The sequence below is a fragment of the Apodemus sylvaticus genome, chromosome 15, assembly GCF_947179515.1.
Source record: "Apodemus sylvaticus chromosome 15, mApoSyl1.1, whole genome shotgun sequence".
Taxonomy (NCBI): domain Eukaryota; kingdom Metazoa; phylum Chordata; class Mammalia; order Rodentia; family Muridae; genus Apodemus; species Apodemus sylvaticus.
This window is the reverse complement of record NC_067486.1, coordinates 8973994-9046082: the sequence shown is the minus strand read 5'-3', so window position 1 is coordinate 9046082 and position 72089 is coordinate 8973994. Positions and strand designations below refer to the sequence as shown.

At 37.8% G+C, this 72089-nt stretch overlaps 10 protein-coding genes and 1 pseudogene across 10 annotated transcripts; all 11 read left to right on the top strand.

Moving 5' to 3' along the window:
- The first annotated feature begins 2073 nt into the window (after positions 1-2073).
- On the top strand, positions 2074-2244 carry LOC127665948 (keratin-associated protein 20-2-like). The gene has a single exon (XM_052158581.1). It carries the CDS (start codon positions 2074-2076, stop codon positions 2242-2244), a length of 171 nt encoding a protein of 56 aa, XP_052014541.1.
- Positions 2245-14726: 12482 nt separating this feature from the next.
- LOC127665946 (keratin-associated protein 20-2-like) lies at positions 14727-14900 on the top strand. The gene has a single exon (XM_052158579.1). It carries the CDS (start codon positions 14727-14729, stop codon positions 14898-14900), a length of 174 nt encoding a protein of 57 aa, XP_052014539.1.
- A 462-nt stretch (positions 14901-15362) lies between these two features.
- On the top strand, positions 15363-22626 carry LOC127665935 (uncharacterized). Its single transcript, XM_052158565.1, has 2 exons — positions 15363-15738; positions 20132-22626. The coding sequence occupies exon 2, from the start codon at positions 20220-20222 to the stop codon at positions 21840-21842; it is 1623 nt and encodes a 540-aa protein (XP_052014525.1). The 5' UTR covers positions 15363-15738; positions 20132-20219; the 3' UTR covers positions 21843-22626.
- A 10935-nt stretch (positions 22627-33561) lies between these two features.
- On the top strand, positions 33562-33722 carry LOC127665959 (keratin-associated protein 20-2-like; annotated as a pseudogene).
- Positions 33723-38560: 4838 nt separating this feature from the next.
- Positions 38561-38722, top strand: LOC127665958 (keratin-associated protein 20-2-like). Its single transcript, XM_052158591.1, has one exon. The coding sequence runs from the start codon at positions 38561-38563 to the stop codon at positions 38720-38722; it is 162 nt and encodes a 53-aa protein (XP_052014551.1).
- Positions 38723-44642: 5920 nt separating this feature from the next.
- LOC127665950 (keratin-associated protein 20-2-like) lies at positions 44643-44810 on the top strand. Its single transcript, XM_052158584.1, has one exon. The coding sequence runs from the start codon at positions 44643-44645 to the stop codon at positions 44808-44810; it is 168 nt and encodes a 55-aa protein (XP_052014544.1).
- Positions 44811-50035: 5225 nt separating this feature from the next.
- LOC127665945 (keratin-associated protein 20-2-like) lies at positions 50036-50209 on the top strand. The gene has a single exon (XM_052158578.1). The coding sequence runs from the start codon at positions 50036-50038 to the stop codon at positions 50207-50209; it is 174 nt and encodes a 57-aa protein (XP_052014538.1).
- A 4864-nt stretch (positions 50210-55073) lies between these two features.
- On the top strand, positions 55074-55235 carry LOC127665956 (keratin-associated protein 20-2-like). Its single transcript, XM_052158590.1, has one exon. The coding sequence runs from the start codon at positions 55074-55076 to the stop codon at positions 55233-55235; it is 162 nt and encodes a 53-aa protein (XP_052014550.1).
- A 5877-nt stretch (positions 55236-61112) lies between these two features.
- Positions 61113-61301, top strand: LOC127665941 (keratin-associated protein 20-2-like). The gene has a single exon (XM_052158573.1). It carries the CDS (start codon positions 61113-61115, stop codon positions 61299-61301), a length of 189 nt encoding a protein of 62 aa, XP_052014533.1.
- Positions 61302-66589: 5288 nt separating this feature from the next.
- LOC127665944 (keratin-associated protein 20-2-like) lies at positions 66590-66763 on the top strand. Its single transcript, XM_052158577.1, has one exon. The coding sequence runs from the start codon at positions 66590-66592 to the stop codon at positions 66761-66763; it is 174 nt and encodes a 57-aa protein (XP_052014537.1).
- Positions 66764-71608: 4845 nt separating this feature from the next.
- LOC127665947 (keratin-associated protein 20-2-like) lies at positions 71609-71779 on the top strand. Its single transcript, XM_052158580.1, has one exon. The coding sequence runs from the start codon at positions 71609-71611 to the stop codon at positions 71777-71779; it is 171 nt and encodes a 56-aa protein (XP_052014540.1).
- The last annotated feature ends 310 nt before the right edge of the window (positions 71780-72089 follow it).

Below are 72089 nucleotides of genomic sequence, written 5' to 3'. Positions count from 1 at the left end.
AATAGCCAGAAGCTGGAAAGAACCCAGATGTCCCTCAGTGGAGGAATGGATACAGAAAATGTGGTATATATACACAATGGAATACTATTCAGCCATTAGAAACAAGGAATTCATGAAATTCTTCAACAAATGGATGGAACTGGAGAACATCATCCTATGTGAGGTAACCCAGTCTCAAAAGAACATTCATTGTATGCACTCACTGATAAAAGGATATTAGCCTAGAAGCTTGAAATACCTGAGACACAATTTACATATGAAATGATGCCCAAGAAGAAGGAAGGAGTGGCCCCTGGTCCTGGAAGGGCTCAGTGCAGCAATGCAGGGAAATACCAGGACAGGGAAGTGGGAAGGGGTAGATTGGGGGAGAGGGGGAGCTAATAGGGCTTAGGGGACTTTCAGGGAGGGGGTATCCAGGAAAGGGAAAATCACTTGAAATGAAAATAAAGAATATATGTAATAAAAAAAAAGTTTTTTTTCTAAAACCTGGTCTATTTATCAGAATACTAGTAGTAGAATTACCCTTAAAGATAATTTGCAAATTTTAGTCCAAATTATGGCAACCATGTTGGATTGTATCTCTCTTGCAAACTTAAATTCAATCAGAAAGGGGTAGATTACTCCTAAGCTGCTCATGTTCCTATTATAGCTCTGCACATGTATTAACACTTCAGTCATCTCTTTAGCTCATAGAGTTCACAGGTTTCTAAAAAGGATCATTCATTTTATCTTCCATTAATGTGCATACTACCATTCAGCACATGAAAGTTACACAGTGGGTGTGAGACCTTGATGTCAGGAAAGGCTTGAATTATTCCATGTTCCCTGACTCAGTTGAGTCTTCAACAGTGTTTGGTAGTCATGTACTAGAGTACACAACAGCATTGGCAACACCCTGTAATATTTAGAGGTCTCTTGGCTAAAAAGATGAGTGGAGTGTTAATATGTGTGCCCAGCTGTTTATGTAGACACCTATGTATTATGTATGTGTGTTTGCATTTTGTGTCATATATGTATGTTGTGTAAGCATAAATATACATCAAAGATGATGGATGTGTGTAAATGCCCAATGAACATGTTGTGTCATGTAACGTTTTCTGTGAATCAATTTGGTTCCTACTAGATTGGCTATCTCATGAACATGGAGGCAGACTGACAATCATTAAGTTATTGTACTCCTCTTGTATCTAAGTCAAATAACATTGGAGTGTAAGAATATGAATATACGCACACTACCTAATAGTTTCTTAGAATTTTTAATGAATTCTCATACTTGCACAAGTACTCATCAACTTCACCGTTAAACTCATAAAGTTATATGTGTAACATTTTCTGCATAGCTAAATTTAACGCGATGTAAAGAAAGTGCATAAATACTTGACTTGGTTTGTCCACTCAGCCATAATGCCATTCAGAGTCTCACCTACAAGACTTCACATAGTCTTTCACAGGGAAACACATAGACTGTATGCATATAAAGGGTCTTATATTTTCTACCGATTTTAAAAGAAAGATGTAATGCAGAAAGTGCTTAGGAACAAGCACAAACATATTACTATAAGATGCCAATTATATCAAGGAACAAATAGCATAACCAATAATTAGTTTGGTGTTCATGAGAAAGACCTAAGAAGCATAATACTCAAGATTCATTGAAAATAACAAAAAAGAGGACAAAAATGTCTGTATTTCACAGAAGTAATCAAAACACAACATATGTATATGGGGAAAAAACTATGCAATAATTTATATCATCTGACAAAAGTATGTGAGATTTAGTCAATAAAATATGTGAAAATGACCTGGAGACCTGGAAATTGTATCAGATCCATTATTTTGACCCTGAGATCCTGAGGAAGGAGCACAAATATCTCAGCTATGCAGCTTTGTCTGTCCAGTAAATCACAACACTCATGATGTTTTCTGTAGCACAGTGCAGAGACCTGTGACACTATAATACCTGTGGTTTTCCCAACAACAACCTGGGTGTAAAAAAGGCCCTTGGGCGATGATGACATCCAGACTCAAGGAATCTATTGCCTGTCTTCCTCTCAACACTCCACTCCTGACACCATGTGTTTCTATGGCAGCTACTATGGAGGCCTGGGCTATGGCTATGGTGGCCTAGGCTATGGCTATGGCTATGGCTGTGGTTATGGCTGTGGCTGTGGCTATGGTAGCTATGGTTATGGCTGCTGCCGCCCACTGTGCTGTAGAAGATACTGGTCCTGTGGCTTCTATTGAGGACATTCAGCAGCTGCTCAATCTGTCTTTCTTCACTTCAGATGTTCTTACATACCTTCATACACTCCAACTTTAACTTAATAATCTCTGAGGAATAAGACATGAAATACAACATGCTCACACATTTCCCCTTCTTTAATTTGGTTGCATGAAGTTTTGCTCCAAAGCTCTTTATTATTGTAATAATGACTTGCAAAATATGATCTACTTGCATTTAAAGAATATATAATATGCTTTAAAATAAAGTGTTTCCTTTTATATACTTTTCTTATTGTTTTACTAAATGTGAGATGGATGTTTTGTGACTTTATATATGTTTGGGTACAAATGCATGCTTCTGAACAAATGTGACTGGTAAAGGGATAAGGATTGAGAGCAAGATGGTAGAGAGAAAGAAACATCTGTTTAAATTTCTTCTATTAGTAGACAATTTTATAATCTTCATAATCTTTTTGACTACAACTAAATTTGCGGAAATAATACAAGTTAGTTCTCTAAATATCTTGCAGACTCTCCATTACCTCCTATGCTGCATGTGTTCTCTAACACCAAATTTCCTTCTAATATCCATTTTATTAAAAAATATATGGAACAGTATCAATGACTTACAATTTTGGAAATTCATCATTGGTCTTCTGTAGATTTTCTTTAGGATAATATTTATGATGATTCTCTAATCATTTTATTGTCAGTTAATATTTATGCTATTTATTTGAAGATATTTCCATAAACTTTGGTTTTTGACTTCCTATTTATATAAAATACTGTGTGTTTTGTCCTCTATGCAGAACATTTTGGATGCATACCATCATGCTTTCTTATTTTCTGTATTTTGTGTGAGCTTTTGAATTCACATCCAATTAATTATGATGATATACAAAAGAAATTTGTAAGCCAGGCAGTGGTGGCACATGCCTGCAATCCCAGAATTTGGAAGGCAAAGGCAGACAGATTTCTGAGTTTGGGGCCAGCCTGGTCTTCAGAGTTAGTTCCAGGACAACCAGGGCTATAAAAAAAAAAAAAACCCTGTCTCAAAAAAACACACAAAAAAAAAAAAAAAAGAAAGAAAGAAAAGAAAAGAAAACTCATACTAGAAATTATTTTTCTTGCTAGTTATTAGAGAATATTTCAATATATTTAAATAAAATTCATGTATTTTACCTTCTTTTCTCAGACTCACCCACCACCATGTCAAATGCCCTTTATGTCCGTTTTTTTTTTCCTGAAAATCATAACAGTCAATCTACAATGCCTATATTCTTTGCAGTGATTTGTGATCATCTGAAAGTATAGCTGACCTATCCATAGCTAATCCCCTAAAGAAGCCTCTCTACACATCTAAATAGCCATCAAATGGCAATGGCTACTTAGCTAAAAGTAGGAATGCGGGCCCATCTCTGGACACCACGCTGGAAAATTTCTGGTGTGAGCTTGCATGTGCTGTCACAACTTCTGTGAGCTCATAACAACAGCTGCCTATATTGGAAAAGTATTGTTTCCTTTTACTCATACATTCTGTCCTGAAGTAGAGCTGAGAAAGACATCAGTTTAGGATCTTTATGATAACCACCATCTACTACAATAAGGGATCCATCTGCTCAAAGTTGAAAGGTTCACAAATCTAACGATATAACAATATCTCTTTACGAGTTTATCTAAAATAGGCCTATTTGACAGAATACTAATAGTATAATCTATCTTAGCTTCTGTTTGTATGTTCTTGTCCAAATTTGGCTCTGGCTTGGTTTACATCTGTCTTGTGAACTTAAATTCATTAAGAAATGGATAGACTGGCGGCGGCGGCGGCGGCGGTAGCAGTGGCTGCTCCAGCTGAAGGGCCATCAGCAGTGGAACCAAGGCGACACAGGGTCCAGTTAGGCCCTGCGCCCACGACCACTGACCTTCGCTGACCAGCCGGGCGGCAAGCAACTGCGGTTCTGCGGAGCCTTTCGCTGCACGGAAGCCACTTCAGAACTCGGCTGCCCGCCAGTCAGGAGAGACTCACCGCCATCTTGATCCCGGGCTCCAGAGATCGGTCAGACTGAGGTACACAAACATAATCCTAGGCCCAACACCGCAGGGGTCTGAGCCAGACGGGCGTTGGCCTGCACCCAGGCCCTGGGCTGTTCGAGTGGCCATCGGGGCGCCAACCCAGCCAGGAGTTTTTTTTTTTTGCCCCGGCCGGTGCACGCGCCGCCATTTTGCCTACAGGAGCCAGAGTGCTCGGGAGGGCAGAGACTGCTAACAAGCGTAGCCTGAGGCTAACAAAACGGGGGTCTAGGCCCCAAAAGGCACAGGACTGACCCCAAGAACTGGGCGGCTTGGTGGGCCATCTGTGTGTCAACCAGCCCAGGAGGTTATTAGCACAACAGACTCTCCCGGTGCTTTCGCGGAGCGCGGACGCGCACGCCCGCCATCCGGGTCACCTGGCGGACCCAAATAACAGACATAGCCCTAGGGGAACTTTGCTCGGACCTTGGCCTCCCAGGCGTTTGCCTGGACTCAGGGCCCAGGCGACAAGGCTAACCTAGTGTGCGCCAGCCCGGTTGGGGAAATCGGCTGCCCAGCGGAGTGAGCGGAGCACAGGGGAGGTCACAGCAACATTCACCTTCGGAGCTCCCTGGGGGTGCACACGGGTTCCACCTGGTCCACAGACACAATCTGGGGCAAGGCCTCAGGCAGAAGCCCCCAGCTCAACTCTCTCCGCTTCAGATCAGCCTGGGTGGCCGCCACATCTCCAGGTCCCTCAAGAGGCTAGTGGGGGCTTCCGGGCGGCCAGCTGGGAGAAGTCGGTGTGCTCCAATAAATCCTGCGGGCCCCAGCGGGAGCCTTCAGGTGCCTGCTTCGGGATCTGAACAGCCTGGACAACAGCACCCTGTCTATAGGCAGTGCAGAGTGTAAGCTGTGCACCAGAGGCCAACGGGGAAGGGGCAGCTTGCACTGGTGCACTGACAAGACCAAGTAACACCAGTGAGAGCTAGATGGCAAAAGGCAAACGCAGAAACGTCACTAACAGAAATCAAGGCAATATGGCAACATCTGAACCAAATTCTCCTCTACCAGCAAGTCCTGGATACCCCATCACACCAGTAAAACAAGATTTGGATTTAAAATCACTGGTCATGATGCTGGTACAGGAACACATGAAGGACATTGAGGAGAAAATGGATCAAAAGTTAGAAGCCCTTGCAAGGGAAACACAAAAATCATTGAAAGAAATCCAGGAGAATACAAAAGCCAACAAGGAGGAAATGCAAAAAACACTTAAAGAAATACAGGAGAACTTTGCTCAACAGGCTGAGGTCATGAAAGACGAAACACAAAAATCTCTTAAAGAAATACAGGAGAACTTTGGTCAACAGGCTGAGCTCATGAAAGAGGAAACACAAAAATCTCTTAAAGAATTACAGGAAAACACAAACATGCAAGGGAAGGAGCTAAGCAAAACCATCCAGAATCTAAAATCAGAAGTAGAAACAACTAAGAAAACTCAAAGGGAGACAACTTTGGAGATAGAAAGCCTTGGGAAGAAATCAGGGGACAGAGATGCAAATATCAACAACAGAATACAAGAGATAGAAGAAAGAATCTCAGATGCTGAAGATTCCATAGAAACCATGGACTCAACAGTTAAAGAAAATGCAAAGTGCAAAAAGCTTGTAACCCAAAATATCCAGGAAATCCAGGACACAATGAGAAGACCAAACCTAAGGATTATAGGCATAGATGAGAGTGAAGATTTACAACTTAAAGGGCCAGCAAATATCTTCAATAAAATTATGGAAGAAAACTTCCCTAACCTAAAGAGAGAGATGCCCATGAATATACAAGAAGCCTACAGAACTCCAAACAGACTGGACCAGAACAGAAATACTTCCCGTCACATAATAATCAAAACACCAAATGTTCTAAACAAAGAAAGAATACTAAAGGCAGTAAGAGAAAAAGGCCAAGTAACATATAAAGGAAGACCTATCAGAATCACAGCAGACTTTTCACCTGAGACTATGAAGGCTAGAAGGTCCTGGGCAGATCTCATGCAGACTCTAAGAGAACACAAATGCCAACCAAAACTACTATATCCAGCAAAACTCTCAATCACCATAGATGGAGAAACTAAGATATTTCACGACAAAACCAAGTTCACCCAATATCTATCCACAAACCCAGCCCTAAAAAGGATAATAGGAGGACAACACCAATACAAGGAGGGAAACTCCACCCTGAAAAAAGCAAGATAGTAACCTTTCATCAAACCCAAATAAGTTAAGCAATCAAATTTAAAAAATAACGTCAAAAATGATAGGAAGTAACAATCACTATTACTTAATATCTCTTAACATCAATGGACTCAATGCCCCAATAAAAAGACACAGACTAACTGACTGGATACGTAAACAGGACCCTACATTTTGCTGCTTACAGGAAACACACCTCAGGGTCAAAGACAAACACTACCTTAGAGTAAAAGGCTGGAAGACAATTTTACAAGCAAATGGTCTCAGGAAACAAGCTGGAGTAGCCATTTTAATATCAGATAAAATTGACTTTCAACCCAAAGTCATCAAAAGAGACTCTGAGAGACACTTCTTGCTGGTCAAAGGAAAAATACAACAAGAAGAACTCTCAATCCTGAACATCTATGCTCCAAATGCAAGGGCACCCTCTTTTATAAAAGAAACTTTATTAAAACTCAAAGCACACATTGCACCTAACACAATAATTGTGGGTGACTTCAACACTGCACTTTCCTCAATGGACCGATCAGGAAAACAGAAACTAAACAAGGACACAATGAAACTAATTGAAGCTTTGGACCAATTAGATTTAACTGATATATATAGAACATTCTATCCTAAAACAAAAGAATATACCTTTTTTTCAGCACCTCATGGTACCTTCTCCAAAATCGACCATATAATTGGTCACAAGACAGACCTCAACAAATATAAAAAGATAGAACTAATCCCATGCCTCCTATCTGATCACTATGGAATAAAAGTGGTCTTCAATAGCAACAGAAACAACAGAAAACCCACAAACACGTGGAGATTGAACAATACTCTACTCAATGACACCTTGGTCAAGGAAGAAATAAAGAAAGAAATTAAAGACTTTTTAGAACACAATGAAAATGAAAACACAACATACCCAAATCTATGGGACACAATGAAAGCAGTGCTAAGAGGAAAACTCATAGCCCTGAGTGCCTCCAAAAAGAAAATGGAGAGAGCATACATTACCAACTTAATGACACACCTGAAAGCCCTAGAACAAAAAGAAGCTATTTCACCCAGGAGGAGTAGAAGGCAGGAAATCATCAAACTCAGGGCCGAAATCAATCAAGTAGAAACAAAGAGAACCATACAAAAAATCAACAAAACTAGGAGCTGGTTCTTTGAGAAAATCAACAAGATAGATAAACCCTTAGCCAGACTGACCAAAGGGCACAGAGAAAGTATCCAAATTAACAAACTTAGAAATGAAAAGGGAGACATAACAACGGAAACTGAGGAAATCCAAAAAATCATCAGATCCTACTACAAGAGCCTGTACTCAACACAACTGGAGAATCTGGAGGAAATGGACAATTTCCTTGACAGATACCAAATACCAAAATTAAATCAGGATCAACTAGACCATCTAAACAGTCCCATAAAGCCTAAAGAAATAGAAGGAGTCATAGAAAGTCTTCCAACCAAAAAAAGCACAGGACCAGATGGTTTCAGTGCAGAATTCTACCAGACCTTCAAAGAAGAGTTAACACCAATACTCTTCAAACTATTCCACAAAATAGAAACAGAAGGAACACTACCCAATTCCTTCTACGAAGCCACAATTACGCTGATACCAAAGCCACACAAAGATCCAACAAAGAAAGAGAACTTCAGACCAATTTCCCTTATGAACATCGATGCAAAAATACTCAACAAAATTCTTGCCAACCGAATCCAAGAACACATCAAAACGATCATCCACCATGATCAAGTAGGCTTTATCCCGGGAATGCAGGGTTGGTTCAATATACGGAAATCCATCAATACAATCCACTACATAAACAAACTCAAAGAACAAAACCACATGGTCATTTCATTGGATGCTGAAAAAGCATTTGACAAAATTCAGCATCCTTTCATGCTTAAAGTCTTGGAGAGAACAGGAATTCAAGGCCCATACCTAAACATAGTAAAAGCAATATACAGCAAACCGGTAGCCAGCATCAAACTAAACGGAGAGAAACTTGAAGCAATCCCACTGAAATCAGGGACCAGACAAGGCTGCCCCCTTTCTCCTTATCTTTTCAATATTGTACTTGAGGTACTAGCTCGGGCAATTCGACAACATAAGGAGGTCAAAGGGATACAAATTGGAAAGGAGGAAGTCAAACTATCATTATTTGCAGACGACATGATCGTCTACCTAAGTGACCCAAAGAACTCCACTAGAGAGCTCCTACAGCTGATAAACAACTTCAGCAAAGTGGCAGGTTACAAAATCAACTCAAGCAAATCAGTGGCCTTCCTATACTCAAAGGATAAGCAGGCTGAGAAAGAAATTAGGGAAATGACCCCCTTCACAATAGCCACAAACAGTATAAAGTATCTTGGGGTGACTCTTACCAAACATGCGAAAGATCTGTATGGCAAGAACTTCAAGACTCTGAAGAAGGAAATGGAAGAAGACCTCAAAAAATGGGAAAACCTCCCATGCTCATGGATCGGTAGAATCAATATAGTTAAAATGGCCATTTTGCCTAAAGCACTATACAGATTCAATGCAATACCCATCAAAATCCCAACTCAATTCTTCACAGAGTTAGAAAGAGCAATTATCAAATTCATCTGGAACAACAAAAAACCCAGGATAGCTAAAACTATTCTCAGCAACAAAAGAAAATCTGGGGGAATCAGTATCCCTGACCTCAAGCAATACTACAGAGCAATAGTGTTAAAAACTGCATGGTATTGGTACAGTGACAGGCAGGAGGATCAATGGAACAGGATTGAAGATCCAGAAATGAACCCACACACCTATGGCCACTTGATCCTCGACAAAGAGGCTGAAAACATCCAATGGAAAAAAGATAGCCTTTTCAACAAATGGTGCTGGTTCAACTGGAGGTCTGCATGCAGAAGAATGCGAATTGATCCATCCTTGTCTCCTTGTACTAAGCTCAAATCCAAATGGATCAAGGACCTCCACATAAAGCCAGACACTCTGAAGCTAATAGAAAAGAAACTGGGGAAGACCCTTGAGGACATCGGTACAGGGAGAAAGTTTCTGAACAGAACACCAATAGCGTATGCTCTAAGAGCAAGAATTGACAAATGGGACCTCATAAGGTTACAGAGTTTCTGTAAGGCAAAGGACACCATCAAGAGGACAGATCGGCAACCAACAAATTGGGAAAAGATCTTCACCAATCCTACATCAGATAGAGGGCTAATATCCAATATATATAAAGAACTCAAGAAGTTAGACTCCAGAAAACCGAACAACCCTATTAAAAAATGGGGTACAGAGTTAAACAAAGAATTCTCACCTGAAGAACTTCGGATGGCGGAGAAGCATCTTAAAAAATGCTCCACTTCATTAGTCATTAGGGAAATGCAAATCAAAACAACCCTAAGATTTCATCTTACACCAGTCAGAATGGCTAAGATTAAAAATTCAGGAGACAGCAGGTGTTGGAGAGGGTGCGGAGAAAGAGGAACACTCCTCCACTGCTGGTGGGGTTGCAAATTGGTACAACCACTCTGGAAAGCAGTCTGGCGGTTCCTCCGAAAACTGGGCACCTCACTTCCAGAAGATCCTGCTATACCACTCCTGGGCATATACCCAGAGGATTCCCCACCATGTAATAAGGATACATGCTCTACTATGTTCATAGCAGCCCTATTTATAATTGCCAGATGCTGGAAAGAACCCAGGTATCCCTCAACAGAAGAGTGGATACAAAAAATGTGGTATACCTACACAATGGAGTACTATTCAGCCATTAGAAACAATGAATTCATGAAATTCTTAGGCAAATGGATGGAGCTAGAGAACATCATACTAAGTGAGGTAACCCAGACTCAAAAGGTGAATCATGGTATGCACTCACTAATAAGTGGTTATTAACCTAGAAAACTGGAATACCCAAAACATAATCCATACAAGAAGAAAGCAGGAGTGGTCCCTGGTTCTGGAAAGACTCAGTGAAACAGTATTTGGCAAAACCAGAACGGGGAACTGGGAAGGGGTGGGAGGGAGGACAGGCGAAGAGAAGGGGGCTTACGGGACTTTCGGGGAGTGGGGGGGGCTAGAAAAGGGGAAATCATTTGAAATGTAAATAAATTATATCAAATAAAAAAAAAAGACAAAAAAAAAACTGCAAAAAAAAAAAAAAAAAAAAAAAAAGAAATGGATAGACTACAACCAAGGTGTTCATGTGCCTACTATAACTGTGCACATGTATTAACAGTGCAGTCCATATTTAAGCTCACAGGTAAAATGATCATTTTACCTCACATTTTAGCTCACATTTAAAAATGATCATGCATTTTATCTTCCAGTATTGTCCATACTACAATTCAGCGCTATGACAGCTACACAATGAGAGGAGTGAGGCGGAGGCTTTGAGGTTAGGACAAGATTGAATTCTTGATGTTCTGTACATGTTTTGTGCCTCAACTAATTCTTCAACAGGATCTTGCAATCTTGTTCTGGAAGTAAACAATAGAATGGCACCTACCTGTAATATTTAGAGGTTTATGGGCCTGATGTTCCAGAACTCCAAACAGGGGAACCTATTTCTGACAGTGGCTTGGGTCATGGTGTCTGAGATTGGCCTTGGTCATGGTGTCTCTTCACAGAAATGGAAACCCTAAGGCAGCTAATATGCAAAATACATAAAGAACTCAAGATGTTAGACAACAACAACCCAAAAAAACTCATTTTAAAAAATGGGATACAGACCTAATAGAATTCTCAGCAAAGGAATCTTGATTGGCTAAGAAGAATTAGAAGAAGTGTTCAACATTTTTAGCCATCAGAGAAATGCAAACCAAATTGACTCTGAAATTCCATCTTATCCTGGTTAGAATGGCAAAAATAAAAAACTGAAGTAATAGCACATGCTGGTGAGGACACGGAGCAAGGAGAGCACTTCACCATTGCTAGTCAGAGTGTAAACGTGTACAACAACTTTGGAAATCAATTTGGTGTTTTTTTAGAAAACTGGGAATAGATCTACCTCAAGACTCAGCTATACAATTTCTGGGTATATTCTCAAAATATGTCCTACTGGACCACAAAAAACTTGCCCAAGTATGTTCATAGCAGCTCTATTCATAATACCCCAAAACTGGAAATAGCCTATCTGTCCCTCTTTTGAGGAATGGAATAAAAAACATGGTACATCTACACAATGGAATACTAAACAGCTAAAGGATATTAGCCATAAAATACAGGCTACCAAAACTACATTCCACAGATCCAAAGAAGCTAAATAAGAAGGAAGGCACAAGCAACAATGCTTGAATCTCATTTAGAAAGAAAAATAGTCACAGGATGTAGATGGAGTGACCTATCTACGTTTGAGAAGGGATGGGAAGAGAAATGGAACTTTCAGGATCAGGTGTATGAACAGTCAGGGAAGATGGCCAGAGAATCATGAGAATGAATGCAAATCTGCAACTGTTGGGGCTGGGTGACTGGGGAAATCTTGAGAACATGGAAAAGACCTGGAGTGTGGGAGGCTCACAAGAATCAATGGTAGTGATCTTAGCTGAGATCTCTCAGCATTGGGGATATACAACCTGATGAGGCCACCTCCTGTAGTCAGGTAGGAACCTCTTTGGACCAATAGGGAAATGATTGTAGACACAAAAATTTCAACCTAAAATTTATCATGCCTACAAAAAAATGCAGGAATAGGAAATGGAGCAGAGGCTGTAGAAATGGCTAACCAATGACGAGTCCAACTTGAGATTTATCCCATGGGCAAGCACCAATCCCTGACACCATTACTGATACTGTTATGCTTGCAGACAGAAACCTAGAGTGACTGCCCTTTGAGTAACTCCACCCAGTAGCTGACTCACACAAAAACCTATAGCCAAACATGGCATAGAGCTTGGGGACTCTTATGGAAGAGTTTGAGGAAGAATTGAGAGCCCTGAAGGGGAAAGGAACTTCTCAAGAAGACCAACAGAGTCAACTAACCTAGACACTTGAGGGCTCTCAGAAACTTAACCACCATCTAAAGAGTATATAAAAGCTGTGCTTAGCCACGCCACCACCACCACGAATGTAGCAGAGGTACAGCTCATTCTTCATATGGGTCCTGAACAACTGCAGAACAATAGGCAGAAGGGGTTGTCCCTAACACTCCTGCCTGACTGTGGAATTCATTCCCCTAGCTTGGATGTCTTATATGGTCTAAATAAAAGAATAAGGACCTAGTCCTGCAGAGACTTGATGTGCCAGGGTTGGGAGTGATGTGAGGGGGAGTACTCTACTCTCTCAGAGGAGGAGAGATGGAATGGGGTTAGGGGAGACTGGGAGGAGAACATTGATTTGGACACAAAGTAAATAAAAATGTGTGTGTGTGTGTGTGTGTGTGTGTTTGTGTGTGTGTGTGTTTTACTAAGATTTCCATGTACCCTGAAACTGCCTGATCTCTTCTTTCTTCATATTTCTATACACAAAACTGGTTTATGTGCCAGACAACCCTTTAATTCCACCAGTGGAGAGGTTGAAGCAGGTAGAACTCTGTGAGTTTGAGGCTTGCCTAACCTATAAAGCTAGTTACAAGACAACTAGGGCTCTGTTACACATAGAAACTCTGTTTCCAAAATCCAAGAGAGAATGACAGACACAGATCGTCAACAGACAGACAGAAAGACAGAGGAAAAGAGAAATGACTGGGATTTTTTTTAGCTAATAACCACAAAATTATACCACTGACAGTATTTGCAGGCCCAATGAACATCAAATTGGACACTGCAAAATCAGAAGTAAATCTTCATAAAATTGTTCAAAAAGTACATTTACCATGTCACCTCATTTATATACACTTGATGCTTTGTAAAACTCCAAATTAAATGAAAACTACAAATATTTTTATGTTACACAACATATATTGTGATAAATTTGCAAAAAGTTTGAAATTTAAGTTTGTCAGTGATGCTTTTCACCCTTCATAGCAATACTCTCTCCATCAGCAACAAATGGAGAAACAGTTCATGTACCTGACTTGGACTTTTTCAAAGAGACTATACAATTTGTTTTCTTTATACTCTACTTTTGTTTTTGAGGGAAGTACACTGATAATTCCATCTAATTTTTGTGCAAGCTATGTATGCATACACTGAAGCATATACTGGCAAATGTCCATAGGATTTATACGAGTATGTATGTGCATGTACTTTGTATGTACATATAGATGTATACATGTATTTCTGCATAATATGTGTGGTATAAGCACACATGTGTTTGAGTAAATTAATGGATATGTACATTGACTGAATGAACCCACTGTATTTTGTTCAATTTGCTAGGTTAATAATAAGCAAGTCATAGTGATCCTTTTGTACTCTACCATGTAGCATTATGATATATAAATCCACCCAAAATTTTACTTGGGTTCTAGTGATTTTTAACTATGTCCTCACGCATGTACAGCAAGTAATCTTATCCACTGACCTATTACCCCTACCATTGTACAAACTCAGAAGATTTCACATTTATCATATCTCTGCAAAGCTAACTTGACCATAATTTTAACAGGTTATACATCCTTGCCTTGGTTCAACCACACAATCATAATGCCTTAAAAACTTACAGCTACAAAACTTTCCCATGGCCCTTCAAAGGGAAACATATAGTTTATGAATATAAATGGTCTTACATTTTCAGTTATTTTAAAATCAAGGTGTAATAAAATAAAAGTTCTTAGAAACATATACAAACACATTAACATAGGATGACAATTATCTACCAAGGAACAAATAACACAATGAACGATTAGCTTATTGGTCCTGAGAAAGACTCAATAAGCATAATCCTCAAGATATGATTCATTTAAAATAACAAAATAGAAGAGAAAACACTGAATATTTTTTATTGGGGGAATGAAAACACAGCATGTAGAAAGAAATGAAGGAAACTATGTAATGCTTTATACAGTCTGACAGAATCATGAGCTGTATTTAATAAACTATATGAAGAATTTCCTAGAGACCTAAAAATTATATCCAATCCATTACTTGACCCTGAGATCCTGAGGAAGGAGCACAAATATCTCAACTATGCAGCACTGTGTATCCAGTAACTCGTGATGTTTTCTGTAGCACAGTGGAGAGATGTGTGACACTATAATACCTGTGGTTTTCCCAACAACAACCTGGGTGTATAAAAGGCCCTTGGGAGATAGGGACACCCAGACTCAAGGAATATACTGCCTGTCTTCCTCTCTACACTCCACTCCTGACACCATGTGTTACTACGGCAGCTACTATGGTGGCCTAGGCTATGGCTATGGTGGCCTAGGCTATGGCTATGGTGGCCTAGGCTATGGCTATGGCTGTGGCTGTGGCTATGGTAGCTATGGTTATGGTTGTTGCCGCCCACTCTGCTGTAGAAGGTTCTGGTCCTGTGGATTCTACTGAAGAGATTCAGCAGCTGCTAACTCCAAATTTCTGTATTTCAGAGGTTCTTAAATATCTTCATAAATTACCACCTTAATTTAAAATCTTTGATATAGGGGAACCATAACGTGCCCACCCCACTCTTCCTCTTTAATCAGATTAAATGAATATTTGTAGCAAAGCACTTTATTCTCATCATAATGACTTATAAAATGTGAGAAGCTTGTATTTCTCATATATGTGCTTTAAATAAAGTAATTTGTATAAAATAATTGTTTCTCATTGTTTTACTAAATGTGAGATGTATATTTCTGAATTTATATTGATTTGATTATACATATGAGATTTTTCTGTGTACAAATGTAAATGTATAAAAGGGAAAGGAAAGAGAACAAGAGTTCAGTTAGGATAGCTCTGTCCTCAAGAGTGGGTAGCTGTCCACTGAGGTTTAGTGTGAGGGGCTGCCTATTGTTCCTACAAACGCCATTACAAGATGGCGCCGAGGAGTGCAGTAAACATCTCATTTTGGCCTTTGTCCCAGCACAAGTCTGCCCGGCAACAGCAAGCAGCCTATCCCAGCTTGACTAGCTTATCTATAGTAGAAACATCCTGTCCTGCCTATATATGCCGCTCCCTTTCCTTCTCCCTCGCCTCTCATCTTCAGCTCTCCATTAATCCATCGGTACTCCAATAAAAGTGTGATAAGAGAAGAATCCTCGTGTCGGTGGTCTTCTTCCCTGCCGGTCAGGGGGGCTCGCCACAGCTGGTGCCGAAACCCGGGAAGTAGGTCCAGTGGACACGTCTGAGGGGCCCAAGAAGGATTCAGAACTCTACACATGGAGTGAGTAAGTCTCCCCAAGTAAGTAGTATGTGGCTCGACTACCCTGCTGACCCTTTGATGTTTGCTGGATTTTTTTCTCTGTGCAGTCGTGGTGATTCTTCTGTGCTGTTTTTGGCTTCATTGCCATAAACCTGGCGAGGAGTGCCTTTGTTGGATTTAAAAAACGAAAGTAAGACCGCTGTAAATATAGATAAAGTGGCGTTTCTCGCTGTACTGTAAGTCCCTCGTAGATAAGTGGGCAGTGTGGGCAACAACTTGGGGGCTGGACCTGGCACCTGTGACTTTGCAGCCCTTATACAGGGTCTGCTAAAGCAGAGAGGACTGAAGATATCACCGCGCACAGTAGAAACTATAGTGAAGGATATTGATAAGGCAGCGCCGTGGTTCGCTGTTTCGGGCGATTTTAACCTCGACTGCTGGGAAAAGTTAGGAGAAGACCTTGAAAGAGCAAAACAGGAGGATAGAATTGGCCGAGGATCAATTCCTTTATGGAAGCTGGTCCATTCGTGCCTCAAGGATAGTAAGAACATGGAGCTGATTAAGCAGGGGCGCAAAGTTTTGGCTTCGCAACAGGATAGTCTCTTGGAAGCGGAGTCAAAAGGGGAGGAAGACAGGCCTGCAAAATACAACAGAAATAAAAGGGAAAAGAAAAGAAAAATAAAACAAGGGGAAAGTAAAAAGGAACCCCTATATCCAGTTCTGGAAGAGTTTGCAAACTTAGAAATTTCAGATGATTCGGTAGTAGAAGGATTGTCGGAGGAGGACAAGGAGGAGCTTGAAGAAACTGCTGCAGAGTATGAGAGCAATCGTTATGGGCGGTAGCCAATTTTGAACAAAGCCAGAGTAGGCGCGGGACCAGTGGCCCGTATCGCCCTTCGGGTGGTTTATTCGATATAATTTATTTACATTTCAAATGATTTCCCCTTTTCTAGCCCCCTTCTCTTCCCCTGTCCTCCTTTTAAAAGCAGCTTTTTGCTAGCCTGCGCGGTTATTTGGGAAAGCAAGAGCTTGCTTTAAGTATAGCCCTCTTAAAGGAGCTCCACGGAGAGCTAGATCACACCTGAGGAATTTATGCAGCCTATTCGAGCTAAATTCTCTAGAAGAAAAAAAAAACTTATTCTTTAAAAGTCAGAGACAGTTAAAACGGCCGGACAAAGAAAATCCTGGGCTCTCCCCCCCTCCTACCTCTCTCTACAAGGTCACTGTGTTTTTCTCTACAAGGTCACTGTGTTTTTCTTCCCTTCTCTGGCAGAACTCCCAGAAGAAAAGAAGATAAGAGGTTAACTCTTAAACAAGAGAAAAAGCAGGTTTCTGAAAAGCAGTTTTTTCATGTATAAGACATGGTATTAAAAGTATAATAATAATAATAATAATAATAATAACGGTTAAAAGCTAACTTTAAAACTTTCCAGGAAACAGAAGAAAATGGGAGACGTCCTATTTTCTCTCTGAATCCTAATGGAGATATTCTTAGTTCTGGTTAAAATATTTGGATCTTTTTGGGGACATTAAGTTCCATTTCTGTCTGTTGCGTATTTTTGGTGCACCAAAAACTTGTCTATATGTGTGTCAATTTATGTTGTCTATTGTTTGAGTGGCTGAATGATTGTTGTGTTTATGTTATGTGTTAAAAAGAAAACATAAAATGGTAAAAAGGGGGTGTTATTTACTGGCAGTCCTGTCAGTCTGCAATTTACACAGAAGAAGATGATTAAAGGAGCTTCACATTCTTAACTATGAGTTAAACACAGCTGGAGAAAAAGGCTACTTTTTAAGAGACCAACAGTCTCAAACTTAATGGTTAATTCTCCTGAAAAAATTTCTACCATGGTGATGGTTGGGTTCAAGGTGTTTTATTCCCCTAAAATTACAGCTAGAAAAATATATATGTACTTGGTTTAAATTAATGAGATTTGTGTAATTGCTTCATCCTTATTTCTAATTGGTCATAAAGGTATAAATGTTTTACATGCCTTGATTATAGAGTATTGACTCATAAGTTATTGGACATGATTCAAAAGAAAATACAATGGTAACAAAAGGTAAGTTTAAAACTGATAATTTAGGGTTAAAGCTATCTTAAGCAACACGTGACATGACAGAAGCCAATAATATTAGGTCTTTAAGGTATTCCTAAATTGACATAATGTTTTATATGATTCTTATCCTAGAACTCAGACTTATAAAAATAAGATTTAAAGTAATGTCTCTTCAATAAGTTACACTGTCATACAATCAAAAACACAAGTTGATAGACAAACTTTGCAATATGAAAATAGTGTGTTTGCTATTATTTTAAGGAGAAACCTTCATACAGTGGGGTCTAGTTACAGACTATTCCTTGCAAGATTGATGGGTGTAAGTCTGGCCTTATCTTACAAGCTTCACATAGAGAGTTTTGGCAAAAAGAATATTTTTAACAGATTCACACAGATATGGTTCAAAATAAAGTTTCAAACTTAGATCTATAAAACATTAATAAGGCTATGTAGAGATTGTGTAGGCATTAGAATTTGGCCTTGGATTCACCCCAAATGTTGACACAAGAGGCTAGAGTAGCCCTCAACAGAGTAAAACAAGGCTTACAAGATACAGTGTTGTTTCGCTTCAAAGAAAAGGAGAAAATTGCTTTATGCATTTTGTCTACCTTTTTGCAGCCTACAGGCCTGCTATGGCAAGAAGGTCCCTTGTTGTGGGTGCATCCTAGAGCCTCACCAGCAAAATCTATTGATCATTACTCTACTGCAATTACAAAATTGACCCTTCTAGAGATACAACAATGCCTACAGTTTTTTGAGAAGAATCTTACATCACTGATTATTTTCTATATTGCCTCTCAGGTGCAGATTTTGTGCAGAACAATTAATGATTGGGTCATATTGCACTGCTGTTTTGATGGATTAATAGATAATCATTATCCCAGATATCCTTTGCTTTCATTTTTTAAGGAACATCCTGCGGTGTTTCCAAAAGTAACTGCACAAGCACCCTTACCAGGTGCCCCCAATATATTTACAGATGGATCAAAAATAGGCTGTGGAGCTTGTATGATCGAGCACAATGAGCCGGTTTTGTGCCAATATCAGCCTGGCTCCTCACAGGTGGTTAAATTACAAATTATGTTAAAAGTTTTCAAATAATGCTCCTTTCAAGTTCAAATTTTGGCAGCTACAGCCAATGATTGGGCGATTTTAGTTACCTCCTTTGCTGGACAGATTAACAATCATTATCCAAAGCATCCAATTTTGCAGTTTGCCCTGAGTCAGGCTGTAGTATTTCCACGAGTGACATCCAGAAATTCACTCCCAGATGGAATCATGGTATATACTGATGGATCAAAAACTGGTATAGGTGCTTATGTAGTTAATTGCAAGGTAGTATCTAAACAATATAATAAAATCTCACCTCAAACATTGTGGAATGTTTAGTAGTACTAGAGGTTCTTGAGACCTTCCCAGGACCGCTTAATATTGTGTCTGATTCTTCTTATGTAGTTAATGCAGTTAACCTTCTTGAGACAGCTGGGGTAATAAAGTCCTCCAGTAGAGTTGCTAATATTTTTCAACAAATACAATTTGTGTTAGTGAATAGAAGATTCCCTGTTTATGTTACTCATGTCAGAGCACACTCGGGCCTCCTTGGTCCTATGTCACTAGGAAATGAATTGGCGGATAAAGCCACCAAGATCGTGGCTATTGCACTGTTTTCCTAGACAGAAGCTGCAAAAGAATTTCATAAGTGCTTTCATGTGATGGCTGAAACCTTACGTCACCGTTTTTCATTGATTAGAAAAAGAAGCTGGAGAAATAGTTATCCAATGTCAAAATTGTTGTCAATTTTGCCTGTGCCTCACATGGGAATTAACCCACGGGGAATTCGACCACTAATACTTCAATATTTGCATGTTTCTATTGATACATACTCTGGCATTATGTATGCTATACCTCTAACAGGAGAAAAGGCCTCACATGTAATTCAACATTGCCTCGAGGCATAGAGTGCTTCAGGCAAACCCAGACTCCTCAAGACAGACAATGGACCAGCATATACTTTTCAAAAATTTCGACAGTTTTGCAGTCAAATGGATGTGATTCATTTAACTGGCCTCCCATATAATCCCCAAGGGCAAGGTATTGTGAAACGCGCCCACCACACTCTTAAATCTTACTTAATTAAACAAAAAGGGGGAATAGCTGAACATGCTACCCCACGAGAAAGAATATCTCTAGCTCTCTTTACACTTAATTTCTTAAATCTTAAAGAGTCCAATACAACTGCCGCCGACAGGCACGTAAATTCAGTTCTATCTCCTTGCATGCACGTCATGTGGAAGGATGTGCTGGACAATAACTGGTATGGACCGGATCCTGTGATTCAGAGATCCAGGGGAGCTGTTTGTGTTTTTCCACAGGACCGAGCTGATCCGATCTGGGTTCCAGAGAGGCTGACTTGCCGAGTTGAAAGCCCAAGAGAGGAGGATTCGAATCCCAGTGACAAAGATGTGGAGAAGAATAATGATGCTGTGGTGGCTGACTCACCTGACGATCGCCAGTGAAAGTTATTTTTGGTCTTTTTCTCACACGTGGCCAATACCAGTGCCCGTGCATAATGAATCCAATGTTTTTCCTCAATTTTACTCCACCCGATGCCATTATGGGGTACCTTGTAAATCTAAAGATCAGTCTGAATTGAAGGTGCAAAGTTTTAATCAGACTCGGGTTCCATTGGCAGGAACACTTTGTTTTTCCAATTCTTTTCAGTCACAATGTATTCAAATTCAGAACCAAACGCTGGCAGCTTTTGATGATCCACTTAGATATCTACGACCAGGTCTTCCGGTCGAGATGCTGACTGAGGCATTAATTAAAGTCAGCGCAGGCCAACAGTCAGGCTCGGGCGATGGTAGTAATGACTTGGACACAGTTAATACTCATACCTTTTGGATGAACATGACATTATTGATACCCATGATCTCTAAGGACAATAGTAGCAGGATATACAACGGGTCTAAGCCTACTTATCTTTGTCCAAATGTCCTTCCTGACTACCCACCTGAGTTTTTACACTGCAGGGGACAATTTGATAGAGTGTTTCCCATTTCACCTGGTTTCTGGTTTACAATTGATCTAGACAGATACAAGTATCGTAACAATTCCACAAAGAAAGGATGGCCTTTATCAACCTGGACCCTTATTAACTCTAAGGGTGCAGTCTGTGATCTATCGCCTATAGTCAATTTGGAAAATAGTAAGGTAGATCTGTTCAATGTTTCTGGAGTCCTAAACTCCACTACTAATAGGCTTGTAGTTAATAGTCTTCATAAGCAACATAATATGACATTCTCTAGAGGTCGCATGTGTGTAGATCCTCCATTTTTGTTTTTGCTGTTTAATTATTCCTCTCCAGTAGTGGATTGCAAGAACCAAAGTTGTTACATCAGTCAGTGCTGGGGCAACAGAAAATATGACTCAGCTTTAGTAATGCGCATGCCTACCCTAGTACCTATCCCCGTTAGGGTCGATCCAAGTGAATTTCCTTTGGTTACCTTGTTTAGACAGAAAAGAGATTTTGGCATCACTGCCGCAATAGTCACTGCAATTGCGGTTTCTGCAGCTGCAGCGGTCACTGCAGGAGTTGCCATGGCTAATCAGGTACAAACAGTTACTCAAATTAATGAAATAGTACAGAAGACTTCTACTGCTCTTTCCTCACAAGAGAAAATGAATGCTCATTTTGCATCAGGAATCTTAATGCTCAATAAGAGAATAGACCTCTTAGAGGTAGCCTTACAAGATTTATTTGATGTCATCTCTACAAGCTGTGTAGACAGAACTCCCCACATCTGTGTAACACCCTACTCTGCGACCCTCAATGAGTCTAAGCAGTTGTCTAATATTCTGAGTGGAAATTGGTCCAGAGAATTTGAGCAATTACAAGCTAATTTCAGTTATCACATTCATGTGCTTAACAGCACCAAGGTAGAATTGGTCACTATAGGACAATTTTCAGATTGGATGGTAAAAACCTTTTCCTATTTTAAAGAGTGGATAGGAGTTGGCATGTTTGGCGCGTTTTGTCTGGCAGGACTATTTCTAACTCTATTCCTTTTCTGCAAATTGTGAGCAGCTCGGAACAGGGAAAAGGTTGTCATTGCTCGAGCCTTGACAGCTCTGGAAGCCGGCCAATCTCCTCAAGCCTGGATCAGCCTCTACAAAGATCTCTGAGGCTTTATTACTCAGGCATTTGCAGCCCTGGAATTATGCTCAAGCATTTAGACAGCTGACCGGACAGCTCTTGCACGCCCGGAACTCAGGTTCATTACACTGGGCAGAGTGTCCAACTCAGCACCCAAGGAGGGTTGTTGAACAAGGTATCGCACAGAGGGCCACTATCCCCCTGAGAGACATGTCATTCCGCATAAGGGTTGCCTGCCCAAGTTTCCCTTTCCCAGAAAAACGGCAGAGGACAGGTCGAGAGTATCTCGGGCTCCAGAATAGGCTTAGAGATTACTCCCGTACATGGTCTGATAAAAGGGTGGGAGGTACGACCACTGTCTCTACCCTCTCATTTGGGAGATCTATTTGCTGCATAATAAAACAAAAGGAGGGAGATGTGAGGGGCTGCCTATTGTTCCTGCAAACGCCATTACAAGATGGTGCCGAGGAGTGCAGTAAACATCTCATTTTGGCCTTTGTCCCAGCACAAGTCTGCCCGGCAACAGCAAGCAGCCTATCCCAGCTTGACTAGCTTATCTATAGTAGAAACATCCTGTCCTGCCTATATATGCCGCTCCCTTTCCTTCTCCCTCGCCTCTCATCTTCAGCTCTCCATTAATCCATCGGTACTCCAATAAAAGTGTGATAAGAGAAGAATCCTCGTGTCGGTGGTCTTCTTCCCTGCCGGTCAGGGGGGCTTGCCACAGTTTAGTTTAACTACCCAGTGCCACACCCCTAGAGAAACCGATTTTCCACCTACTAACAGCTACCAAATAGCAACAGACCCTTATGTAAAAGTAAGATTGTAGGGGGACTTCCGGCGGCAGCGGCAGCGGCAGCAGCGGCGACAGTGCAGCAGTGCTGGTCCAGCTGAAGGGCCATCAGCAGTGGAACCAAGGCGACACAGGGACCAGTTAGGCCCTGCGCCCACGACCACTGACCTTCGCTGACCAGCCGAGCAGCAAGCAGCTGCAGTCGTGCGGCGCCTTTCCTGCACGGAAGCCACTTCAGAACTCGGCCTCCCACCAGTCAGGAGAGGTGCATCCATCTTGGGTTCGGACTCCAGGGATCGGACAGACTGAGATCAGCCTGGGCGGCAGCACCACATCTCCAAGTCCTGCAAGAGGCTAGCTGGGCTTCCGGGCGGCCAGCTGGGAAAAGTCAGTGTGCTCCAGTGAATCCAGTGGGCCCCAGCGGGAGCCTTCGGGTGCCTGCTTTGGGATCTGAACAGCCTGGGCAGCAGCACCCTGTCTACAAGCAGTGCAGGAGGTAAGCTGTGCACCAGAGGCCAACTGGGAAGGGGCAGCTTGCACTGGTGAGTCCAGCACTGACAAGACAAACTAACACCAGTGAGAACTAGATGGCAAAAGGCAAACGCAGGAACATCACTAACAGAACTCAAGGCAATATGGCAACATCTGAACCCAATTCTCCTCTACCAACATGTCCTGGATACCCCATCACACCAGTAAAACAAGATTCGGATTTAAAATCACTGGTCATGATGCTGGTACAGGAACACATGAAGGATATACTTAAAGAAATTCAGAAGAAAATGGATCAAAAGTTAGAAGCCCTTGCAAGGGAAACACAAAAATCATTGAAAGAAATCCAGGAGAATACAAAAGCCAACGACGAGGAAATGCAAAAAACACTTAAAGAAATACAGGAGAACTTTGGTCAACAGGCTGAGGTCATGAAAGAGGAAATACAAAAATCTCTTAAAGAAATACAGGAGAACTTTGATCAACAGGCTGAGGTCATGAAAGAGGAAACACAAAAATCTCTTAAAGAATTACAGGAAAGCACAAACAAGCAAGTGAAGGAGCTAAGCAAAACCATCCAGGATCTAAAATCAGAAGTAGAAACAACTAAGAAAACTCAAAGGGGGACAACTTTGGAGATAGAAAGCCTTGGGAAGAAATCAGGGGACAGAGATGCAAATATCAACAACAGAATACAAGAGATAGAAGAAAGAATCTCAGATGCTGAAGATTCCATAGAAACCATGGACTCAACAGTTAAAGAAAATGCAAAATGCAAAAAGCTTGTAACCCAAAATATCCAGGAAATCCAGGACAAAATGAGAAGACCAAACCTAAGGATTATAGGCATAGATGAGAGTGAAGATTTACAACTTAAAGGGCCAACATATATCTTCAATAAAATTATGGAAGAAAACTTCCCTAACCTAAAGAGAGAGATGCCCATGAATATACAAGAAGCCTACAGAACTCCAAACAGACTGGACCAGAACAGAAATACTTCCCGTCACATAATAATCAAAACACCAAATGTTCTAAACAAAGAAAGAATACTAAAGGCAGTAAGAGAAAAAGGCCAAGTAACGTATAAAGGAAAACCTATCAGAATCACAGCAGACTTTTCACCGGAGACTATGAAGGCTAGAAGGTCCTGGGCAGATCTCATGCAGACTCTAAGAGAACACAAATGCCAACCAAAACTACTATATCCAGCAAAACTCTCAATCACCATAGATGGAGAAACTAAGATATTTCATCACAAAACCAAGTTTACCCAATATCTATCCACAAACCCAGCCCTAAAAAGGATAATAGGAGGACAACACCAATACAAGGAGGGAAATTTCACCCTGGAAAAAGCAAGATAGTAACCTTTCATCAAACCCAAAAGAAGTTAAGCATTCAAATTTAAAAAATAACGTCAAAAATGATAGGAAGTAACAATCACTATTCCTTAATATCTCTTAACATCAATGGACTTAATGCCCCAATAAAAAGACACAGACTAACTGAATGGATACGTAAACAGGACCCTACATTTTGCTGCTTATAGGAAACACACCTCAGGGTCAAAGACAAACACTACCTTAGAGTAAAAGGCTGGAAGACAATTTTACAAGCAAATGGTCTCAGGAAACAAGCTGGAGTAGCCATTTTAATATCAGATAAAATTGACTTTCAACCCAAAGTCATCAAAAGAGACCCTGAGGGACACGTCTTGCTGGTCAAAGGAAAAATACAACAAGAAGAACTCTCAATCCTGAACATCTATGCCCCAAATGCAAGGGCACCTTCTTTCGTAAAAGAAACTTTATTAAAATTAAAAGCACACATTGCACCTAACACAATAATTGTGGGTGACTTCAACACTGCACTTTCCTCAATGGACCGATCAGGAAAACAGAAACTAAACAGGGACACAATGAAACTAATTGAAGCTTTGGACCAATTAGATTTAACAGACATATATAGAACATTCTATCCTAAAACAAAAGAATATACCTTTTTCTCAGCACCTCATGGTACCTTCTCCAAAATCGACCATATAATTGGTCACAAGACAGACCTCAACAAATGTAAGAAGATAGAACTAATCCCATGCCTCCTATCTGATCACTATGGAGTAAAAGTGGTCTTCAATAGCAACAGAAACAACAGAAAACCCACATACACGTGGAAACTGAACAATACTCTACTCAATGATACCTTGGTCAAGGAAGACATAAAGAAAGAAATTAAAGACTTTTTAGAACACAATGAAAATGAAAACACAACATACCCAAATCTATGGGACACAATGAAAGCAGTGCTAAGAGGAAAACTCATAGCCCTGAGTGCCTCCAAAAAGAAAATGGAGAGAGCATACATTACCAGCTTAATGACACAACTGAAAGCCCTAGAACAAAAAGAAGCTATTTCGCCCAGGAGGAGTAGAAGGCAGGAAATCATCAAACTCAGGGCCGAAATCAATCAAGTAGAAACAAAGAGAACCATCCAAAAAATCAACAAAACCAGGAGCTGGTTCTTTGAGAAAATCAACAAGATAGATAAACCCTTAGCCAGACTGACCAAAGGGCACAGAGATAGTATCCAAATTAACAAACTTAGAAATGAAAAGGGAGATATAACAACGGAAACTGAGGAAATCCAAAAAATCATCAGATCCTACTACAAGAGCCTGTACTCAACACAAGAAACTGGAGGAAATGGACAATTTCCTTGAAAGATACCAAATACCAAAATTAAATCAGGGCCAACTAGACCATCTAAACAGTCCCATAATGCCTAAAGAAATAGAAGGAGTCATAGAAAGTCTTCCAACCAAAAAAAGCACAGGACCAGATGGCTTCAGTGCAGAATTCTACCAGACCTTCAAAGAAGAGTTAACACCAATACTCTTCAAACTATTCCACAAAATAGAAACAGAAGGAACACTACCCAATTCCTTCTACGAAGCCACACTTACGCTGATACCAAAGCCACAAAAAGATCCAACAAAGAAAGAGAACTTCAGACCAATTTCCCTTATGAACATCGATGCAAAAATACTCAATAAAATTCTTGCCAACCGAATCCAAGAAGACATCAAAACGATCATCCACCATGATCAAGTAGGCTTTATCCCGGGAATGCAGGGTTGGTTCAATATACGGAAATCCATCAATACAATCCACTACATAAACAAACTCAAAGAACAAAACCACATGGTCATTTCATTGGATGCTGAAAAAGCATTTGACAAAATTCAGCATCCTTTCATGCTTAAAGTCTTGGGGAGAACAGGAATTCAAGGCCCATACCTAAACATAGTAAAAGCAATATACAGCAAACCGGTAGCCAGCATCAAACTAAATGGAGAGAAACTTGAAGCAATCCCACTGAAATCAGGGACCAGATAAGGCTGCCCCCTTTCTCCTTATCTTTTCAATATTGTACTTGAGGTACTAGCTCAGGCAATTCGACAACATAAGGAGGTCAAAGGGATACAAATTGGAATGGAAAAAGTCAAACTATCATTATTTGCAGACGACATGATCGTCTACCTAAGTGACCCAAAGAACTCCACTAGAGAGCTCCTACAGCTGATAAACAACTTCAGCAAAGTGGCAGGTTATAAAATCAACTCAAGCAAATCAGTGGCCTTCCTATACTCAAAGGATAAGCATGCTGAGAAAGAAATTAGGGAAATGACCCCCTTCACAATAGCCACAAACAGTATAAAGTATCTTGGGGTGACTCTTACCAAACATGTGAAAGATCTGTATGACAAGAACTTCAAGACTCTGAAGAAGGAAATGGAAGAAGACCTCAAAAAATGGGAAAACCTCCCATGCTCATGGATCGGTAGAATCAATATAGTTAAAATGGCCATTTTGCCTAAAGCACTATACAGATTCAATGCAATACCCATCAAAATCCCAACTCAATTCTTCACAGAGTTAGAAAGAGCAATTATCAAATTCATCTGGAACAACAAAAAACCCAGGATAGCTAAAACTATTCTCAGCAACAAAAGAAAATCTGGGGGAATCAGTATCCATGAGCTCAAGCAATACTACAGAGCAATAGTGTTAAAAACTGCATGGTATTGGTACAGTGACAGGCAGGAGAATCAATGGAACAGGATGGAAGACCCAGAAATGAACCCACACACCTATGGCCACTTGATCCTCGACAAAGAGGCTGAAAACATCCAATGGAAAAAAGATAGCCTTTTCAACAAATGGTGCTGGTTCAACTGGAGGTCAGCATGCAGAAGAATGCGAATTGATCCATCCTTGTCTCCTTGTACTAAGCTCAAATCCAAATGGATCAAGGACCTCCACATAAAGCCAGACACTCTGAAGCTAATAGAGAAGAAACTGGGGAAGACCCTTGAGGACATCAGTACAGGGAGAAAGTTTCTGAACAGAACACCAATAGCATATGCTCTAAGAGCAAGAATTGACAAATGGGACCTCATAAAATTACAAAGTTTCTGTAAGGCAAAGGACACCATCAGGAGGACAAATCGGCAACCAACAAATTGGGAAAAGATCTTCACCAATCCTACATCAGATAGAGGGCTAATATCCAATATATATAAAGAACTCAAGAAGTTAGACTCCAGAAAACCGAACAACCCTATTAAAAATGGGGTACAGAGTTAAACAAAGAATTCTCACCTGAAGAACTTCGGATGGCGGAGAAGCATCTTAAAAAATGCTCAACTTTATTAGTTATTAAGGAAATGCAAATCAAAACAACCCTAAGATTTCATCTTACACCAGTCAGAATGGCTAAGATTAAAAATTCAGGAGACAGCAGGTGTTGGAGAGGGTGTGGAGAAAGAGGAACACTCCTCCACTGCTGGTGGGGTTGCAAATTGGTACAACCACTCTGGAAAGCAGTCTGGAGGTTCCTCCGAAAACTGGGCACCTCACTTCCAGAAGATCCTGCTATTCCACTCCTGGGCATATACCCAGAAGACTCCCCACCATGTAATAAGGATACATGTTCTACTATGTTCATAGCAGCCCTTTTTATAATTGCCAGATGCTGGAAAGAACCCAGGTATCCCTCAACAGAAGAGTGGATGCAAAAAGTGTGGTATATCTACACAATGGAGTACTATTCATCCATTAGAAACAACGAATTCATGAAATTCTTAGGCAAATGGATGGAGTTAGAGAATATCTTACTAAGTGAGGTAACCCAGACTCAAAAGGTGAATCATGGTATGCACTCACTAATAACTGGATATTAACCTAGAAAACTGGAATACCCAAAACATAATCCACACATCAAATGAGGTACAAGAAGAAAGGAGGAGTGGCCCCTGTTTCTGGAAAGACTCAGTGAAACAGTATTTGGCAAAACCAGAACGGGGAAGTGGGAAGGGGTGGGTGGGAGGACAGGGGAAGAGAAGGGGGCTAATGGGACTTTCTGGGAGTGGGGAGGCTAGAAAAGGGAAATCATTTGAAATGTAAATAAATTATATCGAATAAAAAAAAAAGGAAAAAAAAAGATTGTAGGCCCACATCCTGATACCATGTTGGAATTTTCCTGCCTTGAGCTTGCACAGATTTTGTGCATTTTCTCCGGCGTCTCTGTGAGTTCATAGGAGCAGCTCCCTGCTGTGTCTGGAAAACACAGTTTCCTTGTAGTCATCTGTTGATTCCTAAAGTAGAGGTGAGATTACCACACCCTTAGTCTGTGCATTTTCTCCAGTTTGAGATCTCTGTGATAATCACAATACACTCCAAATTGGGAGTGTTCTCTGCTCAAAGCTGGGAAGTTCTCTAATCTAAATATATAAAAATATCCTTAGGAGTTTTTCTTTTAAAACTCTTGGTGTATATATCAGAACACAAGTAGTAGCCTCTCACTTAGGGTCTGTTTGCAGGATCTTGTCCAAATAATAGTGTGAGGTTCTGTTACATCTGTCTTTGGAACATAAATTCAATCAGAAAGGGATAGATTACTCCCAAACTCTTCATGTTGCTAGTACAGCTGTGCACATGTATTAACAGCCTAGTATAGATTTTTTTTTAACTCACAGAAGTCACAGGTAGTTAAAAATAATCAAGTATTTTACCTTCCATTTGTGTCCATACTACCATTCAACACAATGAAAGTTACACAATGGGGGTGAAGCTATGAGGCTAGGAGAAGTTTCAATTTTCCATGTTCTGTGTCTCACCTAAGTCTTCAACAACAGGGTTTTTTGAACTGGTTATGGAAGCAAACAACAGTATTGATCATGGACTGTAATATTTGTAGGTCTATGAGACCCCACTGGTCAAGAATTCCTAAAGAATTAAACTATACCTGGAATATGCCTTTTATTATTTTAGCCTGTGATGTCTTCTAAGGATATTTTTGGCCCAATATAGGTTAATTCAATTTTTAATGTACAATCAATATGTATAACAATATGAATATATTTATATCAAATTCCATTGGTTAATACATCTATTTTTAAAGTCATTACCATGGTGCTTGTTAATATAGCTTCATAAAAATCAAAGTATGTGTAAGAGGCCATGTGTTTATATACAGACTATGTATATGGGAGCATCTACAAAGGCAAGGAGATTTCCATGCAACTTTCATGTGAGATCCTTAGTGTTAATTATCCCTCCTTTCCTCCTTTCCATCAAGTAGCCTTCTGAACCATTCTTGTTCCATTATAACTTTTGCCCCTTGACATCACTCTATTTTATCTCAAATCCACTCATAGCCTTCCCCACTTAGGCACATGCATATGTTACTGATATGTTGACGACTACAAGGCTATAATAGTAAACAGCATGATACTGACATTAAAAACAGATGGACTGATCTATAGAATATGATAAAATATATGAACAACCTGCCACAGGAATTTGCTTTTGGAAATAACCAAGGACTTAAGAACAACAACTGTGACCTCATGAGACTAGAAAGCTCTATATAATAAAGCCCATCATCATTCAAAGAAAGAGGGGTCAGAAATTACAGGGTAAAACTTTAACTTCTATACATCAAATGAAAGTTTAGTATCTAGAATACACAAAGAACTCAAAAATCTAAAATCAAGAAAACAAACTACTCAAATATTACAAAGAGTGTGGAATTAAACAGGATTCTCTCAAATGATGAAATATAAATGAAAGAGGAAAAATATTAAAAACTATTCAGTGTGATTGGACGTCAGAAAAATACAAATCAAACTACTTTGAAATTTATTCTTACCTCAGTCAGAATGGCTAAAATAAAAAACACAATTGACTAAAGATAGTGGTGTGGACTCGAAAAAAGAGATAGATAGATAGATAGATAGATAGATAGATAGATAGATAGATAGATAGATAGATAGATAGATAGATAGAAAGATAGATAGAAAGATAGATAGATAGATAGATAGATAGATAGATAGATAGATAGATAGATAGATAGACAGATAGATGATACATAGATACATAGATATATAGATACATAGATAATAGATAGATAGACAATAGATGGAGATGAAGATAGATATAGATAGATATAGAGATAGAGATATAGAAAAAGATAGAGATAGAGATAGAGATTATACGTATTTCAAGTTGTATGAATGTGTACACCACTGTAGAAATTGGCTTGAAGCTTCCTCTGGGCAAACACTGCCAATTAAGTTCTTAGTCTATCAAATCCAGATAGCTCCTCAGAGCATGGTACAAAATGAATGAAGGACTCCATTTATGGCTTCCCCTTCTCTGAGCTTGTCTGAGTAGACTGATCACCCACACCCAGTACCTATGGAAGGTTGAGTATTCCTTGGCAAATCTACAAGTTCAAATACCTCTTTCCTGATAAGAACACACCCAGCAAGTATCTGGGACTCCTGGAATGTCTTTTCCTACAAATGAGACATTCACAGTACTTTAAATTCTAGCAAATGATTTTCATCCACCCTGAAACCTCCTCCTTACTCTCTACAGTATATATATATATATATATATATATATATATATATATATATATATATATATATATATATATATATATATCAGGGATATATATATCCCTGATTTACCCACAATAAAAAATATGAGCACAAGCTAAGATTCTGTAAGAGAACTATTTCATAAAAATCCTCAGTGAAGGACTTCTGTTCCTGCATGCATTCCCAGCCTGACCAGTTTACTGTAGAGTCAACACATTCGGGAGTTACCTTCTTCCTTCCAGCCTAGTGTGCAGAGGCTCCTGTACACCAGAGGAGAAGAAATGGAAGAAAAACAGCTGATCCCCAGCATGCACACAGCTGACAAGTACGCCACAGGTTCCTAAACAAACAAACAATGTCAAATATAAAAATATATAAAAAATATAAAAAAAACAACAAATATAAAAATGCATCTATTAAATGATCCAGCTATGCCATTCTTGGCCATATAAACATAACTGCTTATCCATGATCATTCCTGCTCTATTCAATATATCCAGGAAACAGGGACAGCCTTGATTTCCATTACAGATAAATGTATATTAAATCAATGTTCCATTTACACAATTGAACACAGTTGACCTAAAAGTCAAATGTCACAGATTTTGTGGATGTGAGCTTGGAATCTTCAAATATATATTCCCTTTAGAATACCCTATATAATAGTGCTATAGAAGTTTTTTGTATTGACATGTACATTTAGTCATTTCATTTAATATTTGATGTATGGTATTAGATGCAGGCACTTTCCTTGTGCCTCTATACATACAATAGTTTTGGTATACAATGGACACAACTAAACCACTGGAAGTATTTGTGGTTGCAAAGGAATTATAAAATTGTCCAATAGCTGTTTACCATGCTGTCACCTCATTAACATAGATTATTCTCTGTGTCAATCTAGCTGTCTAAATGCTTAACTATATATAACTTATTTGAATCAACCTATGATTTGGTAAATTTATAAAAAGTTAAAAGTTCAAATCTTTCAAATATGTTTTTCACCATTCAAAACAGTAACTCCTCCATCAGCTACAAACTGAGACAAAGTGCTATGTCTTCTCTGGTTTCTCTTAAGCAATCCAGACAGTTTCTTTTGTTTTTTTCTTCAATTTTTGCTTTTTTTTTATAGGACTACAGAGGGTACCTAATGTTTGTGATAGCTATGTAAGCATACCATGAAGCATATTCTGGCAATTGTCCACAATAATTCTCTGAATAGGTACATGTATGTGAATGTGAATATGTATGTATGTAAGTATGTATGTATGTATGTATATATGAATGTATGCATATATGTATGCATGAAAATATGTGTGTATATATGCATGTATGCATTTTGTGTCATATATATGTTCAGTGAACATACAAATATGTTTCAGTTGATGACTGATGTGCATAGATTAAAAATGAGATGATTTTTTCAGGTACTTTGCTTGATCTACCAATTTTATTCCCATAAGGTTGGCTCTCCCATAGAACATGGAGTTAGGCTGACAATAAGTAATGCTAATGATCTGTAGCTTATGGTAGCTCTGAATAAAGGAATGTGAATACATCCAGATTTTTACATGGATTCTGGGGATTTTTAAATAATCCTCATGCTTACCCAGTAAGTAGTCATCTGTCCAAACAAAGGTAAAACTCATAAAGTTATGTCTGTTGTTTCTCTGAAGAGCTAATTGACTAATGCAAAATGAAGTATATAAATCAAGACTTACCTTGCTTCAAACACCAAATCAGAATGCCCATTACAGTTTTACCTACAAAATCTTCACATGGGCCGCCAAAGGAGAGTACATAATACATATTTTTTATGCATATAAATAGTCATATTTTCTGTTTATTTTTAAAGCAAGATATAATAAAACAAGTTATTAGGAATAAATCAAAACATATTAACATAAGATAGCAACTACACACAAAATAACAAATAATATAACCATAATCACCTTATTGTTGATAAGACTCAAAAAGTATAAACCTTAAGATAAGATTCATTTAAAGTAACAAAAAGAAGGTTAAAAAAGATCTTCTTTTACAGATAGGGTAATGCAATCACTGTATGTAAAAAGAAGAAAATTATGTAATGATTTATATTACATGAGAGGATTGTGTGCTGTATTCTATGAACTACATGAAGAAGAACCTGGAGACCTGAAAATTGTATCAGATCCATTATTTGACCATGACATCCTGAGGAAGGAGATCAAATATCTCAGCTATGCAGCACTGTGTGTCCAGTAACTCGTGATGTTGTCTGTAGCACAGTGCAGAGACATGTGACACTATAATACCTGTGGTTTTCCCAACAACAACCTGGGTGTATAAAAGGCCCTTGGGAGATGGTGAAACCAAGACTCAAGGAACCTACTGCCTGTCTTCCTCTCTACACTCCACTCCTGACACCATGTGTTACTACGGCAGCTATTATGGAGGATTGGCTATGGCTATGGTGGCCTAGGCTATGGCTATGGCTGTGGTTATGGCTATGGTAGCTATGGTAACTATGGTTATGGCTGTTGCCGCCCACTCTGCTGTAGAAGATACTGGTCCTGTGGCTTCTACTGAGGACATTCAGCAACTGCTCACTACCACTTTCTTCACTTCACCTGTCTCTAAATATCTTCATCAATTTTTAATCTCTGAGGAATAATATGTGACACATAGAATGTCCACCCACTTCTTCCTCTCTAATTTGATTTCATAAATGTTTACAGCAAAGTTCTTCATTCTCATTATAATGCCTTTCAAAATGTGTTTTGCTTGCATTTGTTCCCATATGTATGTTCTTTAAATAAATTTTGAGAAAATGATTTATTCTCCTTGTTTTATTAAATGTGAGATGTGCATTTTGGAATTTGTGTGTTTGACTGTAGATGTATGGTTTTTGTGAGCAAATGTGATGGTATTAAAGAGACAAGGCATGAGAGCAAGAGGGGGAAGAGAAGAAAATTTCCTTTCCAAACTTTATTCTATTGGTAGAAAATTTTAATATCTTCATATTTCTGCTATTATTATGTCACAATGAATTTGTAAGGGAAGATGACCCTGTAGGAAGACCAGCAGTCTCAACTAACCTGGACTCCTAAGATCTCACAGACACTGGGCCACCAACTAGGCAGCATACACCAGCTGATATGAGGCCAACAACTCATATACAGTAGAAGACTCCTGGGTCTAGACTCAGTCAGAGAAGATGCACTTAACCATCAAGTGACTGGAGGTCCCAGGGAGTAGGAAGTTCTGATGGGGTGGAACATGGAGAGGTGGGGACATGGTTGTGGAGACAGGTGGAGGAGGTTAGAAGGCAGAACAGTCTGAAGGTGCACCTGGAGGAGGAAAAATCTAGACTGTAAAAAAAAATTTTTTTAATTTAAAAATAGGATATTTCTCTGAAATCACATTCTTTTGTTTTTAACTTATATTGGGAGATCTAACGCAAATAGGTTCTCTAAGTATTTCTCAATCTCTTCAGAAACTTCTATAATGAGTGTCACCAAACAAAACCTCAACCAGCACAAGCTTTCTTTCCTTCATGTGTTCTCTAACAATCATTTCTGTCTAATAACCTTTTTATTAATAACTATATGGAACATGACATTGTGACTTTGACTTAAATTTTTGTAAGTATTTGTTATCGCTATGTTTTCTTTAAGAATATACTTATGAAGATTCTCTATTTTGACATCAATTAATTTTCTTTGTGTTGGTTATTTTTAGGTATTTCATATGAATTTTTGACTTCTATTTCTTTGTAGAAAAATTAGTGTGTGTATTGTAGAACCTATTAGATGGGTACATTTAGACTTATCTATTTTCTTTCTGATGCTTGAGCTTTTGAATTCATACATTTATGAAAATAAGCAATGAACCTTCTAATGTGTATTGTTTTTTCTCATTAGTTCTTAGAAAATCCAGGACAATGTATTTGAATAAATTTCATAGGTTTTTCCCTTCTCTTCTCAGATTCACCTACTTTATTCCAAACATACTTTATGCTCTCTTTATTTTTCTTTAAACTCTTCAAGTCCAATTAAGATACCGATATACTCTAGGATGGGTGCATATCACCTGACACTTAGTTCTCATACCCAGGTCCACACCCCTAAACAAACTGACTCTACACATTCTAACAGCTATCAAATATACATATCTGAAAGCCACGTATCTAAAAGTAGGAAGGTGGGCCCACCTCCTGATATCATGTTGGGATTTTTCTGCCTTGAGCTTTTTTCTGCCATGTCTTGTGTATTCTTCCTTTTCTAGAATCTATGGGTCCATAAGAGCAGCCCCCTGCTGTTTCTTTCTGCAAAGAAAACAGTTTCTTTGTAGTCATCTGTTGTTTCTTCAAGTAATGCTGAGAATAACCAGTCTTTTTCTGTACATTGTGTCTAGTTTGAGATCTCTGCAATACTTACAAGAAACTCCAAAAAGGCATGTCTCTGTTCAAAGATGAGAGGTTCTCTAAACTAAGAGCATTAAAATTTCCTTAAAAGTTTTTCTAGAGCTACAAACATCCAGTAGAACAAAGATAGCCTTTTCAATGAATGGTGCTGGTTCAACTAGAGGTCTGCATGCCAAAGAATGCAAATTGATCCATTCTTATCCCCTTGTATTAAGCTCAAGTCCAAGTGGATCAAGAACCTCCACATAAAACAAGACACACTGAAACTAATAGGAAAAACACTGTAGAAGAGCCTTGAGGACATGGGCACAGGGGACAATTTCCTGAAAAGAACACCAATAGCTCATGCTCTAAGATCAAGAATTGACAAGTGGGACCTCATGAAACTACAAAGTTTCTGTAAGGCAAAGGATATTTTCAAAAGGACAAAATGGCAATCAACAAATTGGGAAAAAATCTTTACCAACACTATATCTGACAGAGGGCTTATATCTAAGATATGCAAAGAGCTCAAGAAGGTAGACTCCAGAGACCCAAATATACCCCTTTAAAAATGGGGTACACAGGTAAACAAAGAATTTTCACCTGAGGAATATCGAATGGCTGAGAAGCACCTGAAGAAATGTTCAACATCCTTAGTCATCAGGAAAACGCAAACCAAAACAACCCTGAGATTTCACCTCACACCAGTCAGAATGGCTAAGATCAAGAAGGAGAAAACAGGTGCTGGCGAGGGTGTGGAGAAAGGAGAATATTCCTACAATGCTGGTGGGGTTGCAAGCTGGTACTACCACTCTGGAAATCAGTCTGGCAGTTCCTCAGAAAACTGGCAATGATACTTCCAGAGGACCCGGCTGTACGACTCCTGGGCATATGCCCAGAGGATTTCCCAGCATGTAATAAGGATACATGCTCTACTATGTTCATAGCAGCCCTATTTATAATAGCCAGAAGCTGGAAAGAACCCAGATGTCCCTCAACAGAGGAATGGATACAGAAAATGTGGTATATATACACAATGGAATACTATTCAGCCATTAGAAACAAGTAATTCATGAAATTCTTCAAATAAATGGATGGAACTGGAGAACATCCTCCTATGTGAGGTAACCCAGTCTCAAAAGAACACTCATGGTATGCACTCACTGATAAAAGGGTATTAGCCTAGAAGCTTGAAATACCTGAGACAAAATTTACATATCAAATGATGCCCAAGAAGAAGGAAGGAATGGCCCGTGGTCCTAGAAGAGCTCAGTGCAGCAGTGCAGGGAAATACCAGGACAGGGAAGTGGGAAGGTGTAGATTGGGGGAGAGGGGGATCTAATAGGGCTTAGGGGACTTTCAGGGAGGGGGTATCCAGGAAAGGGAAAATCACTTGAAATGAAAATAAAGAATATATGTAATAAAAAAAGTTTTTTTTCTAAAACCTGGTCTATTTATCAGAATACTAGTAGTAGAATCTCCCTTAAAGATAATTTGCAAATTTTAGTCCAAATTATGGCAACCATGTTGGATTGTATCTCTCTTGCAAACTTAAATTCAATCAGAAAGGGGTAGATTACTCCTAAGCTGCTCATGTTCCTATTATAGCTCTGCACATGTATTAACTCTTCAGTCATCTCTTTAGCTCATAGAGTTCACAGGTTTCTAAAAAGGATCATTCATTTTATCTTCCATTAATGTGCATACTACCATTCAGCACATGAACGTTACACAGTGGGTGTGAAACCTCGAAGTCAGGAAAAGCTTGAATTTTTCCATGTTCCATGACTCAGTTGAGTCTTCAACAGTGTTTGGTAGTCATGTACTAGAGTACACAACAACATTGGAAACACCCTGTAATATTTAGAGGTCTCTTGGCTAAAAAGATGAGTGGAGTGTTAATATGTGTGCCCTTAGGTGTATACCTATGTATTATGTATGTGTGTGTGTATTTTGTGTCATATATGTATGTTGTGTAAGCATAAATATACATCAAAGATGATGGATGTGTGTAAATGCCCAATGAACATGTTGTGTCATGTAACTTTTTCTGTGAATCAATTTGGTTCCTACTAGATTGGCTATCTCATGAACATGGAGGCAGACTGACAATCATTAAGTCATTGTACTCCTCTTGTATCTAAGTCAAATAACATTGCAGTGTAAGAATATGAATATACCCACACTACCTAATAGTTTCTTAGAATTTTTAATGAATTCTTGCACAAGTACTCATCAACTTCACCGTTAAACTCACAAAGTTATATGTGTAACATTTTTCTGCATAGCTAAATGTAACGTGATGTAAAGTAAGTGCATAAATACTTGACTTGGTTTGTCCACTCAGCCATAATGCCATTCAGAGTCTCACCTACAAGACTTCACATAGTCTTTCACAGGGAAACACATAGACTGTATGCCTATAAAGGGTCTTATATTTTCTACTGATTTTAAAAGAAAGATGTAATGCAAAAAGTACTTAGGAACAAGCACAAACATATTACTATAAGATGCCGATTACATCAAGTAACGAATAGCATAACCAATAATTAGTTTGGTGTTCATGAGAAAGACCTAAGAAGCATAATACTCAAGATTCATTGAAAATAACAAAAAAGAGGACAAAAATGTCTGTATTTCACAGAAGTAATCAAAACACAACATATGTATATGGGGAAAAACTATGCAATAATTTATATCATCTGACAAAAGTATGTGAGATATAGTCAATAAAATATGTGAAAATGACCTGGAGACCTGGAAATTGTATCAGATCCATTATTTTGACCCTGAGATCCTGAGGAAGGATCACAAATATCTCAGCTATGCAGCTTTGTCTGTCCAGTAAATCACAACACTCATGATGTTTTCTGTAGCACAGTGCAGAGATGTGTGACACTATAATACCTGTGGTTTCCCAACAACAACCCAGCTGTATAAAAGGTCCTTGGGAGATGATAACACCCAGACTCAAGGAACCTACACCCTGTCTTCCTCTAAACACTCCACTCCTGACAACATGTGTTACTACGGCAGCTACTATGGAGGCCTGGGCTATGGCTATGGCTGTGGCTATGGCTGTGGCTGTGGCTATGGTGGCTATGGTGGCTATGCTGGCTATGGTTATGGCTGCTGCCGCCCACTGTGCTGTAGAAGGTACTGGTCCTGTGGCTTCTACTGAGAAGATTCAGCAGCTGCTCAATCTGACTTTTTTCACTTCAGATGTTCTTACATACCTACCTTCATACATTCTAACTTTAACTTAATAATCTCTGAGGAATAAGACATGAAATACAACATGCTCACACAATTCCCCTTCTTTAATTTGGTTGTATGAACTTTTGCTCCAAAGCTCTTTATTATTGTAATAATGACTTAAAAAATATGATCTTCTTGCTTTCATTCCCATATTAGGAATATATACATATGCTTTAAAATAAAATGTTTCCTTTTATATACTTTTCTTATTGTTTTGCTAAATGTTAGATGGATGTTTGTGACTTTATATATGTTTGGGTACAAATGCATGCTTCTGAACAAATGTGACTGGTAAAGGGATAAGGATTGAGAGCAAGATGGTAGAGAGAAGGAAACATCTGTTTAAATTTCTTTTTTAGTTGACAATTTTATAATCTTCATAATATACAAATCTTTTTGACTACAACTAAATTTGCAGAAATAATACAAGTTAGTTCTCTAAATATCTTGCAGACACTCCAGTACCTCCTATACTGCATGTGTTCTCTAACACCAAATTACTTTCTAATATCCATTTTATTAATAAATATATGGACAAGTATCAATGACTTACAATTTGGGAAATTCACCATTGGTATTCTGTAGATTTCCTTTAGGATAATATTTATGATGATTCTCTAATCATTTTATTGTCAGTTAATTTTTATGCTATTTATTTGAAGATATTTCCATAAACTTTGGTTTTTGACTTCCTATTTATATAAAATACTGTGTGTTTTGTCCTCTGTGCAGAACATTTTGGATGCATACCATCATGCTCTCTTATTTTCTGTATTTTGTGTGAGCTTTTGAATTTACATCCAATTAATTATGACGATATACAAAAGAAATTTGTAAGCCAGGCAGTGGTGGCACACACCTGTAATCCACGCATTTGGAAGGCAAAGGCAGACAGATTTCTGAGTTTGAGGCCAGCCTGGTCTTCAGAGTTAGTTCCAGGACAACCAGGCTATAGAAAAATAACCTGTCTCAAAAAAAAATAAATAAATAAAAGAAAGAAAGAAAGAAGAAAGAAAGAAAGAAAGAAAGAAAGAAAGAAAGAAAGAAAGAAAGAAAGAAAGAAAAGAAAAGAAAAGAAAACTCATACTAGAAATTATTTTTCTTGCTAATGATTAGAGAATATTTCAATGTATTTAAATAAAATTTATGTATTTTACCTTCTTTTATCAGAGTAACCCACCACCATGTCAAATGTTCTTTATGTCCGTTTTTTTTCCTGAAAATCATAACATTCAATCTACAATGCCTATATTCTCTGTAGTGACTTGTGATCATCTGAAAGTATAGCTGACCTATCCATAGCTAATCCCCTAAATAAGCCTCTCTACACATCTGAATAGCCATCAAATGGCAATGGCTACTTAGCTAAAAGTAGGAATGCGGGCCCATCTCTGGACACCACACTGGAAAATTTCTGGTGTGAGCTTGCATGTGCTGTCACAACTTCTGTGACCTCATAACAGCTTCTGCCTATAATGGAAAAGTATTGTTTCCTTTTAGTCATACATTCTTTCCTGACATAGAGCTGAGAAAAACATCAGTTTAGGATCTTTATGATAATCACCATCTGCTACAATAAGGGATCTATCTGCTTAAAGTTGAAAGGTTCACGAATCTAATGATATAACAATATCTCTTTACGAGTTTATCTAAAATAGGTCTATTTGACAGAATACTAATAGTATAATCTATCTTAGTGTCTGTTTGTATGTTCTTGTACAAATTTGGCTCTGGCTTGGTTTACATCTGTCTTGTGAACTTAAATTCAATAAGAAATGGGTAGACTACAACCAAGGTGTTCATATGCCTATTATAACTGTGCACAAGTATTAACAGTCCAGTCCATATTTTAGCTCACAGGTACTTAAAAATGATCATGCATTTTATCTTCCAGTATTGTCCATACTACAATTCAGCACTATGACAACTACACAATGGGAGGAGGGAGGCGGAGGCTTCAAGGTTAGGGCAAGATTTAATTCTTGATATTCTGTACATGTTTTGTGCCTCACCTAATTCTTCAAAAGGATCTTGCAATCTTGTTCTGAAAGTAAACAATAGAATGGCACCTACCTGTAATATTTAGAGGTTTATGGGCCTGATGTTCCAGAACTCCAAACAGGGTTACCTTTTTCTGACAATGGCCTTGGTCATGGTGTCTGACAGTGGCCTTGGTCATGGTGTCTGACAGTGGCCTTGGTCATGGTATCTCTTCACAGAGATTTAAACCCTAAGGCAGCTAATATGCAAAATACATAAAGAACTCAAGAAGTTAGACAACATCAACCCAAAAATCCCATTTTAAAAAATGGGATACAGACCTAATAGAATTCTCAGCAAAGGAATCTTGATTGGCTAAGAAGAATTAGAAGAAGTGTTCAACATTTTTAGCCATCAGAGAAAGGCAAATCAAACTGACTCTGAAATTCCAACTTATACTGGTTAGAATGGCAAAAATCAAAAACTGAAGTAATGGCACATTCTGGTGAAGACACGGAGCAAGGTCAGCACTTCGCCATTGCTAGTCAGAGTGTAAACGTGTACAACAACTTTGGAAATCAATTTGAAGTTTTCTAGAAAACTGGGAATAGTTCTACCTCAAGACTCAGCTATACAATTTCTGGGTGTATTCTCAAAATATGTCCTACTGGATCACAAAAAAACTTGCCCAACTATGTTCATAGCAGCTCTGGTAATAATACCCCAAAACTGGAAATTGCCTATCTGTCCCTCTTTTGAGGAATGGAATAAAAAACATGGTACATCTACACAATGGAATACTAAACAGCTAAAGGATATTAGCCATAAAATACAGGCTACAAAAACTACATTCCACAGATCCAAAGAAGCTAAAAAAGAAGGAAGACACAAGCAACAATGCTTGAATCTCATTTAGAAAGAAAAATAGTCACAGGATGTAGATGGAGTGACCTATCTAAGTTTGAGAAGGGATGGGAAGAGAAATGGAACTTTCAGGATCAGGTGTAGGAACAGTCAGGGAAGAGGACCAGAGAATCATGAGAATGAATGCAAAACTGCAGCTGTCGGGGATGGGTGACTGGGGAAATCTTGAGAACATGGAAAAGACCTGGAGTGTGGCAGGCTCACAAGAATCAATGGTAGTGATCTTAGCTGAGATCTCTCAGCATTGGGGATATACAACCTGATGAGGCCACCTCCTGTAGTCAGGTAGGAACCTCTTTGGACCAATAGGGAAATGATTGTAGACACAAAAATTTTAACCTAAAATTTATCATGCCTACAAAAAAATGCAGGAACAGGAAATGGAGCAGAGGCTGTAGAAATGGCTAACCAATTACCAGTCCAACTTGAGATTTATCCCATGGGCAAGCACCAATCCCTGACACCATTAATGATACTGTTATGCTTGCAGACAGAAGCCTAAAGTGACTGCCCTATGAGTAACTCCACCCATTGGCTGACTCAGACAAAAACCTATAGCCAAACATTGCATAGAGCTTGGGGACTCTTATGGGAGAATTTGAGGAAGAATTGAGAGCCCTGAAGGGGAAAGGAACTTCTCAAGAAGACCAACAGAGTCAACTAACCTAGACACTTGAGGGCTCTCAGAAATGTAACCACCATCTAAAGAGTATATAAAAGCTGTGCTTAGCCACGCCACCACCACCACGAATGTAGCAGAGGTACAGCTCATTCTTCATATGGGTCCTGAACAACTGCAGAACAACAGGCAGAAGGGGTTGTCCCTAAAACTCCTGCCTGACTGTGGAATTCATTCCCCTAGCTTGGATGTCTTATATGGTCTAAATAAAAGGATAAGGACCTAGTCCTGCAGAGACTTTATGTGCCAGGGTTGGGAGTGATGTGAGGGAGAGTACTCAAGTCTCTCAGAGGAGAAGGGGAGATGGTATGGGGTTAGGGGAGACTGGGAGGAGAACATTGATTTGGATACAAAGTAAATAAAAATGTGTGTGTGTGTGTGTGTGTGTGTGTGTGTATGTGTGTGTGTGTGTTACACAGATTTCCATGAACCCTGAAACTGCCTGATCTCTTCTTTCTTCATATTTCTATACATAAAACTGTTTAATGTGCCAGACAACCCTTTAATTCCACCAGTGGAGAGGTTGAAGCAGGTAGAACTCTGTGAGTTTGAGGCTTGCCTAACCTACAAAGCTAGTTACATGACAACTAGGACTCTGTTACACATAGAAACTCTGTTTCTAAAATCCAAGAGAGACTGACAGACACAGATCGTCAACAGACAGAAAGACAGAGGAAAAGAGAAATGACTGGGATTTTTTTAGCTAATAACCACAAAATTATATCACTGACAGTATTTGCAGGCCCAAAGAACATCAAATTGGACACTGCAAAATCAGAAGTAAATCTTCATAAAATTGTTCAAAAAGTATATTTACCATGTCACCTCATTTATATACACTTGTTGCTTTATAAAACTCCAAATTAAATGAAAACTACAAATATTTTATGTTACACAACATATATTTTGATAAATTTGCAAAAAGTTTGAAATTTAAGTTTGTCAGTGATGCTTTTGACCCTTCATAGCAATACTCTCTCTATCAGCTACAAATGGAGAAACAGTTCATGTACCTGACTTGGTCTTTTTCAAAGAGACTATACAATTTGTTTTTGTTTATACTCTACTTTTGTTTTTGAGGGGAGTACACTGATAATTCCATCTAATTTTTGTGCAAGCTATGTATGCATACCCTGAAGCATATACTGGCAAATGTCCATAGGATTTCTGTGAGTATGTATGTGTATGTACTTGGTATGTACATATAGATGTATACATGTATTTCTGCATAATATGTGTGGTATAAGCACACATGTGTTTGAGTAAATTAATGGATATGTACAGTGGCTGAATGAACCCACTGTATTATGTTCAATTTGCTAGGTTAATAATAAGCAAGTCATAGTGATCCTTTTGTACTCTACCATGTAGCATTATGATATATAAATCCACCCAAAATTTAACTTGGGTTCTAGTGATTTTTAACTATGTCCTCATGCATGTACAGCAAGTAATCTTATCCACTGACCTATTACCCCTGCCATTGTACAAACTCAGAAGATTTCACATTTATCATATCTCTGCAAAGCTAACTTGACCATAATTTTAACAGGTTATAAATCCTTGCCTTGGTTCAACCACACAATCATAATGCCTTAAAAAGTTACAGCTACAAAACTTTCCCATGGCCTTTCAAAGGGAAACATATAGTTTATGAATATAAATGGTCTTACATTTTCAGTTATTTTAAAATCAAGGTGTAATAAAATAAAAGTTCTTAGAAAAATATACAAACACATTAACATAGGATGAAAATTATCCACCAAGGATCAAATAACACAATGAATGATTAGGTCATTGTTCATGAGAAAGACTCAATAAGCATAATCCTCAAGATACGATTCAGTTAAAATAACAAAACAGAACAGAAAACACTGAATATTTTTTTTATTGGGGGAATGAAAACACAGCATGTGGAAAAAAGAAGAAAACTATGTAATGCTTTATAAAATCTGAGAGAATCAATGAGCTGTATTCAATAAACTACATGAAAAATTTCCTAGAGACCTAAAAATTATGTCCAATCCATTACTTGACCCTGAGATCCTGAAGAAGGAACACAAATATCTCAACTATGCAGCACTGTGTATACAGTAACTCATGATGTTTTCTGTAGCCCAGCTGAGAGGCGTGTGACACGATAATACCTGTGGTTTTCCCAAAAACAACCTGGGTGTATAAAAGGCCCTTGGGAGATAGTGACACCCAGACTCAAGGAACCCACTGCCTGTCTTCCTCTCTACACTCCACGCCTGACACCATGTGTTACTACGGCAGCTACTATGGAGGCCTGGGCTATGGCTATGGTGGCCTAGGCTATGGCTATGGTGGCTATGGCTATGGCTGTGGCTGTGGCTATGGTAGCTATGGTTATGGTTGTTGCCGCCCACTCTGCTGTAGAAGGTTCTGGTCCTGTGGCTTCTACTGAAAAGATTCAGCAGCTGCTAACTCCAAATTTCTGTATTTCAGAGGTTCTTAAATATCTTCATAAATTACCAGCTTAATTTAAAATCTTTGATATAGGGGAACCATAAGGTGCCAACCCCACTCTCCCTCTTTAATCAGATTAAATGAATATTTGTATCAAAGCACTTTATTCTCATCATAATGACTTAAAAAATGTGAGAAGCTTGTATTTCTCATATATGTGCTTTAAATAAAGTAATTTGTATAAAATAATTGTTTCTCGTTGTTTTACTAAATGTGAGATGTATATTTCTGAATTTATATTGATTTGATTATACATATGAGATTTTTCTGTGTACAAATGTAAATGTATAAAAGGGAAAAGGAAAGAGAACAAGAGTTCAGTTAGGATAGCTCTGTTCTCAAGAGTGGGTAGCTGTCCACTGAGGTTTAGTTTAACTACCCAGTGCCACACACCTAGAGAAACTGATTCTCCACCTACTAGCAGCTACCAAATAGCAACAGACCCTTATGTAAAAGTAGGATTGTAGGCCCACATCCTGATACCATGTTGGAATTTTCCTGCCTTGAGCTTGCACAGATTTTGTGCATTTTCCTCCCGTCGCTGTGAGTTCATAGGAGCAGCTCCCTGCTGTGTCTGGAAAACACAGTTTCCTTGTAGTCATCTTTTGATTCCTCAAGTAGAGGTGAGATTACCACACCCTTAGTCTGTGCATTTTCTCCAGTTTGAGATCTCTGTGATAATCAGAATACATTCCAAATTGGGAGTGTTATCTGCTCAAAGCTGGGAAGTTCTCTAATCTAAATATATAAAAATATCCTTAGGAGTTTTTCTATTAAAACTCTTGGTGTATTTATCAGAACACAAGTAGTAGGATCTCACTTAGGGTCTGTTTGCAGGATCTTGTCCAAATAATAGTGTGAGGTTCCGTTACATCTGTCTTTTGAACATAAATTCAATCAGAAAGGGATAGATTACTCCCAAATTCTTCATGTTGCTAGTACAGCTGTGCACATGTATTAACAGCCTAGTATAGATTTTTTTTTAACTCACAGAAGTCACAGGTAGTTAAAAATAATCCAGTGTTTCACATTCCATTTGTGTCCATTCTACCTTTCAGCACAATGAAAGTTACACAATGGGGGTGAAGCTATGAGGCTAGGAGAAGCTTCAATTTTCCATGTTCTGTGTCTCACCTAAGTCTTCAACAACAGGGTTTTTGAACTGGTTATGGACGCAAACAACAGTATTGATCATGGACTGTAATATTTGTAGGTCTATGAGACCCCGCTAGTCAAGAATTCCTAAAGAGATAAACTATACCTGGAATATGCCTTTTATTATTTTAGCCTGTGATGTCTTCTAAGGATATTTTGGCCCAATATAGGTTAATTCAATTTTTAATGTACAATCAATATATATAACAATATGAATATATTTATTTTAAATTCCATTGATCAATACATCTATTTTTAAAGTCAGTACCATGGTGCTTGTTAATATAGCTTCATAAAAATCAAAGTATGTGTAAGAGGCCATGTGTTTATATACAGAATATGTATATGAGAGCATCTACAAAGGCAAGGAGATTTCCATGCAACTTTCATGTGAGATCCTTAGTGTTAATTTTCCCTCCTTTCCTCCTTTCCATCAAGTAGCCTACTGAACCATTCTTGTTCCATTATAACTTTTGCCCCGTGACATCACTCTATTTTATCGCAAATCCACTCATAGCCTTCCCCACTTAGGCACATGCATATGTTACTGATATGTTGATGACTACAAGGCTATAATAGTAAACACCATGATACTGACATTAAAAACAGATGGACTGATCTATAGAATATGATAAAATATATGAACAACCTGCCACAGGAAATTGCTTTTGGAAATAACCAAGGACATAAGAACAACAACTGTGACCTCATGAGACTAGAAAGCTCTATATAATAAAGCCCATCATCATTCAAAGAAAGAGGGGTCAGAAATTACAAGTTAAAACATTAACTTCTATACATCAAATGAAAGTTTAGTATCTAGAATACACAAAGAACTCAAAAATCTAAAATCAAGAGAACAAACTACTCAAATATTAAAAAGGGTATGGAATTAAACAGGATTTTCTCAAATGATGAAATATAAATGAAAGAGGAAAAATATTAAAAATTATTCAGTATGATTGGACATCAGAAAAATACAAATCAAACTACTTTGAAATTTATTCTTACCTCAGTCAGAATGGCTAAAATAAAAAACACAATTGACTAAAGATAGTGGTGTGGACTCGAAAAAAGGGATAGATAGATAGATAGATAGATAGATAGATAGATAGATAGATAGATAGGTAGATAGATAAATAGATACATAGATACATAGATACATAGATATAGATACATAGATACATAGATACATAGATGATAGATGGAGATGAAGATAGATATAGATAGATATAGAGATAGAGATATAGAAAGAGATAGAGACAGAGGTACATTTAGAGATAGAAATTATAGGTATTTCAAGTTGTATGAATGTGTACACCACTGTAGAAATTGGCTTTAAGCTTCCTCTGGGTAAACACTGCCAATTAAGTTCTTAGTCTACCAAATCCAGATAGCTCCTCAGAGCATGGTACAAAATGAACAAAGGACTCCATTTATGGCTTCCCCTTCTCTGAGCTTGTCTGAGTAGCCTGATTACCCACACCCACTACCTGTGGAAGGTTGAATATTCCTTGGCAAACCTACAAGTTCAAATACCTCTTTCCTGATAAGAACACACCCAGCAAGTATATAGGAATCCTGGAATGTCTCTTCCTACAAATGAGACATTCACAATATTTTAAATTCTAGCCAATGATTTTCATCCACCCTGAAACCTCCTCCTTACTCTCTACAGTATATATATATATATATATATATATATATATATATATATATATATATATATATATATCCCTGATTTACCCACAACAAAAAATATGAGCGCAAGCTAAGATTCTGTAAGAGAACTATTTCATAAAAATCCTCAGTGAAGGACTTCTCCCAGCTTGACCAGTTTACTGTAGAGTCAACACATTCTGGAGTTACCTTCTTCCTTCCAGCCTAGTGTGCAGAGGCTCCTGTACACCAGAGGAGAAGAAATGGAAGAAAAACAGCTGATCCCCAGCATGCACAGAGCTGACAAGTATGCCACAGGTTCCTAAACAAACAAACAATGTCAAATATATTAACAACAAATATAAAAATGCATCTACTAAATGATCCAGCTATGCCATTCTTGGCCATATAAACATAACTGCTTATCCATGATCATTCCTGCTCTATTCAATATATCTAGGAAACAGGGACAGCCTTGATTTCCATTACAGATAAATGTATATTAAAACAATGTTCCATTTACACAATTGAACACAGTTGACCTAAAAGTCAAATGTCACAGATTTTTTGGATGTGAGCTTGGAATCTTCAAATATATATTCCCTTTAGAATACCCTATATAATAATGCTATAAAAGTTTTTTGTATTGACATGTACATTTAGTCATTTCATTTAAAATTTGATGTATGGTATTAGATGCAGGCACTTTCCTTCTGCCTCTATACATACAATTGTTTTGGTATACAATGGACACAACTATACCACTGGAAGTATTTGTGGTTGCAAAGGAATTATAAAATTGTCCAATAGCTGTTTACCATGCCGTCACCTCATTAACATAGATTATTCTCTGTGTCAATCTAGCTGACTAAATGCTTAACTATATATAACTTATTTGAATCAACCTATGATTTGGTAAATTCATAAAAAGTTAAAAGTTTAAATCTTTCCAATATGTTTTTCACCATTCAAAACAGTAACTCCTCCATCAGCTACAAACTGAGACAAAGTGCTATGTCTTCTCTGGTTTCTCTTAAGCAATCCAGACAGTTTCTTTTGTTTTTTCTTCATTTTTTGCTTTTTTTTATAGGACTACGGAGGGTACCTAATTTTTGTGATAGCTATGTAAGCATATCATGAAGCATATTCTGGTAATTGTCCACAATAATTCTCTGAATAGGTACATGTATGTGAATGTGTATATGTATGTATGTAAGTATGTATGTATATATGAATGTATGCATATATGTATGCATGAAAATATGTGTATATATATGCATGTATGCATTTTGTGTCATATATATGTTCAGTGAACATACAAATATGTTTCAGTAGATGACTGATGTGCATAGATTAAAAAATGAGATGATTTTTCAGGTACTTACCAATTTTATTCCCATAAGGTTGGCTCTCCCATAGAACATGGAGTTAGGCTGACAATAAGTAATGCTAATGCTCTGTAGCTTATGGTAGCTCTGAATAAAGGAATGTGAATACATCCAGATTTTTACATGGATCCTGGGGATTTTTAAATAATCCTTATGCTTACCCAGTAAGTAGTCATCTGTCCAAACAAAGGTTAAATTCATAAAGTTATGTCTATGGTTTCTCCGAAGAGCTAATTGACTGATGTAAAATGAAGTATATAAATAAAGACTTACCTTGCTTCAAACACCAAATCAGAATGCCCTTTACAATTTTACCTACAAAATCTTCACATGGGCTCCCAAAGGAAAGTACATAATACATATTTTTATGCATATAAATAGTCATATTTTCTGTTTATTTTTAAAGCAAGATATAATAAAACAAGTTATTAGGAATAAATCAAAACATATTCACATAAGATAGCAACTACTCACAAAATAACAAATAATATAACCATAATCAGCTTATTGTTGATAAGACTCAAAAAGTATAATCCTCAAGATAAGATTCATTTAAAGTAACAAAAAGAAGGTTAAAAAAGATCTTCTTTTACAGATAGGGTAATGTAATCACTGTATGTAAAAAGAAGAAAATTATGTAATGATTTATATTACATGAGAGTATTGTGTGCTGTATTCTATGAACTACATGAAGAAGAACCTGGAGACCTGAAAATTGTATCAGATCCATTATTTGACCATGAGATCCTGAGGAAGGAGCACAAATATCTCAACTATGCAGCACTGTGTATCTGGTAACTCGTGATGTTGTCTGTAGCACAGTGCAGAAAAATGTGACACTATAATACCTGTGGTTTTCCCAACAACAACCTGGGTGTATAAAAGGCCCTTGGGAGATGGTGAAACCAAGACTCAAGGAACCTACTGCCTGTCTTCCTCTCTACACTCCACTCCTGACACCATGTGTTATTACAGCAGCTACTATGGAGGCCTGGGCTATGGCTATGGTGGCCTAGGCTATGGCTATGGTGGCCTAGGCTATGGCTATGGCTGTGGCTATGGCTATGGTGGCTATGGTTATGGTTGTTGCCGCCCACTCTGCTGTAGAAGATACTGGTCCTGTGGCTTCTACTGAGGACATTCAGCAACTGCTCACTACCACTTTCTTCACTTCACCTGTCTCTAAATATCTTCATCAATTTTTAATCTCTGAGGAATAATATGTGACACATAGAATGTCCACCCTCTTCTTCCTCTCTAATTTGATTTCATAAATGTTTACAGCAAAGTTCTTCATTCTCATTGCAATGCCTTTTAAAATGTGTTTTGCTTGCATTTGCTCCCATATGTATATTCTTTAAATAAATTTTGAGAAAATGATTTATTCTGCTTGTTTTACTAAATGTAAGATGTGTATTTTGGAATTTGTGTGTTTGACTGTAGATGTATGGTTTTTGTGGGCCAATGTGATGGTATTTAACAGAAAATGTGTGAGAGCAAGAGGGAGAAGAGAAGAAAATTTTCTTTTTAAACTTTCTTCTATTGGTAGAAAATTTTAATATCTTCATATTTCTGCTATTATTATGTAACAATGAATTTGTAAGGGAAGATGATCCTGTCGGAAGACCAGCAGTCTCAACTAACCTGGACCCCTGAAATATCACAGATACTCGGCCACCAACTAGGCAGCATACACCAGCTGATATGAGGCCAACAACTCATATACAGTATAAGACTCCTAGATCTAGACTCAGTCAGAGAAGATGCACTTAACCATCAAGAAACTGGAGGTGCCAGAGAGTAGGAAGTTCTGATGGGGTGGGACATTGAGAGGTGGGGACATGATTGTGGAGACAGATGGAGAAGGTATAGAAGCCAGAACAGTCTGAAGGTGCGCCTGGAGGAGGAAAAATCTGGACTGTAAAAAAATTTTTTTTATTTTAAAAAGATGATATTTCTCTGAAATCACATTCTTTTGTTTTTAACTTATATTGGAAGCACTAACACAAATAGGTTCTCTAAGTATTTCTCAATCTCTTCAGAAACTTCTATAATGAGTGTCACCATACGCAACCTCACCCAACACAAGCTCTCTTTCCTCCAGGTGTTCTCTAACAGTCATTTCTGTCTTATAACCTTTTCATTAATAACTATATGGAACATGACATTGTGACTTTGACTTACATTTTTGAAAGTTTTTTAGTCATCTGTAGGTTTTCTTTAAGAATATATTTATGAAGTTTCTCTAACTATTTTGACATCAATTAACTTTCTTTGTGTTAGTTAATTTTAGGTATTTCATATGAATTTTTGACTTCTATTTCTTTGTAGAAAAATTAGTGTGTGCATTGTAGAACCTATTAGGTGGGTATATTTAGACTTTTCTATTTTCTTTCTGATGTTTGAGGTTTTGAATTCATACATTTATGAAAATAAGCAAAGAACCTTATAATGTGTATTCTTTTTTCTTATTAGTTCTTAGATAATCCCAGACAATGTATTTGAATAAATTTCATAGGTTTTTCCCTTCTCTTCTCAGATTCACCTACTTTATACCAAACATACTTTATGTCCTCTTTATTTTTCTTTAAACACTTCAAGGCCAATTAAGATATCGATATACTCTAGGATGGGTACCTATCACCTGACACTTAGTTCTCATACCCAGGTCCACACCCCTAAACAAACTGACTCTACACATTCTAATAGCTGTCAAATCTACATATCTAAAAGCCACATATCTAAAAGCCACATATCTAAAAGTAGGAAGGTGGGCCCACCTCCTGATATCATGTTGGGATTTTTCTGCCTTGAGCTTGTACAGTACATGTCTTGTGTATTCTTCCTTTTCCAGAGTCTGTGGGTCCATAAGAGCAGCTCACTGCTGTTTCTTTCTACAAAGAAAACAGTTTCTTTGTAGTCAACTGTTGTTTCTTCAAGTAATGCTGAGAATAACCAGTCTTTTTCTGTACATTGTGTCTAGTTTGAGATCTCTGCAATACTTACAATAAACTCCAAAAAGGCACATCTCTGTTCAAATATGAGAGCTTCTCTAAACTAAGAGCATTAAATGTCCTTAAAAGTTTTTTCTAGAGCTATAACCATCCAGTGGAATAAAGATAGCCTTTTCAAGGAATGGTGGTGGTTCAACTGGAGGTCTGCATGCAAAAGAATGCAAATTGATCCATTCTTATCTCCTTGTATTAAGCTCAAGTCCAAGTGGATCAAGAACCTCCACAAAAAACCAGACACACTGAAAATAATAGGAAAAACACTGTAGAAGAGCCTTGAGGACATGGGCACAGGGGACAATTTCCTGAACAGAACACCAATAGCTTATGCTCTAAGACCAAGAATTGACAAGTGGGACCTCATAAATCTACAAAGTTTTTGTAAGGCAAAGGACATTTTCAAAAGGACAAAATGGCAATCAACAAATTGGGAAAAACTCTTTACCAACACTACATCTGACAGAGGGCTTATATCCAAGGTATGCAAAGAGCTCAAGAAGGTAGACTCCAGAGAGCCAAATATCCCCCTTTAAAAATGGGGTACACAGGTAAACAAAGAATTTTCACCTAAGGAATATCGAATGGCTGAGGAACAGCTGAAGAAATGTTCAACATCCTTAGTCATCAGGGAAATGCAACTCAAAACCACCCTGAGATTACACCTCACACCAGTCAGAATGGCTAAAATCAAGAACTCAGGAGAAAACAGGTGCTGGCAAGGGTGTGGAAAAAGAGGAATATTCCTACAATGCTGGTGGGTTTGCAAGCTGGTACTACCACTCTGGAAATCAGTCTGGCAGTTCCTCAGAAAACTGGCAATGATACTTCCAGAGGACCCGGCTATACCACTCCTGGGCATATACCCAGGGGTTTCCCCAGCATGTAATAAGGATACATGCTCTACTATGTTCATAGCAGCCCTATTTACAATAGCCAAAAGCTGGAACGAACCCAGATGTCCGTCAACAGAGGAATGTATACAGAAAATGTGGTATATATACACAATTGAATACTATTCAGCCATTAAAAACAAGGAATTCATGAAATTTTTAGACAAATGGATGGAACTGGAAACATCATTCTTAGTGAGGTAACCCAGTCTCAAAAGAACACTCATGGCATGCACTCACTGATAAACGGATATTATCCTAGAAGCTTGAAATACCCAAGACACAATTCACATATCAAATGATGCCCAAGAAGAAGGAAGGAGTGGCCCCTGGTCCTGGAAGGGCTCAGTGCAGCAGTGCAGGGAAATACCAGGTCAGGGAAGTGGGAAGGGGTAGATTGGGGGACAGGGGGAGCTAAGATGGCTTAGGGGACTTTCAGGGAGGGGGTATCCAGGAAAGGGAAAATCACTTGAAATGAAAATAAAGAATATATGTACTTTAAAAAAGTTTTTTTTTCTAAAACCTGGTCTATTTATAAGAATGCAGGTAGTAGAATCTCCCTTAAAGATAATTTGCAAATTTTAGTCCAAATTATGGCAACCATGTTGGATTGTATCTCTCTGGCAAACTTAAATTCAATCAGAAAGGGGTAGATTACTCCTAAGCTGCTCATGTTCCTATTATAGCTCTGCACATGTATTAACACTTCAGTCATCTCTTTAGCTCATAGAGTTCACAGGTTTCTAAAAAGGATCATTCATTTTATCTTCCATTAATGTGCATACTACCATTCAGCACATGAACATTACACAGTGGGTGTGAAACCTCGAAGTCAGGAAAAGCTTGAATTTTTCCATGTTCCATGACTCAGTTGAGTCTTCAACAGTGTTTGGTAGTCATGTACTAGAGTACACAACAGCATTGGCAACACCCTGTAATATTTAGAGGTCTCTTGGCTAAAAAGATGAGTGGAGTGTTAATATGTGTGCCCTTAGGTGTATACCTATGTATTATGTATGTGTGTGTGTATTTTGTGTCATATATGTATGTTGTGTAAGCATAAATATACATCAAAGATGATGGATGTGTGTAAATGCCCAATGAACATGTTGTGTCATGTAACTTTTTCTGTGAATCAATTTGGTTCCTACTAGATTGGCTATCTCATGAACATGGAGGCAGACTGACAATCATTAAGTCATTGTACTCCTCTTGTATCTAAGTCAAATAACATTGCAGTGTAAGAATATGAATATACCCACACTACCTAATAGTTTCTTAGAATTTTTAATGAATTCTTGCCCAAGTACTCATCAACTTCACCGTTAAACTCACAAAGTTATATGTGTAACATTTTTCTGCATAGCTAAATGTAACATGATGTAAAGGAAGTGCATAAATACTTGACTTGGTTTGTCCACTCAGCCATAATGCCATTCAGAGTCTCACCTACAAGACTTCACATAGTCTTTCACAGGGAAACACATAGACTGTATGCCTATAAAGGGTCTTATATTTTCTACTGATTTTAAAAGAAAGATGTAATGCAAAAAGTACTTAGGAACAAGCACAAACATATTACTATAAGATGCCGATTACATCAAGTAACGAATAGCATAACCAATAATTAGTTTGGTGTTCATGAGAAAGACCTAAGAAGCATAATACTCAAGATTCATTGAAAATAACAAAAAAGAGGACAAAAATGTCTGTATTTCACAGAAGTAATCAAAACACAACATATGTATATGGGGAAAAACTATGCAATAATTTATATCATCTGACAAAAGTATGTGAGATTTAGTCAATAAAATATGTGAAAATGACCTGGAGACCTGGAAATTGTATCAGATCCATTATTTTGACCCTGAGATCCTGAGGAAGGATCACAAATATCTCAGCTATGCAGCTTTGTCTGTCCAGTAAATCACAACACTCATGATGTTTTCTGTAGCACAGTGCAGAGATGTGTGACACTATAATACCTGTGGTTTCCCCAACAACAACCCAGGGGTATAAAAGGCCCTTGGGAGATGATAACACCCAGACTCAAGGAACCTACACCCTGTCTTCCTCTAAACACTCCACTCCTGACAACATGTGTTACTACGGCAGCTACTATGGAGGCCTGGGCTATGGCTATGGCTGTGGCTATGGCTGTGGCTGTGGCTATGGTGGCTATGGTGGCTATGGTGGCTATGGTTATGGCTGCTGCCGCCCACTGTGCTGTAGAAGGTACTGGTCCTGTGGCTTCTACTGAGAAGATTCAGCAGCTGCTCAATCTGACTTTTTTCACTTCAGATGTTCTTACATACCTACCTTCATACATTCTAACTTTAACTTAATAATCTCTGAAGAATAAGACATGAAATACAACATGCTCACACAATTCCCCTTCTTTAATTTGGTTGTATGAACTTTTGCTCCAAAGCTCTTTATTATTGTAATAATGACTTACAAAATATGATCTTCTTGCTTTCATTCCCATATTAGGAATATATACATATGCTTTAAAATAAAATGTTTCCTTTTATATACTTTTCTTATTGTTTTGCTAAATGTTAGATGGATGTTTGTGACTTTATATATGTTTGGGTACAAATGCATGCTTCTGAACAAATGTGACTGGTAAAGGGATAAGGATTGAGAGCAAGATGGTAGAGAGAAGGAAACATCTGTTTAAATTTCTTTTTTAGTTGACAATTTTATAATCTTCATAATATACAAATCTTTTTGACTACAACTAAATTTTCAGAAATAATACAAGTTAGTTCTCTAAATATCTTGCAGACACTCCAGTACCTCCTATACTGCATGTGTTCTCTAACACCAAATTACTTTCTAATATCCATTTTATTAATAAATATATGGACCAGTATCAATGACTTACAATTTTGGAAATTCACCATTGGTATTCTGTAGATTTCCTTTAGGATAATATTTATGATGATTCTCTAATCATTTTATTATCAGTTAATTTTTATGCTATTTATTTGAAGATATTTCCATAAACTTTGGTTTTTGACTTCCTATTTATATAAAATACTGTGTGTTTTGTCCTCTGTGCAGAACATTTTGGATGCATACCATCATGCTCTCTTATTTTCTGTATTTTGTGTGAGCTTTTGAATTTACATCCAATTAATTATGACGATATACAAAAGAAATTTGTAAGCCAGGCAGTGGTGGCACACACCTGTAATCCACGCATTTGGAAGGCAAAGGCAGACAGATTTCTGAGTTTGAGGCCAGCCTTGTCTTCAGAGTTAGTTCCAGGACAACCAGGCTATAGAAAAATAACCTGTCTCAAAAAAAAATAAATAAATAAAAGAAAGAAAGAAAGAAAGAAAGAAAGAAAGAAAGAAAGAAAGAAAAGAAAAGAAAAGAAAAGAAAACTCATACTAGAAATTATTTTTCTTGCTAATGATTAGAGAATATTTCAATGTATTTAAATAAAATTCATGTATTTTACCTTCTTTTCTCAGAGAAACCCACCACCATGTCAAATGTTCTTTATGTCCGTTTTTTTTCCTGAAAATCATAACATTCAATCTACAATGCCTATATTCTCTGTAGTGACTTGTGATCATCTGAAAGTATAGCTGACCTATCCATAGCTAATCCCCTAAAGAAGCCTCTCTACACATCTGAATAGCCATCAAATGGCAATGGCTACTTAGCTAAAAGTAGGAATGCGGGCCCATCTCTGGACACCACACTGGAAAATTTCTGGTGTGAGCTTGCATGTGCTGTCACAACTTCTGTGACCTCATAACAGCTTCTGCCTATAATGGAAAAGTATTGTTTCCTTTTAGTCATACATTCTTTCCTGACATAGAGCTGAGAAAAACATCAGTTTAGGATCTTTATGATAATCACCATCTGCTACAATAAGGGATCTATCTGCTTAAAGTTGAAAGGCTCACGAATCTAATGATATAACAATATCTCTTTACGAGTTTATCTAAAATAGGTCTATTTGACAGAATACTAATAGTATAATCTATCTTAGTGTCTGTTTGTATGTTCTTGTCCAAATTTGGCTCTGGCTTGGTTTACATCTGTCTTGTGAACTTAAATTCAATAAGAAATGGGTAGACTACAACCAAGGTGTTCATGTGCCTATTATAACTGTGCACAAGTATTAACAGTCCAGTCCATATTTTAGCTCCCAGGTACTTAAAAATGATCATGCATTTTATCTTCCAGTATTGTCCATACTACAATTCAGCACTATGACAACTACACAATGGGAGGAGGGAGGCAGAGGCTTCAAGGTTAGGGCAAGATTGAATTCTTGATATTCTGTACATGTTTTGTGCCTCACCTAATTCTTCAAAAGGATCTTGCAATCTTGTTCTGAAAGTAAACAATAGAATGGCACCTACCTGTAATATTTAGAGGTTTATGGGCCTGATGTTCCAGAACTCCAAACAGGGTTACTTATTTCTGACAATGGCCTTGGTCATGGTGTCTGACAGTGGCCTTGGTCATGGTGTCTGACAGTGGCCTTGGTCATGATATCTCTTCACAGAGATTTAAACCCTAAGGCAGCTAATATGCAAAATACATAAAGAACTCAAGAAGTTAGACAACATCAACCCAAAAATCCCATTTTAAAAAATGGGATACAGACCTAATAGAATTCTCAGCAAAGGAATCTTGATTGGCTAAGAAGAATTAGAAGAAGTGTTCAACATTTTTAGCCATCAGAGAAAGGCAAATCAAACTGACTCTGAAATTCCAACTTATACTGGTTAGAATGGCAAAAATCAAAAACTGAAGTAATGGCACATTCTGGTGAAGACACGGAGCAAGGTCAGCACTTCGCCATTGCTAGTCAGAGTGTAAACGTGTACAACAACTTTGGAAATCAATTTGGTGTTTTCTAGAAAACTGGGAATAGTTCTACCTCAAGACTCAGCTATACAATTTCTGGGTGTATTCTCAAAATATGTCCTACTGGATCACAAAAAACTTGCCCAACTATGTTCATAGCAGCTCTGGTAATAATACCCCAAAACTGGAAATTGCCTATCTGTCCCTCTTTTGAGGAATGGAATAAAAAACATGGTACATCTACACAATGGAATACTAAACAGCTAAAGGATATTAGCCATAAAATACAGGCTACAAAAACTACATTCCACAGATCCAAAGAAGCTAAAAAATAAGGAAGACACAAGCAACAATGCTTGAATCTCATTTAGAAAGAAAAATAGTCACAGGATGTAGATGGAGTGACCTATCTAAGTTTGAGAAGGGATGGGAAGAGAAATGGAACTTTCAGGATCAGGTGTAGGAACAGTCAGGGAAGATGACCAGAGAATCATGAGAATGAATGCAAAACTGCAGCTGTCGGAGCTGGGTGACTAGGGAAATCTTGAGAACATGGAAAAGACCTGGAGTGTGGCAGGCTCACAAGAATCAATGGTAGTGATCTTAGCTGAGATCTCTCAGCATTGGGGATATACAACCTGATGAGGCCACCTCCTGTAGTCAGGTAGGAACCTCTTTGGACCAATAGGGAAATGATTGTAGACACAAAAATTTCAACCTAAAATTTATCATGCCTACAAAAAAATGCAGGAACAGGAAATGGAGCAGAGGCTGTAGAAATGGCTAACCAATTACCAGTCCAACTTGAGATTTATCCCATGGGCAAGCACCAATCCCTGACACCATTAATGATACTGTTATGCTTGCAGACAGAAGCCTAAAGTGACTGCCCTATGAGTAACTCCACCCAGTAGCTGACTCAGACAAAAACCTATAGCCAAACATTGCATAGAGCTTGGGGACTCTTATGGGAGAATTTGAGGAAGAATTGAGAGCCCTGAAGGGGAAAGGAACTTCTCAAGAAGACCAACAGAGTCAACTAACCTAGACACTTGAGGGCTCTCAGAAATGTAACCACCATCTAAAGAGTATATAAAAGCTGTGCTTAGCCATGCCACCACCACCACGAATGTAGCAGAGGTACAGCTCATTCTTCATATGGGTCCTGAACAACTGCAGAACAACAGGCAGAAGGGGTTGTCCCTAAAACTCCTGCCTGACTGTGGAATTCATTCCCCTAGCTTGGATGTCTTATATGGTCTAAATAAAAGAATAAGGACCTAGTCCTGCAGAGACTTTATGTGCCAGGGTTGGGAGTGATGTGAGGGAGAGTACTCAAGTCTCTCAGAGGAGAAGGGGAGATGGTATGGGGTTAGGGGAGACTGGGAGGAGAACATTGATTTGGATACAAAGTAAATAAAAATGTGTGTGTGTGTATGTGTGTGTGTGTGTTACACAGATTTCCATGAACCCTGAAACTGCCTGATCTCTTCTTTCTTCATATTTCTATACATAAAACTGTTTAATGTGCCAGACAACCCTTTAATTCCACCAGTGGAGAGGTTGAAGCAGGTAGAACTCTGTGAGTTTGAGGCTTGCCTAACCTACAAAGCTAGTTACAAGACAACTAGGACTCTGTTACACATAGAAACTCTGTTTCTAAAATCCAAGAGAGACTGACAGACACAGATCGTCAACAGACAGAAAGACAGAGGAAAAGAGAAATGACTGGGATTTTTTTAGCTAATAACCACAAAATTATATCACTGACAGTATTTGCAGGCCCAAAGAACATCAAATTGGACACTGCAAAATCAGAAGTAAATCTTCATAAAATTGTTCAAAAAGTATATTTACCATGTCACCTCATTTATATACACTTGTTGCTTTATAAAACTCCAAATTAAATGAAAACTACAAATATTTTATGTTACACAACATATATTTTGATAAATTTGCAAAAAGTTTGAAATTTAAGTTTGTCAGTGATGCTTTTGACCCTTCATAGCAATACTCTCTCTATCAGCTACAAATGGAGAAACAGTTCATGTACCTGACTTGGTCTTTTTCAAAGAGACTATACAATTTGTTTTTGTTTATACTCTACTTTTGTTTTTGAGGGGAGTACACTGATAATTCCATCTAATTTTTGTGCAAGCTATGTATGCATACCCTGAAGCATATACTGGCAAATGTCCATAGGATTTCTGTGAGTATGTATGTGTATGTACTTGGTATGTACATATAGATGTATACATGTATTTCTGCATAATATGTGTGGTATAAGCACACATGTGTTTGAGTAAATTAATGGATATGTACAGTGGCTGAATGAACCCACTGTATTATGTTCAATTTGCTAGGTTAATAATAAGCAAGTCATAGTGATCCTTTTGTACTCTACCATGTAGCATTATGATATATAAATCCACCCAAAATTTAACTTGGGTTCTAGTGATTTTTAACTATGTCCTCATGCATGTACAGCAAGTAATCTTATCCACTGACCTATTACCCCTGCCATTGTACAAACTCAGAAGATTTCACATTTATCATATCTCTGCAAAGCTAACTTGACCATAATTTTAACAGGTTATAAATCCTTGCCTTGGTTCAACCACACAATCATAATGCCTTAAAAAGTTACAGCTACAAAACTTTCCCATGGCCTTTCAAAGGGAAACATATAGTTTATGAATATAAATGGTCTTACATTTTCAGTTATTTTAAAATCAAAGTGTAATAAAATAAAAGTTCTTAGAAAAATATACAAACACATTAACATAGGATGACAATTATCCACCAAGGATCAAATAACACAATGAATGATTAGGTCATTGTTCATGAGAAAGACTCAATAAGCATAATCCTCAAGATACAATTCAGTTAAAATAACAAAATAGAACAGAAAACACTGAATATTTTTTATTGGGGGAATGAAAACACAGCATGTAGAAAAAAGAAGAAAACTATGTAATGCTTTATAAAATCTGAGAGAATCAATGAACTGTATTCAATAAACTACATGAAAAATTTCCTAGAGACCTAAAAATTATGTCCAATCCATTACTTGACCCTGAGATCCTGAAGAAGGAACACAAATATCTCAACTATGCAGCACTGTGTATACAGTAACTCATGATGTTTTCTGTAGCCCAGCCGAGAGGCGTGTGACACTATAATACCTGTGGTTTTCCCAAAAACAACCTGGGTGTATAAAAGGCCCTTGGGAGATAGTGACACCCAGACTCAAGGAACCCACTGCCTGTCTTCCTCTCTACACTCCACGCCTGACACCATGTGTTACTACGGCAGCTACTATGGAGGCCTGGGCTATGGCTATGGAGGCCTGGGCTATGGCTATGGTGGCCTAGGCTATGGCTATGGTGGCTATGGCTATGGCTGTGGCTGTGGCTATGGTAGCTATGGTTATGGTTGTTGCCGCCCACTCTGCTGTAGAAGGTTCTGGTCCTGTGGCTTCTACTGAAAAGATTCAGCAGCTGCTAACTCCAAATTTCTGTATTTCAGAGGTTCTTAAATATCTTCATAAATTACCACCTTAATTTAAAATCTTTGATATAGGGGAACCATAACGTGCCAACCCCACTCTTCCTCTTTAATCAGATTAAATGAATATTTGTATCAAAGCACTTTATTCTCATCATTATGACTTATAAAATGTGAGAAGCTTGTATTTCTCATATATGTGCTTTAAATAAAGTAATTTGTATAAAATAATTTTTTCTCGTTGTTTTGCTAAATGTGAGATGTATATTTCTGAATTTATATTGATTTGATTATACGTATGAGATTTTTCTGTGTACAAATGTAAATGTATAAAAGGGAAAAGGAAAGAGAACAAGAGTTCAGTTAGGATAGCTCTGTTCTCAAGAGTGGGTAGCTGTCCACTGAGGTTTAGTTTAACTACCCAGTGCCATACACCTAAAGAAACTGATTCTCCACCTACTAGCAGCTACCAAATAGCAACAGACCCTTATGTAAAAGTAGGATTGTAGGCCCACATCCTGATACCATGTTGGAATTTTCCTGCCTTGAGCTTGCACAGATTTTGTGCATTTTCCTCCCGTTGCTGTGAGTTCATAGGAGCAGCTCCCTGCTGTGTCTGGAAAACACAGTTTCCTTGTAGTCATCTATTGATTCCTCAAGTAGAGGTGAGATTACCACACCCTTAGTCTGTGCATTTTCTCCAGTTTGAGATCTCTGTGATAATCAGAATACATTCCAAATTGGGAGTGTCATCTGCTCAAAGCTGGGAAGTTCTCTAATCTAAATATATAAAAATATCCTTAGGAGTTTTTCTTTTAAAACTCTTGGTATATTTATCAGAACACAAGTAGTAGGATCTCACTTAGGGTCTGTTTGCAGGATCTTGTCCAAATAATAGTGTGAGGTTCCGTTACATCTGTCTTTTGAACATAAATTCAATCAGAAAGGGATAGATTACTCCCAAACTCTTCATGTTGCTAGTACAGATGTGCACATGTATTAACAGCCTAGTATAGATTTTTTTTAACTCACAGAAGTCACAGGTAGTTAAAAATAATCCAGTGTTTTACATTCCATTTGTGTCCATTCTACCTTTCAGCACAATGAAAGTTACACAATGGGGGTGAAGCTATGAGGCTAGGAGAAGCTTCAATTTTCCATGTTCTGTGTCTCACCTAAGTCTTCAACAACAGGGTTTTTTGAACTAGTTATGGAAGCAAACAACAGTATTGATCATGGACTGTAATATTTGTAGGTCTATGAGACCCCACTGGTCAAGAATTCCTAAAGAGATAAACTATACCTGGAATATGCCTTTTATTATTTTAGCCTGTGATGTCTTCTAAGGATATTTTGGCCCAATATAGGTTAATTCAATTTTTAAGGTACAATCAATATATATAACAATATGAATATATTTATTTCAAATTCCATTGATCAATACACCTATTTTTAAAGTCAGTACCATGGTGCTTTTTAATATAGCTTCATAAAAATCAAAGTATGTGTAAGAGGCCATGTGTTTATATACAGAATATGTATATGGGAGCATCTACAAAGGCAAGGAGATTTCCATGCAACTTTCATGTGAGATCCTTAGTGTTAATTATCCCTCCTTTCCTCCTTTCCATCAAGTAGCCTACTGAACCATTCTTGTTCCATTATATCTTTTGCCCCTTGACATCACTCTATTTTATCGCAAATCCACTCTAGCCTTCCCCACTTAGGCATATGCATATGTTACTGATATGTTGACGACTACAAGGCTATAATAGTAAACAGCATGATACTGACATTAAAAACAGATGGACTGATCTATAGAATATGATAAAATATATGAACAACCTGCCACAGGAGATTGCTTTTGGAAATAACCAAGGACATAAGAACAACAACTGTGACCTCATGAGACTAGAAAGCTCTATATAATAAAGCACATCATCATTCAAAGAAAGAGGGGTCAGGAATTACAGGTTAAAACATTAACTTCTATACATCAAATGAAAGTTTAGTATCTAGAATACACAAAGAACTCAAAAATCTAAAATCAAGAGAACAAACTACTCAAATATTAAAAAGAGTGTGGAATTAAACAGGATTTTCTCAAATGATGAAATATAAATGAAAGAGGAAAAATATTAAAAATTATTCAGTATGATTGGACATCAGAAAAATACAAATCAAACTACTTTGAAATTTATTCTTACCTCAGTCAGAATGGCTAAAATAAAAAGCACAATTGACTAAAGATAGTGGTGTGGACTCAAAAAAAGGGATAGATAGATAGATATATAGATAGATAGATAGATAGATAGATAGATAGATAGATAGATAGATAGATAGATAGATAGATAAATAGATAGATAGATAGATACATAGATATATAGATACATAGATACATAGATAATAGATGATAGATGGAGATGAAGATAGATATAGATAGATATAGAGATAGAGATATAGAAAGAGATAGAGATAGAGATAGAGGTAGATTTAGAGATAGAAATTATAGGTATTTCAAGTTGTATGAATGTGTACACCACTGTAGAAATTGGCTTGAAGCTTCCTCTGGGTAAACACTGTCAATTAAGTTCTTAGCCTACCAAATCCAGATAGCTCCTCAGAGCATGGTACAAAATGAACGAAGGACTCCATTTATGGCTTCCCCTTCTCTGAGCTTGTCTGAGTAGCCTGATTACCCACACCCACTACCTGTGGAAGGTTGAATATTACTTGGCAAACCTACAAGTTCAAATACCTCTTTCCTGATAAGAACACACCCAGCAAGTATATAGGAATCCTGGAATGTCTCTTCCTACAAATGAGACATTCACAATATTTTAAATTCTAGCCAATGATTTTCATCCACCCTGAAACCTCCTCCTTACTCTCTACAGTATATATACATATATATATATATATATATATATATATATATATATATATATATATATATATATATATATATATCCCTGATTTACCCACAACAAAAAATATGAGCACAAGCTAAGATTCTGTAAGAGAACTATTTCATAAAAATCCTCAGTGAAGGACTTCTGGTCCTGCATGCATTCCCAGCCTGGCCAGTTTACTGTAGAGTCAACACATTCTGGAGTTACCTTCTTCCTTCCAGCCTAGTGTGCAGAGGCTCCTGTACACCAGAGGAGAAGAAATGGAAGAAAAACAGCTGATCCCCAGCATGCACAGAGCTGACAAGTATGCCACAGGTTCCTAAACAAACAAACAATGTCAAATATATTAACAACAAATATAAAAATGCATCTACTAAATAATCCAGCTATGCCATTCTTGGCCATATAAACATAACTGCTTATCCATGATCATTCCTGCTCTATTCAATATATCTAGGAAACAGGGACAGCCTTGATTTCCATTACAGATAAATGTATATTAAAACAATGTTCCATTTACACAATTGAACACAGTTGACCTAAGAGTCAAATGTCACAGATTTTTTGGATGTGAGCTTGGAATCTTCAAATATATATTCCCTTTATAATACCCTATATAATAATGCTATAGAAGTTTTTTGTATTGACATGTACATTTAGTGATTTCATTTAAAATTTGATGTATGGTATTAGATGCAGGCACTTTCCTTCTGCCTCTATACATACAATTGTTTTGGTATACAATGGACACAACTATACCACTGGAAGTATTTGTGGTTGCAAAGGAATTATAAAATTGTCCAATAGCTGTTTACCATGCCGTCACCTCATTAACATAGATTATTCTCTGTGTCAAACTAGCTGTCTAAATGCTTAACTATATATAACTTATTTGAATCAACCTATGATTTGGTAAATTTATAAAAAGTTAAAAGTTTAAATCTTTCAAATATGTTTTTCACCATTCAAAACAGTAACTCCTCCATCAGCTACAAACTGAGACAAAGTGCTATGTCTTCTCTGGTTTCTCTTAAGCAATCCAGACAGTTTCTTTTGTTTTTTCTTCATTTTTTGCTGTTTTTTATAGGACTACGGAGGGTACCTAATTTTTGTGATAGCTATGTAAGCATATCATGAAGCATATTCTGGTAATTGTCCACAATAATTCTCTGAATAGGTACATGTATGTGAATGTGTATATGTATGTATGTAAGTATGTATGTATATATGAATGTATGCATATATGTATGCATGAAAATATGTGTGTATATATGCATGTATGCATTTTGTGTCATATATATGTTCAGTGAACATACAAATATGTTTCAGTTGATGACTGATGTGCATAGATTAAAAAATGAGATGATTTTTCAGGTACTTTGCTTGATCTACCAATTTTATTCCCATAAGGTTGGCTCTCCCATAGAACATGGAGTTAGGCTGACAATAAGTAATGCTAATGCTCTGTAGCATATGGTAGCTCTGAATAAAGGAATGTGAATACATCCAGATTTTTACATGGATCCTGGGGATATTTAAATAATCCTTATGCTTACCCAGTAAGTAGTCATCTGTCCAAACAAAGGTTAAATTCATAAAGTTATGTCTATGGTTTCTCTGAAGAGCTAATTGACTGATGTAAAATGAAGTATATAAATAAAGACTTACCTTGCTTCAAACACCAAATCAGAATGCCCTTTACAATTTTACCTACAAAATCTTCACATGGGCTCCAAAAGGAAAGTACATAATACATATTTTTATGCATATAAATAGTCATATTTTCTGTTTATTTTTAAAGCAAGATATAATAAAACAAGTTATTAGGAATAAATCAAAACATATTCACATAAGATAGCAACTACTCACAAAATAACAAATAATACAACCATAATCAGCTTATTGTTGATAAGACTCAAAAAGTATAATCCTCAAGATAAGATTCATTTAAAGTAACAAAAAGAAGGTTAAAAAAGATCTTCTTTTACAGACAGGGTAATGTAATCACTGTTTGTAAAAAGAAGAAAATTATGTAATGATTTACATTACATGAGAGGATTGTGTGCTGTATTCTATGAACTACATGAAGAAGAACCTGGAGACCTGAAAATTGTATCAGATCCATTATTTGACCATGAGATCCTGAGGAAGGAGCACAAATATCTCAACTATGCAGCACTGTGTATCTGGTAACTAGTGATGTTGTCTGTAGCACAGTGCAGAGAAATGTGACACTATAATACCTGTGGTTTTCCCAACAACAACCTGGGTGTATAAAAGGCCCTTGGGAGATGGTGAAACCAAGACTCAAGGAACCTACTGCCTGTCTTCCTCTCTACACTCCACTCCTGACACCATGTGTTATTACAGCAGCTACTATGGAGGCCTGGGCTATGGCTATGGTGGCCTAGGCTATGGCTATGGTGGCCTAGGCTATGGCTATGGCTGTGGCTGTGGCTATGGTGGCTATGGTTATGGCTGTTGCCGCCCACTCTGCTGTAGAAGGTACTGGTCCTGTGGCTTCTTCTGAGGACATTCAGCAACTGCTCACTACCACTTTCTTCACTTCACCTGTCTCTAAATATCTTCATCAATTTTTAATCTCTGAGGAATAATATGTGACACATAGAATGTCCACCCTCTTCTTCCTCTCTAATTTGATTTCATAAATGTTTACAGCAAAGTTCTTCATTCTCATTGCAATGCCTTTTAAAATATGTTTTGCTTGCATTTGTTCCCATATGTATGTTCTTTAAATAAATTTTGAGAAAATGATTTATTCTGCTTGTTTTACTAAATGTAATATGTGTATTTTGGAATTTGTGTGTTTGACTGTAGATGTATGGTTTTTGTGGGCCAATGTGATGGTATTTAAGAGAAAATGTGTGAGAGCAAGAGGGAGAAGAGAAGAAAATTTTCTTTTTAAACTTTCTTCTATTGGTAGAAAATTTTAATATCTTCATATTTCTGCTATTATTATGTAACAATGAATTTGTAAGGGAAGATGATCCTGTAGGAAGACCAGCAGTCTCAACTAACCTGGACCCCTGAAATATCACAGATACTCAGCCACCAACTAGGCAGCATACACCAGCTGATATGAGGCCAACAACTCATATACAGTATAAGACTCCTAGATCTAGACTCAGTCAGAGAAGATGCACTTAACCATCAAGAAGTGCCAGAGAGTAGGAAGTTCTGATGGGGTGGGACATTGAGAGGTGGGGACATGATTGTGGAGACAGGTGGAGGAGGTATAGAAGCCAGAACAGTCTGAAGGTGCGCCTGGAGGAAAAATCTGGACTGTAAAAAAAATTTTTTTTATTTTAAAAAGATGATATTTCTCTGAAATCACATTCTTTTGTTTTTAACTTATATTGGAAGCACTAACACAAATAGGTTCTCTAAGTATTTCTCAATCTCTTCAGAAACTTCTATAATGAGTGTCACCATACGCAACCTCACCCAACACAAGCTCTCTTTCCTCCAGGTGTTCTCTAACAGTCATTTCTGTCTTATAACCTTTTTATTAATAACTATATGGAACATGACATTGTGACTTTGACTTACATTTTTGAATGTTTTTTTAGTCATCTGTAGGTTTTCTTTTAAGAATATATTATGAAGTTTCTCTAACTATTTTGACATCAATTAATTTTCTTTGTGTTAGTTAATTTTAGGTATTTCATATGAATTTTGACTTCTATTTCTTTGTAGAAAAATTAGTGTGTGCATTGTAGAACCTATTAGGTGGGTATATTTAGACTTTTCTATTTTCTTTCTGATGTTTGAGCTTTTGAATTCATACATTTATGAAAATAAGCAAAGAACCTTATAATGTGTATTCTTTTTTCTTATTAGTTCTTAGATAATCCCAGACAATGTATTTGAATAAATTTCATAGGTTTTTCCCTTCTCTTCTCAGATTCACCTACTTTATACCAAACATACTTTATGTCCTCTTTATTTTTCTTTAAACACTTCAAGGCCAATTAAGATATCGATATACTCTAGGATGGGTACCTATCACCTGACACTTAGTTCTCATACCCAGGTCCACACCCCTAAACAAACTGACTCTACACATTCTAATAGCTGTCAAATCTACATATCTAAAAGCCACATATCTAAAAGTAGGAAGGTGGGCCCACCTCCTGATATCATGTTGGGATTTTTCTGCCTTGAGCTTGTACAGTACATGTCTTGTGTATTCTTCCTTTTCCAGAGTCTGTGGGTCCATAAGAGCAGCTCACTGCTGTTTCTTTCTACAAAGAAAACTGTTTCTTCAACTGTTGTTTCTTCAAGTAATGCTGAGAATAACCAGTCTTTTTCTGTACATTGTGTCTAGTTTGAGATCTCTGCAATACTTACAATAAACTCCAAAAAGGCACATCTCTGTTCAAATATGAGAGCTTCTCTAAACTAAGAGCATTAAATGTCCTTAAAAGTTTTTTCTAGAGCTACAACCATCCAGTGGAACAAAGATAGCCTTTTCAAGGAATGGTGCTGGTTCAACTGGAGGTCTGCATGCAAAAGAATGCAAATTGATCCATTCTTATCTCCTTGTATTAAGCTCAAGTCCAAGTGGATCAAGAACCTCCACAAAAAACCAGACACACTGAAACTAATAGGAAAAACACTGTAGAAGAGCCTTGAGGACATGGGCACAGGGGACAATTTCCTGAACAGAACACCAATAGCTTATGCTCTAAGACCAAGAATTGACAAGTGGGACCTCATAAATCTACAAAGTTTTTGTAAGGCAAAGGACATTTTCAAAAGGACAAAATGGCAATCAACAAATTGGGAAAAACTCTTTACCAACACTACATCTGACAGAGGGCTTATATCCAAGGTATGCAAAGAGCTCAAGAAGGTAGACTCCAGAGAGCCAAATATCCCCCTTTAAAAATGGGGTACACAGGTAAACAAAGAATTTTCACCTGAGGAATATTGAATGGCTGAGAAACACCTGAAGAAATGTTCAACATCCTTAGTCATCAGGGAAATGCAACTCAAAACCACCCTGAGATTACACCTCACACCAGTCAGAATGGCGAAGATCAAGAACTCAGGAGAAAACAGGTGCTGGCGAGGGTGTGGAGAAAGAGGAATATTACTACAATGCTGGTGGGGTTGCAAGCTGGTACTACCACTCTGGAAATCAGTCTGGCAGTTCCTCAGAAAACTGGCAATGATACTTCCAGAGGACCCGGCTATACCACTTCTGGGCATATACCCAGGGGATTCCCCAGCATGTAATAAGGATACATGCTCTACTATGTTCATAGCAGCCCTATTTACAATAGCCAAAAGCTGGAACGAACCCAGATGTCCGTCAACAGAGGAATGGATACAGAAAATGTGGTATATATACACAATTGAATACTATTCAGCCATTAAAAACAAGGAATTCATGAAATTTTTAGACAAATGGATGGAACTGGAGAACATCGTTCTTAGTGAGGTAACCCAGTCTCAAAAGAACACTCATGGCATGCACTCACTGATAAACGGATATTATCCTAGAAGCTTGAAATATCCAAGACACAATTCACATATCAAATGATGCCCAAGAAGAAGGAAGGAGTTGCCCCTGGTCCTGGAAGGGCTCAGTGCAGCAATGCAGGGAAATACCAGGTCAGGGAAGTGGGAAGGTGTAGATTGTGGGACAGGGGGAGCTAAGATGGCTTAGGGGACTTTCAGGGAGGGGGTATCCAGGAAAGGGAAAATCACTTGAAATGAAAATAAAGAATATATGTAATTTAAAAAAGTTTTTTTCTAAAACCTGGTCTATTTATCAGAATACAGGTAGTAAAATCTCCCTTAAAGATAATTTGCAAATTTTAGTCCAAATTATGGCAACCATGTTGGATTGTATCTCTCTGGCAAACTTAAATTCAATCAGAAAGGGGTAGATTACTCCTAAGCTGCTCATGTTCCTATTATAGCTCTGCACATGTATTAACACTTCAGTCATCTCTTTAGCTCATAGAGTTCACAGGTTTCTAAAAAGGATCATTCATTTTATCTTCCATTAATGTGCATACTACCATTCAGCACATGAAAGTTACACAGTGGGTGTGAAACCTTGACGTCAGGAAAGGCTTGAATTATTCCATATTCCCTGACTCAGTTGAGTCTTCAACAGTGTTTGGTAGTCATGTACTAGAGTACACAACAACATTGACAACACCCTGTACTATTTAGCGGTCTCTTGGCTAAAAAGATGAGTGGAGTGTTAATATGTCTGCCCAGCTGTTTATGTAGACACCTATGTATTATGTATGTGTGTTTGCATTTTGTGTCATATATGTATGTTGTGTAAGCATAAATATACATCAAAGATGATGGATGTGTGTAAATGCCCAATGAACATGTTGTGTCAGGTAACTTTTTCTGTGAATCAATTTGGTTCCTACTAGGTTGGCTATCTCATGAACATGGAGGCAGACTGACAATCATTAAGTCATTGTACTCCTCTTGTATCTAAGTCAAATAACATTGCAGTGTAGGAATATGAATATACCCACACTACCTAATAGTTTCTTAGAATTTTTAATGAATTCTCATACTTTCACAACAAGTACTCAACTTCACCGTTAAACTCACAAAGTTATATGTGTAACATTTTTCTGCATAGCTAAATGTAACGTGATGTAAAGAAAGTGCATAAATACTTGACTTGGTTTGTCCACTCAGCCATAATGCCATTCAGAGTCTCACCTACAAGACTTCACATAGTCTTTCACAGGGAAACACATAGACTGTATGCATATAAAGGGTCTTATATTTTCTACCGATTTTAAAAGAAAGATGTAATGCAAAAAGTGCTTAGGAACAAGCACAAACATATTACTATAAGATGCCGATTACATCAAGTAACGAATAGCATAACCAATAATTAGTTTGATGTTCATGAGAAAGACCTAAGAAGCATAATACTCAAGATTCATTGGAAATAACAAAAAAGAGGACAAAATGTCCATATTTCACAGAAGTAATCAAAACACAACATATGATTATGGGGAAAAAACTATGCAATAATTTATATCATCTGACAAAAGTATGTGAGATATAGTCAATAAAATATGTGAAAATGACCTGGAGACCTGGAAATTGTATCAGATCCATTATTTTGACCCTGAGATCCTGAGGAAGGAGCACAAATATCTCAGCTATGCAGCTTTGTCTGTCCAGTAAATCACAACACTCATGATGTTTTCTGTAGCACAGTGCAAAGACGTGTGACACGATAATACCTGTGGTTTCCCCAACAACAACCCAGGTGTATAAAAGGCCCTTGGGAGATGGTGACACCCAGACACAAGAAACCTACTGCCTGTCTTCCTCTGAACACTCCACTCCTGACACCATGTGTTACTACGGCAGCTACTATGGAGGCCTGGGCTGTGGCTATAGTGGCCTAGGCTATGGCTGTGGCTGTGGCTATGGCTGTGGCTGTGGCTGTGGCTATGGTGGCTATGGTTATGGCTGCTGCCGCCCACTGTGCTGTAGAAGGTACTGGTCCTGTGGCTTCTACTGAGAAGATTCAGCAGCTGCTCAATCTGACTTTTTTCACTTCAGATGTTCTTACATACCATCATACATTCCAACTTTAACTTAATAATCTCTGAGGAATATGACATGAAATAAAACATGCTCACACAATTCCCCTTCTTTAATTTGGTTGCATGAAGTTTTGCTCCAAAGCTCTTTATTATTGTAATAATGACTTGCAAAATATGATCTACTTGCATTCATTCCCATATTATGAATATATACATATGCTTTAAAATAAAGTGTTTCCGTGTATATACTTTTCTTATTGTTTTACTAAATGTTAGATGAATATT

What these genes read in the sequence shown, in the direction of transcription:
- LOC127665948 (XM_052158581.1), top strand. Translation starts at nt 2,074, where the DNA reads ATGTGTTTCTATGGCAGCTACTATGGAGGCCTGGGCTATGGCTATGGT.
- LOC127665946 (XM_052158579.1), top strand. Translation starts at nt 14,727, where the DNA reads ATGTGTTACTACGGCAGCTACTATGGTGGCCTAGGCTATGGCTATGGT.
- LOC127665935 (XM_052158565.1), top strand. Translation starts at nt 20,220, where the DNA reads ATGTGGAGAAGAATAATGATGCTGTGGTGGCTGACTCACCTGACGATC.
- LOC127665958 (XM_052158591.1), top strand. Translation starts at nt 38,561, where the DNA reads ATGTGTTACTACGGCAGCTACTATGGAGGCCTGGGCTATGGCTATGGC.
- LOC127665950 (XM_052158584.1), top strand. Translation starts at nt 44,643, where the DNA reads ATGTGTTACTACGGCAGCTACTATGGAGGCCTGGGCTATGGCTATGGT.
- LOC127665945 (XM_052158578.1), top strand. Translation starts at nt 50,036, where the DNA reads ATGTGTTATTACAGCAGCTACTATGGAGGCCTGGGCTATGGCTATGGT.
- LOC127665956 (XM_052158590.1), top strand. Translation starts at nt 55,074, where the DNA reads ATGTGTTACTACGGCAGCTACTATGGAGGCCTGGGCTATGGCTATGGC.
- LOC127665941 (XM_052158573.1), top strand. Translation starts at nt 61,113, where the DNA reads ATGTGTTACTACGGCAGCTACTATGGAGGCCTGGGCTATGGCTATGGA.
- LOC127665944 (XM_052158577.1), top strand. Translation starts at nt 66,590, where the DNA reads ATGTGTTATTACAGCAGCTACTATGGAGGCCTGGGCTATGGCTATGGT.
- LOC127665947 (XM_052158580.1), top strand. Translation starts at nt 71,609, where the DNA reads ATGTGTTACTACGGCAGCTACTATGGAGGCCTGGGCTGTGGCTATAGT.